The 72,089-nt window shown below is 26.2% G+C and overlaps 1 protein-coding gene and 1 pseudogene across 1 annotated transcript; both read right to left on the reverse strand.

Annotated features, from left to right (window-relative positions):
- Nucleotides 1–18,478: 18,478 nt before the first annotated feature.
- On the reverse strand, nt 18,479–25,984 carry LOC145828831 (long-chain-fatty-acid--CoA ligase ACSBG2-like; annotated as a pseudogene).
- A 9,510-nt stretch (nt 25,985–35,494) lies between these two features.
- On the reverse strand, nt 35,495–55,049 carry LOC145828832 (alpha-scruin-like). The gene is made up of 4 exons (XM_082936582.1): nt 54,702–55,049; nt 41,731–41,888; nt 41,288–41,514; nt 35,495–35,745 (listed from the first exon to the last, which is right to left on the reverse strand). The coding sequence occupies exons 1-4, from the start codon at nt 55,047–55,049 to the stop codon at nt 35,495–35,497; spliced, it is 984 nt and encodes a 327-aa protein (XP_082792708.1).
- Between the last annotated feature and the right edge of the window lie 17,040 nt (nt 55,050–72,089).

The raw sequence follows: 72,089 nt of genomic DNA on the forward strand, positions 1-72,089 counted from the left end.
ATCACTTTTGTGAAACTTTAATTCTACAATACTCTAAATAACACATTCAATTTACAGATTGTGGTTTATCAAGAGCTATTACAAACGCATTGAAGAGCGTGGATGTAACAGCTCCAGTTGATTCAGGAGAAGAAGTTGAACTTGAAGTTTCTTACACTTGCCAACAACCGTACTTTTTAGTTCCATATGATCAGGACACCACTCATAGTTGTGTCAATGGAACCTGGGTTTTTAAAGAATTTGAGTGCTTGAGTGGTAAGTTGGAAAAATAAATTATCAAAGTAGTTTTTATTCAAACAATGTGGTAAATGGTCAAGTATTACACTTTTTTAGTATTTTATTTTCAACAGTTTTTGACATTTTGTCACATTGATAAATATAAAGATTTCTAATATATTATTATTATTATTAGTTTTGTATGTAATGTTGAATTCAGGCATCAGAATCTTGGCCACTTAAACAGGACACACAAAAATAAAAATTTAGATAAAGTATTTTTTATTCAACGGTTTTTTTATAAAAAACAAACATAAACAAAAAAAATAAACTAAATTAAATTTATAAAGAACTAATTAAAGCTTAAACTTGAATGTTTAGTTTAAAAGGCGACAACTTGGTTCAGACAAAAAAGAAAGTACAACCAAATAGACGATTGTTTATATGACATAAAACATTTCTACAAGTTCAATAAAAGAAAAAAAAAAGTCTGTTAGGGGGGATGCGTAGGGAAATGAAAATAATTAATATTATACATTGAAAAAAAAAAGATTCAGTAGTTAATTTCGATGAGTTAGATATTATAAAGATATCTTCTTTTTATTGGACAGTTATTGAACTTTACTGGTATTTTTTAAATTTAGATTAATTCTTTTAGTTGTATGCAAAAATGTTCCACCCTCTCACACGACACCACTTCCTGTGGTAACTTGTTCCACATAGTCATTGCTACGTGAAAAAATGAACCTTGTCACTAACTGTTACAATTACTAATTACACCACCTTGTGGTACTCCGCTGTATATCGTTAAAGGGTCTGACAGCGTATCATTAATTACCACACTTTGTTATCCCCTAACTAAAATATTTTTGAATCAATTCACTAAGGATTCATGTCGTACGTATTAGCTAAAAAAAAAAACTTAATAATCGTTTGTGTGATACTGAATCGAAAGCTTTTTTTAATATAAGTGTAAACTACTTTAATATATTCGTTTTTGAGATAAGGAAATATCCATGAATGTAAGCATGCTAACAGACGAATATTTGACGAGTGGTTAGGGACAAAATCGAATTGTATTTTAGATAGTAAATTATAGTTAATAAGGTGCTTATGAATTTTTGTAGATATAATGTGCTAAGAAAATCTAGAAAAGGCACTAGTTAAAGATATTGGCCTATAGTTTAACGTGTTGTGTTTGTCACTCTTCTTATGGACTAGAATGACAAAATACATTTTTTTTTGGTACTTCAGCTAATAATATAAGCAATTTAAAACTAATGAAAATGTAAAAACTATTCATGAAATTGCATACTTAATAAAAAATAGGGCGGGATATTTTCTGGGGTTCTAATGATTCATTTTTTAGGTGGTTAAATGAATTGTTAGTGTCTTCATAAGTTGTAAAAAAGTTTTCAATTTTACTATAATTTTTTTGAGCTAGTTTAAAGCTTTGGTTGTTATCATCTTTTTTTAGTACTTTTTGGAAACTTCTCCTTGAAATTGAGGCTATTTCAAAGTCCGAAATTACTGTTTTATCTTTATCATTGTCACATGAAAAGGGGTTTTGCAGTACTTAATTTAATTTTAGATTTTACGTAAAATAAAACGTTTTTAAACTTGGGTTTTTGCGGAATTCTCTTAATGTTCAAAATTTTATTATTCAACGGCTAATTGATATTCTTTTGACTTATTTTTATAATCTTTAGAAAATTATATGTTTGTCTTTTTTTTTTTTAAGAACAATTTTTTCATTTAATATTTTTTTAATGTGACATGTATATTTTTACTTTTGTTGTTTTTAGAATAAAGTGATATAAAACCTTTAGTTGAGGTTTAAATTATGCTGATGAATTGGTCATAAAAATGTTGGAGATTTCTTGACTTGTTAAATAACGAAGTCTAATTATTTTTTGACAAGTAATTATTGATGTTTTCAAAATCTACTTTTTTTTAAATCATATGAATGATTTTTAGCTTAAAATACTTTTTGACTTTCAATTTTAATTTTAAATGAAATCAAGTTATGGTCACAAGCAGTGGCGTAGCGTGGTATTTTAGTCAGGGGGTGCGCAAATTTTTTTTCAAAAAATCCCCTAAATTAAAACCTTTGGGCCGCAAATTTTTCAGGGTCAATTTTCTCGGAAATTTAAAAAATTACTAAAAACCTATCTCCCACTTCATTTTTCAAGCAATCTTCTTCAAATTTTAGAAACTTTTCCTTACATTACAAGAAAAAAATTTAACTTATGAATTTAAATAATAAAAATAAATAAAAATTTTATAAAAAAAATGAAAAAAAAAGTCTTTTCTTTTTCAAAAAATAAAAATTTTACTACAAATTTATAAAATCATAAGTAATGTTTTCAGCTATTGTACAAAGATTAAACTGTTAAAGTTTGAAAAAAATTGCTTCGAAAATGTATTAGGAGATAGATTTTAAACAAAGTAGCCTTTTTTCGCTGTTTTAGTTTTCCCTTCCCATAGGGAACCTATTATGCGGCCCGACTTTAACTGATCATATCTCAAAAAATAATTCGAACTTTTTAAAACAACAAAAAGCATCTTAAAGCTTAAAACAAAATCTTTAAAATAAGATCAACTTCTAAAAAACATGGCTTACTCCCCTATGGCCTTAAACTACAAATAAATAGTCAACTAAGTATAACAACTAATACCTCAAAATATTTTTCTCTGTGCAATTTCTAAATAATTTTTAATATCTATTTTAAATCAACAAAAAAAAATGTATTAAACTCAAAATAATTCATACTTTTAGTTTGTTGCCGCTTTTAATATACTATTTTAATCTTATGTATAATAATATTAAATCTTCAGTATTAAAATTGAAAGTTTTAAATTTTTAATTTTTGTAGAAGAAATCTAAAGCGCTAGTTTTTTTTTAACTTCTACATTTGTACCTATTTTACAATATAAAAATGTAAAAATAAATCTTAAAAAATGAAGAAAATTTATAATATAAACAAAATTAAAAATAAAAATTTCATACCACTTGAACTGCAGTCTTGAGTAATAGCAATATCTGATATTAGTCTGCTATTTTTTAATTCAACCTTTTGAACTTCAGATAATTTTACTATCTGTCATATTTTTAGACTGCAACATTCCATACAATAACACTTTGCATATCTTTAAAAAAAATACTAAAAATGAATAAAAACGAGTGTTTACTTTTTTCTTTAGTATAATAAAACATATTTTACAAAAAAAAAAACAAAAAACAATTAACTTTGAAGATATCAGGATTGCCTTGCCACTCTTTGAGTCAAAATAACTGTCCTGAGGTAGTTTTTTATGTCAAGTGTCATCATAAGCATATTAAATTCTTTTAAAATTTTTTTATTGTTTTTAAACTTATAGAAACTAGGCTTTATAACAAAGCTTTTAAAACCACTAAATCTACCCTGAGCTAAAAAAACAAATCTATATTTAGTCAGCCTGAGCTTAAAAATACTTAAAACATTCTGAGTTATCCTGATTTTTACTGAGACATACTAAAGTATTTCAAAACTTCATAAAATACTGAGTTATCCTGAGTGTGTGGAAAGATTACTAAAGATACTAAATGTTTTTGATACAAAACAAAATGTTTAAAAGATAAATTTTTTAAGGTTAACTTTTTCAATGCTTTTAAAAATTCACAGAAATATAACTTTTCACTTATCTTAAAATAAATTTTTATAAGATCTTTACAGAATAGTATTTTTTTAAATTAGATTTAAAACTAAATAAATTTAAATTTAAAATTAATCTATTTTGTCTTTTAGACTAAAAATTGATTGTAAAAATTTTGTTTAACAAGTTGCTATAAATTAATTCATGATGAAACTAAAGAAATTTTAAAATAACTTGCTACATTTTTTTTTTAAAACTTTCTGGCTGATAGAATAACAAAGTTTGATTTGTTTCTTATTTTAATAAAAAAAGAAACTAGTTTTAATAAAAATTTCAAGTTTAGATAATTTAAACAATACTTTTTGTATAGTAAGATTAAAACTGTTATCACAGTATGAACTGTTTGTTTGTTATTTATTTTAATTTATTATTTTATTTTTTTCTGTTTTTTGTTATTTTCTTTTAAATTATGTTGTTAATATTTTTTATTCTTATCATCAACTTATATTTATTTTATTAGCAGTTGTTTATTGCTATTTTTACTTCAATTTGTTTATTCTTGAATCATTATCACTATAAAACAGATTTAGCTCTATGGTTTGTTAACAAAATATTAGCATTTGTCCTTGTAAAAAAATCTGTCATAAGGTTATACTACTGCGGTGCACTAACTAGTTGCGTACTGTTTGAGTCTAAATTCTTATGAAGTTAATGAAGTTATAAAATTTTTCCTTATGGAGTTTTTCATCAACATTAATGCACATTTGAAATTACGCACCGAATCAGTATACTGGGTAATTTCCCTAACTTGTCACTAATTGGTATTCGAAATTTCATTTTACTTTTCAAATACTAGAAATACATAGTTGAAAAAAGGCAAATTAAGCAGAAAAATAAACTATAAAGGATAAAAATACTGCATTTTTTTTTTACTTTACTTTTTTTTTTTTGGTGACACGCATGCGCCAGCGTTCCTCCCCACGCTACGCCCCTGGTCACAAGTACTTGTTAATGGAAAAGTAATTGAATGACATATAATTCTATCTAGACTAAAATTGTTGCAAACTAAGAGATCAAGTATGTTTCCAATTTTATGAGTTGGACTCTCGATTACCTAGGTTAAAAAACTATCCGTGCAAAAATTTTAAAAACACTAATGGAATTCATTATAGTCTGTGGTAAGAATTGTCCAATCCATGTTAGGCAGATTAAAGTCCCCAAAAACAAAAAAGAGTAGTCATTTAGAAAAAGTACTTTAATTTTATTTATATTTTTAACAGTCAGTGCACATTTTGCAGACAGTTGGGGATGGTAGACACCAAAAAATCCCAGTTTTATCTTTTTTCAATTACTTCTATATTTATGTATTGAAAATTATGCTGTTAATAGACATTGAATCTCTTTAAACTTTTAACACTTTAAGGAATTTTCTGTAAAGGATAGCAACACCTTCACCCCTACTTTTCCTACCGTTACAGACTATATTATAGTTAGAAGGACAGACTTTGGCATCGTTGACTTTAAGAGTCAACCATGTTTCACTAAGAAAAAATAAATCAGTATTATTCGTGTACAAATAGCTCTCTAAAAAATCAACTTTATTTAAAACAGATCTTATACTAGTGTACACAATTCTTAAATGTTTACTATTACAATTATTATAATTATCAAAGAAAACTTACTATTGAATTTATCAGATAGTTTTAAATGTTTAGAAATATTTAGAACTATTGACTTACAGTTTTTGTTACTAATCCAAGAGCTCCTAGGAGCTTAAACGAAACGGATGTCTTGTTGATTCCATAATTTTGTTGTTCCTGATTAAGAAATTCTCGTTTAGATTAATCTGACGTGCTTTATTTTAACTTCTTATCTCAAGGTTCTGAATACTCTTGCTCTAAGATGGTTTTGTCAGGGTTGATATAAACATTTGTTTCAATTTCATCGTTCATAACTTTCAGATTTACCAGCTTTAATAGTCTGTGTTTAGAGGCTACATCATTAAATTTGATTAAGATCGGTCTTTTTAGAGTTGTAAACAATAAATGCTTTGAACAATAATCTACAATTTACAAATATAAAATTTTATAATGAAAAAAACAGAAATAAATAGTTTAATGGTTGTAAGTTTAATAAAAGTTAACTTCAACTAACTCTACTGTTTACAACATAAATAATCAATCAAAAGATTTTTATGATAACAAATCTACAATTTTTTTTTACACAGCACAAGTTTAAAATGCTTTCGTGATAATCTTTTCTCAGTAAACTTCAAAAACAATTTTCCATTTAAATGTTGGCTTATCTCTAAAGCAAAATTACGCAAAACATTTATCTTACCAAATAAAAAAACAAAGTTTTATTTTTTATTGTTAACAACAGATCAGTAATGGTAGACTTTTTTCAGATTTTTAAGAAACTTTTACTTTTCATTCTATGTATGCTGTTTACAGATTGTGGTCCATCACAAGATATACCAAACACAGTAAAAAGTGTGGATAAGGTAGCTAACGTCGATTCAGATACAATAGTTGAGCAAATTGTATCTTACACTTGCATACATCCGTACTTTTTACTACCAGAGGCTGGAGATACCACTCGTAATTGTGTAAACGGATCGTGGGTCTACAACGACTTTCAGTGTTTACAAAGTTAGTTAAAATAGGATGTCAATAATTTAAACTCGTTTTTTTTTAGATATTTTAATTTCTTATTATTCCATAAACTGATTTAAGATGGAGCGGATAAGCTTAATACACTTTATTAAAAAGCAGTGTTGTATTTGTTTTAACAACTAATTTATAACGATATACTTTAAAATTTTATTATTTGCTTTACCTTGTATAGAATTGTTTAAAGCTGAATAAATTTTTTTTTATTTAAACAAAATATTTTCAAATAAGTTTAAAAAAGTAATTAGCATGAAACTTGAAATGATACCGATTTTGGAAACGTTTTAGAATGCAGCGAAATACCGAACGTAGACAATACTGAGTCTCACAGTATTACTAAACCGGTAAGTAGTGGTGGTAGTTATTTTAGTGGCACTGAACTGGATTACAAATGTGATGAAAATTTCGCGCCAAAAGTTACGAAATTGACTTGCGGTGAAGATGGTGAATGGACCCCAGCTTTTCAGTGTTATCCAGGTTTTCATTTTGATTAAAAAATATTTTTGCTTTTCTTTCTTTAGTTTATATTTTTGACAACATATTTTTTTACAAATTAGCTAATATATGTTATTTTTAAATGCCTTGTAATACAGTCTCAGACCTTACTCTTGTTTTATTTTACAAGTCTAAGGTTGTGTTAAAATACTTACATGCATGTTTTGTTTTATAGTTAGTGTAGAAAAGAACGACTCGGTCAAGAAATAATTTTAAACAAGTATTGTTCGTTTAAAACTTTACCATCTCTTAAAAAAGCTTTAACATATCTTTATCATATCTTTTTCTAAAAATACTCCTTATGCTAAAGTATACCTTCAGACTGTGGAAAATCGCCGAACATACCTGGCACTATTAAAAATGTACCCGAGCAAGTGGTTTTGTCTACAATTACACTAGAGTTCGTTGCTGAGTACACTTGCAAAGAAAATCACACTTTAACTCCAGAAGCATCAAACACTACTTACAAATGCATAGAAGGCCCGGCTTGGACAAGCTACAGCAGCTTTCAGTGTTTAAGAGGTATATCATAATAATAAAAAAGTTAAACTATAAAACACAATTATTTTTTTTTCAGAGTGCGAAAAACCTCCCTCTCTGAATATTTCAAGAGCAAGCTCGAGAATAGAATGGATTTCGGATGAAGGCTTGTACTTGCAAGGCACCAAAGTGCACTACACTTGCAGCGACGGTTTTCTGATGAGCCCACCCGGTTTTGATGGGATTGTATGCGACAAAACTGGATCATGGGTGACACCTGGACTTGAATTTTCAGGAGATCATCTGTGCATAAGAAGTTAGAATTAATTTCACTGTGCTATCAAAAAACTATTAAAATTCAAAGTTGTTTTTGTTGATTGGAAATTTTAACAAGAAAATAAACTTTTTGGATAAAAATATTGATATATTAAAAATTAATCAGACTTAAATCTTCACGTACGCGCCTCGAGTTTCAGTGTAACAGAGGACGTGGCTGGAGAATACAAACAGACTTCTCGTTGCGAAGTCACGGTGAACGAAAACGAATCCTTTTGTGCTGATTCAAATAACAGAGGGTTCAACGTTATCATTTTGAATCCGTTCGAAAAATACCTCATGTATAAGTATGAAATTTTTGACACTTATACTGTTGACTTGGAAAATACTTCTGTCCGTGGTCAGGTATCAATTGAAAACTTTACTATTATGCCTTGTTTTTGATACTTATCACAACGTTTTTTAAGTTTTGTAGTGCTTTTATGTTTTATAAGTTGTAAACATTTTAATTTTTTTTGTTTTTTTTCTAACACTTGTTTATAAATTAATTAAAGTTGAAATATATTTTTTTTACCTTTTACACTTGGAAGTACTAAAAGAATTAAACGGTTAAATATTTAGTTATAATCACATATTAATTTAATTTTAGCCAAAATTTTTATTTGTTGATGTTCAAAGTTTAATAATGATTTATTATTATTTTAATTTATAGCAATTTCGAATCAGTATTAACATTTACTTATTAATGTTATACTCTATTTTTTTCTAAAGCTAGTTTTAACACATATCTTTTTTGTTACAGCTTGGAAGTATGTCTGATTATATAAGAAATAATGCTAAAGATTTTGAAGTGGTTATTATAGGTGTGGTTGATGCTATAGACTGGGGAGACTTTACAGCGAATCAAATGGACGAAGTAAATTACCTGATAGACAATTTAGGCGCATTACAAGATCGTTGTACTGGCTTTAGGTTTTATGGAGGTTTCTTTTTGTATTTTTATTTCGTTTATAGTTTCTTTTTTTGTTATAAACGACCTGATAGCACAATTGGTATAAATTTTATAAAGTAGTTTATTTTACTTTACAGGTGTACATTTAAACTGAAGTATACTTTTATAAATCAATCTACCCAAATTAAATTTAGTTTAGCAAACTGCAATCTGTTAAAGATAGTTTCTTAGAACAGCAATGTGTTATATTGTATTTTAAGTTTAAAATATGTTGTTTATACAATAGTAAATAAGAAAAAGAGCTAACTTGCTAACTATTTAGTTTTGCAACATTATGTTTTTTTTTTTTATTTACACTAAACTCAACGAAACTATGACTGCCGGCAAACAATTATTTTAGTTTAATCTGATCATTGATCTATAAAATACACCCGTTGCTCATAAAAGGTGCCGATCCTCGGCTTAGTTCGACACCCAACCTTGTAGGGTTGCCTTTTTGATTGTTGTTATAATGAGTTTTTTAAACAGTAATTTTAGTAAAATAGTTACAGTCATTGATTTGTTTTATTAAACACATAAAAACCGTATAAATGCTTTTGAGTCTTAAACATACTATGATGAAACCATTAACACTATGTCATTTAAGACTCCAAAAAACTTTAAATTATTATTTTCTAAATTAGTATATAGTTTTAATTGTAATAAATGTACTTGTAGGTAAAAGTTGTACTGTTTAATGTGAAGCGTTTTGATAGTTTATGTTTATTATTTATAACTTAGTCTAAATCTTCTATGAAGATCAACTGTAAGTAAATAGAATTAACTTTTATTTTTAATCCGAAGAACGTCATCACAAGGCTTGAAATATGTTGTATATAACAAGTTTATTTCAGTCTTAATATAAATTTTACTAAACTATTAAGCTTTTTAGAATTCGTGTCACTGTCTGACCGTAAACATTTTATTCAAAATCAAATATCACAACCGTTACAACTGTTAAATCAATACAACCTAAACCTAAAAATTTAAATAAATTAGTTGAAGTTACTTTTCATAGATATTTAAAAATGCACAGTTGAAAAAAAGTTTCAAAAACAACAACGGACAAAAATCAGACTTAAAAGTATCACCAGACATTATTTTCATCGACTTTTTAATTGGAAATAATGATTTAATAGTTTAAAGCTGTCAATCGTGATTCAAACTAAGAATAATATCAAAAAGTAATTAAGGGTTTTTCATATTTTAGTTTTGTGCTTAATGTTTAAATGATTTAATTTATTCGTTTTTAGTCAAGCGTTTTTAATTATTTATTTTTTGCACTTTTAATAAATAGTTAAAAGACTTTCAAAAATAGTTTGGATGATTCCTTAGGTTTTGTTTAATAATTTCAACATAAAACTACTTTCAATTTATACATCAAGTATTGGTTTTTGTGAAATCAAGTCGTTTATTATTAAAAATGATTTTTTTTTTACAAACTCATAGTTAATGCTAAATTTTTGCATCCTGAACTGATTGTTTTTGATTTTGTGTGTAACTAATATGTTTTACCACAGAAAGGCAATCATACGCCCTAGTGAGTCACAAACGTCCAGAAAATGGTCTCCGCGCCGAATGGACAAGGTGTAAAAACCTAGCAGATATTGCTCCGTACTCCAGTACACATGATCTAAACTTTAAGCCAATAGAAAGTTTACTTTTTTAATTGCATATTATTATTTTTCACTTGCCTAATGTGTATACTTTAATTTCTACTAACTACATAACTTAATTACTTTTTATGTAAGCTGAGTTTAACGTTTAAAAATTTACTAATAGTAGTAAATATACTTACCAGTAATAATTATGCGTTTGCTATCAATATTGTTATCAAATAATAAATAATAAAGAAAAAAAAAACTTATATTAAAAATAAAATACAAATTACGTAGTAAAGTCCAACTTTAACAAAAACATATTTAATTAATTTGAAATATTTTCTCATTTCTATTTCTAATAATTTGTTTGGAAGCAGTTCACAACACAACTGTTGTAACAGGTTAACAACTAAATAATTTCGAGAAGCGGTTTAATATTTTTGTAAAAAATCTTTTACAAACTTTCTATTCTACCAAGTCTTTACTTCACTTTTTCATAGTTTTATAGAGTTTTTTCAATCACATTAAGGGCATAGAAGGGGAGGGGGACAAACATTTTTTTTTAAAAAAACTAATGTTGGCTCCTGTTTTAAAGCTTAGAATATACGATACATTTTATAGAAAATTGAACAAAAAAAAAATTCAGTTAACTATTGAAACATAAAAATTTTTGTAAAAATTTTCCGATACAACTGTATCGAAGCAAAAATTTTCAAGGTTATGTTAGCTGATTCTTCATAATTTCTTCGCAATTTTGAAAAATTTACTAAAAATCTATTTCCTCCTTCACTTTCAAAATAATTTAATTCAAATTTTTAGAAAAAAAGAACAAATTTTATTTTATTGTCAAAAAGTCTTAAAACAGCTGCTCAAAAACTGCTGAAGGATATAGGTTTTTAGTAAGACAGTCTATTTTCATCTTTTAATTTCCGCCTCTCAGAAAGAACCTATTGAACGCTCTAACTTTGATCGCTTATATCTAAAAACTACTTTGAATTTTAATAAGCGATAAAAAGTAACAACTAGCTTATCTAGTTATGTAAAAAATAAGACTAAATTTAAAAAAGTGTTTCTCAACCCTCTTATGCCATCAATTTATGCAATAAAAAACTTTACTTGACTTTTTCTTTAAACATTTTTTCCTCCAATTAACAGCTGTAGGCACTTTTTTTATCAAATTTATTATCTAACTTGTCTAAGCTTTTTTTAAAAAATATTGCTGTTTCTGTTTTCAACAACTTTTACTTTGTAGCGTGTGGAGACCCTAAAGAAATAGAAAAGGGTCGTTGGACCCCTAGTAGCTCTGTTGAATTATGGGATGAATACAGAGGAAGCATCACTGTTGTCCAGCAAGTGCAGTACTCTTGCGATCCGAGGTACAAAATTGAAGAGGGATCAGTTTCTTATGTAAACTGCGATCACAACACCAACTCTTTTACTCCTGACCCGCCATCGTGTGTTTATATAGGTGAAACAAACGTTTTTGAGCTTGAAATTTTGTTTAGCTAACACACTTTCTTCTCAATATGTACTTGTGAAAAAGGTACATTTTAAAATTAAATGTAGTGTAATGTTTGAAATAAAGTAAATGAAAGTTTAAGTTTAGAAAGCTGTAAACTTACCGCTTTATAGAATTTTTATTGAGTCTGACACAGTTTACAATCAAATAAATGGTCAAGTATTGCACTTCTCTAGTTTTTTTAAATACGATCTAGAATTTTTCTTAAGTTGCTTGAAATACCTTTATTTAATAGGTTAAAAACTCTATAACTTTTATATTTTTCAATTAAGAAACAATATATCACATATAACTACTATTTTTTATGCAACATTAATTTTACCAATTTTTGAAAACTAACCGCAGGATGTCCAACCTCACCAATAAGTGAAGACGATCTTGAACGTTACAATTTGGTTAAAAAAGTCTTGAGCAGGGATCCAATCTACAACTCGGCTTTAATTTTGGAGTACGCTTGCAAGGAAAGCTACTCGATGCTGTATGAGGGCGATTTCGTTTATTATTGTCAGGAAGACGGAAGTTGGAATACCTCGAACATACCTCAATGTGTTAAAGGTAATTTCTAATCTTTTTAAGTTGCTATTGTAACACAAAGCTATATTGTATCTAAAAAAAAATGAAACGCAATCTAGCTAACTTTTAGGGCTTTTAAGTCTTTATTGATAATACAAAACATCAAAAAAATATAGATTCACAATTACAATAATGTTTTAGAGTTTCCCCATGCTTTTATAATTATAAACTGTTAAAAGTTGCTTTAGTTGTAAAATAATTATATATTCCAAGCAAAACATAACTTCACAGAATGCCCTTTGCTTGATGTGCCAGACGGGTCAATAGAAATTTTAGATCACAAGCATCGACCTGGTAATCGTTTGCCTGGAGAAGTTGTGCGAATAGAATGCGACAGCGATTTTGTTTTATATGACAGTGAAGACGTCTACGAGTGTTTGGACAACGGTAGTTGGAACAACACAAATGAAGCAATTTGCATGAAAGGTTAGATCAATTTTGAAAAAAAAAATTGTTTACTCTAAATAACTGTGTTACATTGTTTTGTGAACTAGACTTTCGTGATCTTATTTTGTAAACTTTTGATCAGTATTATGGCAAAAACCACTCAATAATTTATTTTTTTTGAGAATAAACAATTACTTAGTTTCACCGCAGAGCAGATTTACAAACTGTAAATCTGTAGTAAAATAATCAATAAATAAATTAAAAGTTATATTGATGCTAAAGAACCTTTAATACAAAAACTATTAAATTATAGTCTATAAACAATACAATACAACCATGGTATACAGTGGGGTATTGATATCTAATGGATTTAAAAAGATAAAACCTTTACAGAGTAAGAAGTTATGGAGTAGTAGGTACATATTATTAAGCACATAGTTCTAATAATAAATAAATAATGTAATAATGTTTAAAATAAAACCCGGGAGTAAACACTAGAAAATTTATGAAAGAATTTTTGTAGTTGTTAACACAGTTATATTATGATAACAAAAAATAAAATGGCTTTTTGTGGAAAATATTTGATAAGCTAAAAATAGAATGAGGGTTAGATTTCAGATGTTATATTTAAAAACTAAGATATAAATTAAATATATTTAGTTGAGAGATAAACAAAGAAAGTATAATCTACTAATAATCCAACTCAAAAAATTATACTCATTCAACTTAAAAAAACAATAATAATAATTCACAACTGGAAATGGGTATGTTATAAAGCATGCACAATTTATCTTATATCTTAATGAGATATATTTTACTAATAAACAGACTTAAAAAAGCGAAAAAATAAAAACAAAAAAGTTCTAACAATTTAAGACTTAGAATGGGAATACTATTATAATGCAAGTACAAGTAATAAAATATCTTAATAAAATTTATACCTATGTGAGATATAAACTATAAATATTCATAAGTAATGTGGGCATTGGGTTACCAGCTCGTTTCTCTTGTTTAAAGTTTTTCTTTTGTCTGCTAGGGCTATATGGAGTCTTTCTAGGTTACATAAAGTGAACATGTTAGTATGGTTTGTGTTAGATTTTACTGATTTAACTATTTTCCATTCAATTGAGTATTTTATATGGTTACTGTATAGATCCCATAGGTGATTTGCAGGTTGGGTACTGTTTTTGGGTTTGCCTTTAAAAGGTTTGGGGAAAGAGGTTTTGTGTTCATTATATTTAGACTTAAATGTTCTTTTGGTTGAACCAATATGAATTTTGTGGTCATTTACGGATGTGGAAACTTTAGCTTGATATATGACGTTATTTAGGCAATACTTTTTATCCACGGGGCAGTTTGTTTTTGATGTACCGTTACAAAGTTTTTTGTTTTTATTTGATTTTTTCATGAGTTTTTACTTGTTCTAAATTCTATAGTTAAAAACTGCTTAATACATAACAACCACAACTTTTGGGTTTTCAAACTTATGTCTTTTTAGAAAAGCTATATTTTAAGGCTTCTTTTAACAGCTATGTTCTTAACAGAATGTCCTGAACCACCTAAAATTAGTGAATACGAAGCGGAGTATGAATACAGCCTAAAAAACAACCGGTATTTCTTAGACACCACTGTCAGGTACACTTCTTGCAAGGCCGAAAATTACGAACTGTTTCCTGCAGACGTCAGAAACGGAAAAAATCTTTTGACATGTGGCAGGACTGGCCAGTGGAGCCCGAAAACAGCACCAAACTGCGGTCTAAGTGAGTTCTACTTTTAACTAAAATATAGCAAAAATTTTGCTGTTATCAATTATAACAAAAGTAGGTATAAATAGAATATTTTTCTTAAATGCTTTTTTAATGATCTTTTCAATTTTTTATCATCTAACCACCGTTCTGTTTTTTTTTTCGCTACTTTTAACTGTTGACGTGTTGCAACAGATTGCGACGTGGACCCTATAGAGTGCGAAACTGGACTCCCCTGCTCTGATCCTGCAAGTGGGGTGATTCTTTATAGTGAGGTTTACAGGGATGCTACTGGTGTAAACGTTGCTGATGATGGCAGCGAAGGAAACTGGGTGAGGCGCAAAAGATGGGTGTCCTGCCAAAAAAATTTTTATATTAATGATGCTAGTAGAAGATGGATCACTTGCGAAACTGGAAAACCTTGGTGGCCTTATCCGTTGCCAAAATGCCTTAGAGGTTGTATAATTACAGCTAAATTTATAGCTTATTTTAGCCACTTGTAGTTTACAACTAGTTTTGTGTAACGATTTGTTGATAAAAGTAGTCTTATGTTTCAAACTTACGAGTACATTCAAACAAGCTGTGTACAAATAACATTTATTTATTTTAATTAATTTATAAAAAAACAATTTTGCTACATTATAGTTTTGTAGCGTTAAATAATTTTCCTGTTTTTTAATAGAATTGTTAGAAAAATATCATAGTTTTGTATTTACACAGAAAATATAAAAGCAAATTGTTATTTTTTCAACAATATTTTGAAAACATAACATTAGTATAGACTTAGTGTTGCTAGATATAAATAACATATATTGAACTAATATATGAAGATATTAACCACACAAGTAAATTTTCGTTTTTTACAGCATGCCCAAGAGATTTTTCTGATTACGATAATGTTTCCAGTAGGGAGTTTTCGAATGAAAACAATTACGCAGGTGGAAAAGTGCGAAATGATTTCTTTGTTGGAACTACGGTCAAGTACACATGTAGTGCTGGCTTTGTAGCTGCGAACGACGGCGAATCGACTTGCTCGGAACATGACGGTTGGCAACCGCCTGTTACTTGCACTGAGCTGTGAAAATAACCAGCACTTTGATCATTTGTTGTTTTTCCAATAATTTTAATTTCTCTTTACTTTTTTATAGGTTTTATGGTATTAAACTTGACGCTTGTTCTTATTTATTATTTGTTTTAGTTTGCATTAAATATATTTTTGTTTACTTTTCGTTATTCTTTTAATTGTTTTTCAGTTAAATTATTTTCAACAGGCTCTTCTTTTTATAAAAAAGCTACTACTTTTAACTACATACTTTTTCAGTCAGAATTTTGCGTACACATGTGTTTAGATGAAAGTTTAATAAAACTCATTAACTTGAGAGACTTTTTAAAACCTGCTTTCTGACTATTTTTGATAGTATCCCTAGCATAATAGATTTCATTAAAGGTTGTCAAAATGATTCTTTAAATCAAGCTGTAAATAAAAGAAAAAAATTTGCATTAATAAATCAACTAGATTAAAAATAAAATTAACAATTTTTCTGAAACTTTAATTTACACAAAATAACTGTACTTAGTCACTTAGAATTATAAGGATGAATTAAATAGATGGATATTCAATAAGTTGAAAGTAAAGTTAGCATATCAATTTAAATTTGATGAAATTCTTATATGAGTTGTAAAAACTTAAGTATAAACTAAAAATGCTTTCAATTTGTTTTTATTCTCATAATACAAACTACGCATTATCAGCAAAATTAGAGATAATTTAATTGTTTTCTTACTTTTGAAAAAAGCTAAACTAACTCAAAAAACTTTATCGTTTATTTTTTTTTTAGCTAATCAAGCTTTGATTGTATTCGTTTAACATAAAAACAATCTAAGTTAATATTGATTAATTAAAGCAAAGTAGTTTAGACTTACTTTTAAATCTATAAACTAATCAAAATATTTTGATGCAAATTGATTACAAAAATTAAAAAATTTTACTTGTATACATACAAATTGTTACATTGAAAAGTTATTAAAAAGTAACTCAAGTAATGAGTCTATTAAAAACATTTTGCGAATTTCTTTATTTAAACGAAGTAAAGTATATCATCAATAAAATTGGGACATATTTTTACTTACAAAAATATATAAAGGTAGTTCATTGTTATTAGTTCAACTACAAAACGACTAGCAAACACATTAAGACTGGCTCATTTAAACTCTTGCTAACAACTGAACACAAATGATAGGCCTGGTAATAGAAGACTTGTAGTTGCAAGATATTTTTACAAATGAAATTAGAAAATAAAAACTTAAAAATAACCCTTTTTATATCTGAGATAATTTATTGAAAAATATACTACTTTAAATTGATTAAAAAACATAATTGTTTGATACTTTTGTATAAGTGAAACCAATGGGCGTTGGTGACCCAACATCCAAAGGTTCATTTACCCTAGAAAGCTTACGCTTAGGGCTTAACCTGAGTTTTACTTTACTATTGGGATTTGACATAATTATTACTTTAGTCTAGACTTAGTGTTGCTAGATATAAATAACCAGGCACAACAATTGAGTGGGTTTCTCTATTAAACGGACTTCAATGAATACAAAACCAATAGTAAAAATCACAAGAACTATTAACTATGTAATTTGTATACTAAAATACTGTAAAATAACCACTTTAAAAAACTCAATAATACTTTAAGAAACAGAAATATTAAATGCAAAAACAACTGTTGAAAAATAAAAGAACTATATAAGTATGTCACTTATGTGAAAAATGCTTTATATTTAACCACTGTAAAAAATGCTTTTAATAAATCACTTGTTGAAAATCAAAAGAGCTATAAAAATGTACAGTAAGAGAATTACTAAACTTACTTTAAATAACAATCTTTAAATCTAATAAATACAATTATAATTATACCACAGATGTTCTTGTGCTAAAACTTTATTTCAACTAACGGCGTTTCACTGCTCTCAAATAAATTTAAGAACAGATCTACGGAGTCTGTAAAATATTAACACACATTAGAAAAAAAGCAGAATAAGCATGTATAATTATGTATAGTGTTTATGTAGGTAGTAACTATAAATGAACTTTATGGTTTAAAAACAAAGTTTGGGATAAAAACATAAAATTATAAAATTGTCTACAAAAAATACAAATTTAATAAAAGTAGGCACTAACCTCAAAAAGCTCTAAGAATAGGCAAGTTTTTAAAATAAAAATTAAATTGAGTTGTGCAGAAATGTTACGTCATAATATATTTAACATATTGGTCAATAATTTATACACCTTAAAAACATGAAGTATTAAGCTTGCAAGTGTATGTAATTGTAATGTGAGTGTTGTGAAATAAATTAGTACATAAGTAGACAGAGTTATTTAAAGTAGAATCGTCGGTTGTGGGGACAAATATTCGATAAATCTTGCCGCTTAAACAGAAGTAGGTCTTTATCTTCTGCTGCAATTACTGCTCTTTCTGTATTGCAAGTTGGGCAAATTCTACTTACTCCGTTGGATGCATGTTTGATCTTTGAAACAATACTCCACTCCATGTTTGGCCTTTTACCATACCTGTGAAAAAAGCTCCAGACATAATCCGATAAACGCGTATTACAAAAAAAATTATCATAGATAAACTTAGGTTAATAAAGTGTTTTACATGTTGCAAGTAAACAAATAGTAAGTTATTATTCCGATAAGTTGTAGAAAAAGTTAATAATACTTTTTGTTTTAAAAAAGATTGTTGAAAGAAAATTAAAAAAAAAATGGTATAATTAGTGATAAGTGCTTTTTTTTGTTGTAAAATAGTTAGTAATTTAGTCCACAAAATGCAAATTACGTGTAAATTTGTGCTATTATATCTAAACTTGATTAACAAAAAAAATTACTTGAAACGCACATGAAAGGTTAGTAGAACAGAAAGAAAGATTTTCGAATCGCCCAAAACAAAACAATTTTGAATAACATCAGGTATTTGATTTCTCACTGAAGCTTCAATTCTCAACGATGGGACGTTTTTGCCACCGGATGTTATTATCAAATCTAAAGTGTGAGTGTTGAGTTTGCACATAATGTTTAAAAAAATAAATAAGTAAAACTATTTTCAGATTAAAAAAGTTTTAATATAATAAGTAAATATTATGATCACACACGTTGGATTGTAAAAAGATTTTAAAATGATTTTTTGCAATGTTATTAAAGTTAAGAAAGTACGATAAAAACGAAGACTTAATAAGATTTAAAAGTAAATTTTTAAGTTGTTGTTCATTTAATTTCAAAACATTTAGTTTTAGCACTTATATATTTACTTAAACCATTACTTAATTATTACCATTCCCTTTTTTTAGAAGTCACACATCTTATACAAAACAACTTTTTCTAATGAAGAAGATATTTATCAAACACTGACATTTTACTGTAATATTCTAATTTGAAACTTTCCAACCTTTGAATCTTCCCGTTACAAACAAGAAGCCATCTTCATCGGAATGACCCTTGTCTCCGGTCATGAGCCATCCCTGGTTGTCATAGCAGCCCTTCATTTCTTCACCCATGCTCAGGTAGCCCATGCAAATGTTTCGACCCCACAGACAAATCTGAAAATTGTTTTTATCAAGTTATTTTTCAATGACTAGTTAGCAGAAATAGAAAAGAAGAATTTAGTAACATTAAATTAGCATCGTCAAAAGATGTATTTGTTATACACTATGTAGTTCAAAAAAAATTTATGCTGTTATTGTCACCTTAGTCAATACCAAAAGTTGACATCAAAATTTATAAAAGCAAATCATTTCGTAGAATCAAAACAAGTCTGCAATCTAGCTAAATTTTTTTTTTGTGATGAGGACATTACTTTAGTTTTACCTCGTTATTTTGATGATCGACTCGAACTTTGGTTCCCGGCAGGGACTTGCCGACCGACTGAAACCTGAACTTTCCCGGAAGAGACACCGAACAAACGTGCGGACCTGCAAAAATCTACAGCACTTTTTTCAAGTAAACTAAAATGACTATTCAGTTACAGGTTGTTGTTGAATAGATGCAACAAATGAGTATATGTGACTAAAACTTTGATTTATTCATAATGATATTTTGTAGCTAAGTTTTTTTAAAAAACAGTGAGAAGCATTGTTATTAATATACTTTCTTGACTACTTTTCTGTTCAAAAATACGTGTCAAGCACCTAAAACTTAATAAAGTTTACGTAAAACTTGTATTGTTTTATTACAAAAGTTAAATTTCATAGAATATTATATACAGTTTCGCTCAAACAAAACTCTCACTAACTAACTGAGTCGAATTTATCTAACACAACCGACACGTTTTAGAAAAATACTTTTAACAACATCAAAAAAACCACTGAACAGCTACTGACCGTAAGACTCGCTCAGTCCGTACATTTCAACGAGCTGTATGCCGTTCGACCAGCAGCTCAGTTGGGTTCGTTCGCCCAGCGGCGCGGCGACCGACCCCATCAGCCAGCACCTGTCCAGCCCCAGCGTCCTCCCGACACGCTCCAGTGACTTTTGCGCCAGCCTTCTCCCCACCCAGCCCGCCGACTTGCCCCTGTGTGGACGGTTCGGTGGTCTTTTGATTTAGTTTAAAAAAAATCGGTTGTTAAGAAGGCGGAGTGTAAATTATTAATGTGCAGGCAAGACGAGCGGTTGCTAAAAATTTATTGTTTAAAACTTAGATTTATTTTTAAAAATTATTCCGAAATTAAAAAAGTAGCGCGCGTGATCTGTTAATGTAAGTTAATGAGAATCGTCTATTGGTCATTTAATTAATATCAACATCGAACAACTTTGCGAACCCGCTGCTTTTAACTTGCACGGACTTCAGGCTGACGCTCTCGCACCATCTCTGCCACATTTCTCCCAACCTCCCCCAACTGCCCTCCTTCCAACTGTCGATTCTCATCACTATCTTCTCCCAAACTCGGGGAACTCCCAGGAAAACCGTCGGTTTGACTAGCTTCACCGTCGCCGCCAATTTGCCCTGATATTTTTCATGTTGACCAAGTGTGGATTCAAAGTTACATCGTTAAATCAACAGTCAAGGTTTGTAACTGTTTAAAGTTGTGAACATGAATTTGTGGTGGGAGATATTAATAGATTACAGCAGCTACTCTACTACGTTTTTAAAGTTAAAAAACTAAGGAGCATACGTTTTCACTAAAACTATAAAAAAATTTGAATAGATTTGTTTCGCTTCCAATGCTACCCACCTTGAGCGCATCTTCAGGGGCAAAGTAAACGCAACATTTCGCCACTAGAGGCGCCTATAAGTCGCACATCTGGGCAGTTATGTGGGACAGGGGTAGGAGACCAGGGTTTCCATGGAAACTCCGCTCCATTGGCAAAACGCGCGTGACGACCATGTGATCTGTTGTTACATCACAAACAAAATGATAAAACAAAATAACAAAGAAGTTATCAAACATATAAGTTTTAAACAAAACTACTGTAGTTCTTTAAAAAAAATTTTTCAAAGACTCTCTTAAAATTTTTACCACTGATCTATATTATTTATAATGTTTTAAAACATTATTACTTTGTTCTATATTTTTATGAAGTACTTTCATAAAAACATTTACAAAATCATTATCAACTATTTAAAAAGCACTTAATTTGTTAAAACATTCCTAAAGTGTTTTGCGCATATTTTTCACAAACATTGTCGTGGCTCAGCATGACTCTTTTCGGCTTCCCGTTGGTTCCAGAAGTGAACACTAGTTGGCAGCATTCGTTCGGACGTTGCTTCGATATTCGATCTTCAACTAACTCGTCGTCAACTTCATTTCCTAACTCTATGAACTCCTGCCACTGTTAAGTGGTTGTTAGGTGTTTTCATTGTTTATTTACACTGCCAGCGGTTATACCGATGTATACCGATGTATACTACTGTTTTCCGTTTAAGAAAGCACTCAAACTCAACACAAAAGTGTCAACTTAATCAGTAGTTTGTACTGAACAAAGTAATTAAAAAGAAAATATGATGTTTAACAAAAATGTTTTTAAGTTTTACAACATACTTTGTATATGTTTTGCTCGAGCCTCTGAAGGTTTCATTCATCAAAACAATCAGAAGGTCATGAGGTAGCTCTTTCCGAATCTAAAAATATTTGTTCCTTTTCCTTTCAGAAACAAAAAAGCATAATTATACAAGCAAAAAAAACATCGATAATTTGTATTTTATTTTTAATACAAAGGCAGTCGTTTTCTTATTGTTTTTTTTTACTTTTGTATACTGCATAAAAGTCAAAAAAATACTTTTTTAAACACAACAATTACAAAATTACGTCGTTTATGAGTAGTTACACTGGTAAATCTACGTATTTACAAGAAATACTTGTTCAAGTTTTAGTTGAAGAAGGTTAGCTAAACCTGATTAATTTTCTTGAGCTGTTTCTCATTGCAAAAGATAAATTTTGATTTCGTCACTCTGATCACGTAACTGCATGCCTGTTCGCTGTTAGTTGTGTAAATTCCACATCCTATTCCACTGTGATGTCATAAAAACAAATAAATACAAAATGATTTGTATTATAAACAACTTTAAAGTCTCCCAAAAAAAAGACTATAAATTTAAATCACAAAGCAAGTTTAAATAATTATCTAACGAGGTAGGTGACTTTGTTAGACATAGCTCTGTCTTAAATACAACAAAACTAAGTCATCATAAAGTAATAAGTTTAAAATATTAAGGATTAAAATGTAAAAAACTTAATTGATATATTTATTTTTTTTTTTTCAAAAAGCAAGTGAAGGCCAATTACAAATAAAACTTTTTTACTATAACTTTATTTCGTTTATCTAAATTTATGAAAATATAAGAATTTAATGTTTTCACCTACGGCTTTATAAATTTTCTAAGAATTAACCTTTTTTTGAATGTTATTTTTAGAATAAGCTTTAGTTTACCCTGCTAGTATTGAACCCATGTTTGCAAAAAGCCAATCTGGTGAGTTTGGTCCAATGATGCAAGATACGTCTTTTTGGTTGTGTCCTAACTTTGAAATAGTATTTGTTTGTTTAACAGAACTTAACTAAATAATCAAACTATAAAAAAAAAAATGTTAAAGTTCTATTTATTTTGATTTATATAGAAAAAAATTGCAGTAAAGTTTATTCATTCTTCTTTATTTTCTTATGTACATAAGCTGTAAAAACTCTAAATGTTTTACTTCAAACCAAATTTTTTAGTAAATATATTTATAATGTATTTAATCACGGTACTATTTAAATCAAAACTCTTCGTGTTACATTTTTAACTCACTTCTAATGAGTCATGTTAGATATGGATTACTTTGTTGGGGTAGAGCAAGCAGAACCAAAATTTCAGAGATCAATAAACTTGTAAATAGAGCTGTAATGTGCATACATTTTAAAAGTTGGAATGAAAATATTAGTAGTATAAAAATATCAAAAAAAATTTTAGATGTTGAAAACATGTTTCGGTATGAGTTAGGAGTCTTTATGTACAAATTCAAAAAAAGCATGTTGCCTGTTAATTTCAATCCTTACTTTACAAGTATAAACAAGATTCACAACCATTCAACAAGATTTTCAGAGACAAATTACTTTTTTCCTCGAGTAAATAGTCTTTACGGTTCTAAGTCCTTGTCATATCTTGGATGTAAGGTATGGGAGGAAATTCCAAAAAGCTTAAAAGAACAAAACTATCTTATAGCATTTCAATCTTGACTGAAAAATGTATTGCTCATAAATCAATCAGACAAAAGTCAATCTTAATTTTCAGTTTTAAATATTATCTCATAAAATAATTTCTTAGTTATTAGGTTTTACTCTCTATTTTTTATTTATTTTTTTTTGAGAAAAATCAATGGCAGCTGTGTTGGCTGGGTGTGAGTAGAGTTGATTTGGTCTTGGGTATAGTTTTTGAACAAGCAGTTTTTATTTACTAACTTGATTTTTTTTCTTTTTTTTATGTGAGTTTATAACTAAGTATGATTACAATTTTTATTTATTTATTATTATTTTATTATTTTTAAAATTTTTAAAATAATTGTTGAGTTTTTTTTAGAGTAACAGAGTTTTTGAACAGAAGTAGTTGAAACTTACTTAGTTTATTTTTATTTCTAAGTGAGATTTATTAATTAATTTTTTATTTACTTAAGTAGTTGTTAAGTTTTTTTTCTTATTTTTTGTTTTGTTTTTTAAACACATTTAGTTTTAGAAAAAGAAGATATTTTAGTTATAGCATTTGCACAACTTCTCCCTTTTTGTTCTATTATTGACCTTTTTATTGCATTTTTTAGGGTTGCTCTTGTAGAGAGGGCAACAAGAAAAATGTGAACGTACATGATCTTAAAAATTGAAATCTTTGGGAGGAGACGGTGTGGTGCCCATGGTAGACTATGATTTTCATGGTTAATATTGGCAGTAATGGGTTTAAAAAAGAGTGCATACCATTTTTTTTTCCTTTAAGAATTAACTTCTTTAATTAGTTTGAGTTTAAAAAAAAATCATACATTTAACTCAAAATTAGATTTTATCAAAGTTTTAAATAAAGCTTATCAAAGTTATTTATACATATATGGTGTGAGGCTCGATGACCGAAAGGTCTTTCTCCACACCAATCCATTGACCATAGTTGTGTGCTTCACTTTTTTCTTTCTTTCTTTCTAGTATACTAGTAGTATTAATTTTGAACTTTATATCATATATAAATTTAGTTTTCAGTATTACTTATAAAGCAGTAAAACTTTATTTAAGTTGTTTTTCTATTTTACAAACACACTGACGCACAGTATTTATGACTTATAAAACAGTAAAACTATGATTAACTTGTACTTTTATTCTACAAACACACTGCAAACAGTATTTACGCCTTATAAAAGAGTAAAACTATGATTAACTTGTATTTTTCTGCTACAAATACACTGACGCACAGTATTTATCCCTTATAAAACTATAGTTAAGTTGTTTTTTATTCTACAAACACACTGACGCACAGTATTCATGACTTATAAAACAGTAAAACTTTATTTAAATAGTTTTTTTTTTCTACAAACACACTGACGCACATTATTTTTGACTTATAAAACAGTAAAACTATGATTAACTTGTATTTTTATTGCTACAAATACACTGACGCACAGTATTTATACCTATAAAACAGTAAAACTATGGTTAAATTGTTTTTTTTTTCTACAAACACACTGACGCACAGTATTTATGACTTATAAAACAATTAACCAAGAGATTTAAAACCATCAAAACTTTACAGACTAAAGAATTTTTTAAAAACACTTGACGAAAAAAAAACAAAAAATTTGTAACAACATTAATGAAGGTTAGCAATGAAAAACTTTAATTATTCTTACTCACATTTTCAACTTGAATTAACGAAATTATGAACATTTGAACTTTTGAATAAAAGATTTCAATTCTAGATCCAACTTATTTTAGCTATAATTTCAAAACTATTAAATACTTCACATTAGTTTACAAAATACACCAAAACAATACAAATTTTACAGACTAACTTTATAACGAAAATGTTATGAAAGTATTATGGGGTGTTCATATACCTAGAATAAGGGAATGATTTTCCAGCTTCAACCATTAAATGGTGAAGCGTATTAACTGGATATTTTTTTAAGAATCTATATCTGTATAGATGCTGCTCAACCTTCTTACTAACCCCTCTCCTCTTGATTACTTCCTTCATGTCACCCCAGTGCCGTTCAATGGTTTGGGTGTGTACCCACGGGTTTTCGAAGTTAACAAACCCGATTTTATGGTTCACTGTGTGATGTTCATAGTTCATCAGTTCACCATTGCTGTCTACCAATCTTTCTATGTCGTTGTAAGACGACCATTCGTCGGACATTATAATGCTCCCCGGTCTTATGTGCTGAATTATGAGGGGCTCAAGGGTAGTCATTCTTCTGTTTCCTTCGAGGCCTAGAGCGACATCAAAAAACTTTTTGCTTTGCCGCTCTATGCCTCCGAAGATCCAGTTGGATGATTTTTTCCTGTTTCTCCCCTGTCCTTGTTTTACAGTACAGAAGTGGGATTCATCTATCTCCACTACTACTCCAGGTCCGCCAATAATATCTTGTTCTACTGCATCCTGACAAACCTATTGATGTATTTGTACATCAGTTATGAAAATTTTCTGTACTACATTCAAAAACATTTTAAGTAAGTATTTTCGTTAAAAAAAGGAAACTAACAAATTAAAGCATCATAGACTCCTTAAATTATAAGCTACAATTTTTATACAACTAACTTGGCAGAGGAATTTCAACCAGGTGTTCGCTGAATTTTCAGATATTCCGATTTCTTTGGCTACGTTACATGCTTTTGATTCACGCAAAGTAAATTCATAACAAAAATTTACTGTTTGTCTGTAGGTCATTCTCAGCCCTTTAAAAATAGATTAGTTTCAAATATATAGTAGTTTAGAAAAATATCTTTTTTTTCTTTTTAACCAAGACTTGATATAAAACATAGAAAATATCATTTTCAAGATTTAAGTTGAGCTTCTTTTAAATTGTTTACAATTATTATAGCTTACTTTCAACGAAGGTGCCTCTTCTTTCAGAAATCTTAAAGTTACAGCGGTTTAGGCGAGAACCTTTATCGCAGCGAAATACTCCACTTTTCCTTTCATCCCTTAAGAGATTGAGTAGATGAATAATACAATTTTTAACGGAATGTATTTAAATTTTTATAGTGATATTATATATAAGATTATTCTAACCTGCAAACTTGATCACACTTAGGACATAAAACTGATTTTGGAATTATCCAATGATTTTGCAGGAATTTTTTGTAAAAATCTCGATCTTTCAATAACTATAAAAATATAAAAATCTTAGTTTTTAAGTTATAAATATATTCTCAACAAGTTTAAAATTTTATATACCATCTATTTGTTTCCTTATATTTAACTTTATAATAAAGGTTGTCAAGAAAACTTGGACTTAAAATAAAGCTGAAGTAAATTAGCAGAAATTTAAAAAATTACTGAAAATCTATCTGTTCCCTCATTTTTTGAGCTAGAGACATCAAATTTTCAGGAAATGTTTCTTTTATAGTTTAGAAAACTTCAAATGTTGGAATTATTAAAACAATAAAAGATAAAAATATCTATAAAACAAAAAAAAATGCTTTTTTGTTAATAAAAATTTTATTTTTCGAAGTTAAAAAAATTCCTGCATTCAATCTTTTAAAAATTTAATAATACACTTTCTGTAAAATTTTGAAGAAGATTGCTTAGTTAAATGAAGGAGGAGATATATTTTTTGTGAAATGGTCTTTTTTCGCGTTTTTGTTTGCACCTTCAATTGAGGTCACCAACTTTGATCGCTTGTATCTCAAAAATTACTTTGAATATATCAAGTGGTTAAAAATGTCTAAAGCTCAAATAAAACTCTATAAAATAAGATCAATTTGAAAAAATCTAGGCACCCTCCTATTCCCTTAATGTTCTTCGTCATAATTACTGCACTTATAGCAAAGTTAATATCTGACGAAAAAAAATTCAAACTTTCATCAAAAGATTACATTGATATAACAATATATAAAATTTTAATCTATTCTATTGATAGATCTATTTAAAAAAGGCTGACAGTTTGGTAAATGAAATTTTTTTCCATGCCATTTGATTTTCTACAAGGTTTTATTTAATGTACATGTCTTCTTGTCTCTTTTTAAGTAGATAAATTAACTTTTGATAAAAAAATTTAGTAAAAATATATATAAAGCTTGTATAAAAGTGTTTATATATAGATATTATTAGTGCCTAGGACCATTAATTTTAAGCGCACTGTTTTGGTTTGAAAAAAAGGTTACATATATACAAAAACTGTGTTTAAAAACAAACGAAAATCTTATATAAATAGCACTATTCCACGTTTTTAACATTGTAAAATTATTTAATCTAAACTTGATTAATATACTATAAAAACTGTTTAGTTTTGCAAAATTTTCGAGGTGATGTAGCCAGCCAAGATCAAAGTTTATTTAACTTCACTGTAATTAAACTGAGATTAGAAAGAAAGAAAATGTGATCACTCAAAATTATTGTCAATGGATTGGTGTGGAGAAAGACCTTTTGGTCATCGAGCCTCACACCAGACATTTTATTTTTTTTATCAGTAATATTTTGTAACTTTTTTTTTTATTTCATAACATTTTACAACTTTTTTTGAGAATAGAAGCAAGACTCAATTACGCTAAATCTAAAAATCTTATCAATTGTTTAACTTAATCCGTCAACAACATGTCTTCATTACAAATTTGGCCAGGGATACAAATACAGTTATCCATTTTTTATTAAAGGTTATTAATAAAATAAAGTTACACAGTTTAGAAAGTGAAAATGTTTGTTTATAATAATGTTACTTGTGTTGTATAAATGTTTCCGACAAGCATTTTTAATTAAGGTAACATAAAAAACAAAGCGATAAATGTTTCCATATTAATAAAGAACGAATAGTGTGTATGCAACTATATACATCCGTATCTGTACATGTATGTTAATACAGAATAATCAAAAATTTACTGTTTAATAACAGACTAATGTATTTTTTGTCTCTATATGTACTAAAGGTTCACTTTTATAAATAGTATAAAAATATGCGATCGTCTATAAAAATACAACAAAAAACAACCTAACCATAGTTTCACTGTTTTATAAGGCGTAAATACTGTGCGTCAGTGTGTTTGTAGAATAAAAAAAAACTTGAATAAAGTATTACTGTTTTATAAGGTATAAATACTGTGCGTCAGTGTATTTGAAGCAATAAAAAAAAAAACTTAAATAAAGTTTTACTGTTTTGTAAGTCATAAATACTGTGCGTCAGTGTGTTTGTAGCAATAAAAATATAAGTTAATCATAGTTTTATTCTTTAATAAGTTATAAATACTGTGCGTCAATGTGTTTGTTAAATAAAAAAAAACAACTTTAATAAAGTTTTACTGTTTTATAAGTCATAAACACTGTGCCTCAGTGTGTTTGTAGAATAAAAAACAATTTAACCATATTTTCACTGTTTTTAAGGCATAAATACTGTGCGTCAGTGTGTTTGTAGCAACAAAAATATAAGTTAATCATAGTTTTACTCTTTTATAAGGCATAAATACTGTGCGTCAGTGTGTTTGTAAAATAAAAAACAACTTTAATAAAGTTTTACTCTTTTTTAAGTCATAAATACTGTGCGTCAATGTATTTGTAAAAAAAAAACAACTAGACCATAGTTTTACTGTTTTATAAGGCATAAATACTGTGCGTCAGTGTGTTTGTAGAATAAAAAAAACAACTTAACCATAGTTTCACTGTTTTATAAGGCACAAATACTGTGCGTCAGTGTATTTGTAGCAATAAAAATACAAGTTAATCATAGTTTTACTGTTTTATAAGGCGTAAATACTGTGCGTCAGTGTGTTTGTAGAATAAAAAACAATTTAACTATAGTTTCACTGTTTTATAAGACATAAATACTGTGCGTCAGTGTATTTGTAGCAATAAAAATACAAGTTTATCATAGTTTTACTCTTCTATAAGGCGTAAATATTGTGCGTCAGTGTATTTGTAGCAACAAAAATATAAGTTAAACATAATTTTACTGTTTTATAAGGCATAAATACTGTGCGTCAGTGTGTTTGTAAAATAAAAAAACAACTTTAATAAAGTTTTATAAGTCAAAAATACTGTGCGTCAGTGTGTTTGTAGAATAAAAAAACAACTTAACCATAGTTTCACTGTTTTATAAGGCATAAATACTGTGCGTCAGTGTATTTGTAGCAATAAAAATACAAGTTAATCATAGTTTTACTCTTCTATAAGGCGTAAATACTGTGCGTCAGTGTGTTTGTAGAAATAACAAAACAACTTAATCATATTTTTCTTGTTTTTAATAAACCCAAGTACTGTGCTTGCATCTACTTTTAGAGATAAAAACTATTAGGTAGAATTTTAAAAGCAGAACAGACTAACTTTTAACAGAGCATAAGTTTATTTTTTTATTATTTTAATTATATTTGTTTACAAAAAGTAGTTATTGTTAATACTTTTTTAAGTTATAAATAATAATAATATTTTATATCTAAAGTTTAGTTTAAAATAAATACAAATGATCGTATAATTTTTATTTATGTCACAATAAATTTTTAAAATGTTAATCGAAGTTGGAATGTCACCAGAAATTACAACATTTTGTTTTGCTTTGAAAACTTTGCTTTCTTTCCGTGATCTGTAAATATTTATAGTTATAAATATCTAATAAAGTTTCTAAAAACACATTAGTTATCAAAGATAAATTAGGTGCACTGTTTTGTACCTGGTAGTAAATAAAAATTTAGAGCGTACTTTATGCGGTTGCGTACTTCTTATAGGCGTACCTTATCGATGTCTTGACTTTTAAAAAAGTATCTCCTTGAAATTTGGACCTTGTAGCAAATATAAGTAGAAAATCAATGTAAAATTTAATAAAAGTTCCTGTAAATATTGTTGAATAATGTGCGTCGATTATTTTGTAGAAAACTATAACTTTTTTTTATATTTTTGAACCCAATAAATTTTTTTGTACCATGTTAAAAATTACTAGTTTAAAAACTTATAAAAAATTTTGGAAAAGAGATTAAATAAGTTAAAAATCACTTAGAGAGAGTACTAAACTTATTTGAAAATGAGCAGTGTCAATATTAACTGTAATTTGAAACAAAGTAGTTAAAAAAAAAACACTATTTGAACATATGGTTGTCATCTTAGACGTTAAAATAGTTTGAGTTTACATTTAATTTGTTTTCGAACAAAAAAAATTTAATGATGACAAAAAGTTTTAATTATATGATAGATTTTTTGAATCAAATGTTTACTATTTAACATGTAAAAATTGTTTAAAATTCCAGGTTTTTTTTATTAATTTCTTTAATTTCCAGTCTTTTCCAGATTTTATAGCATAAATTTTCAAGCTCAAAGTTTTTACAGGATTCCAGGTTTTGTGGCTACCCTGTAATGTAAGATACGGTATATGGTAGAAAAAAATGGAATAGAATATTTAAAATAGAACACAAAACTCTACTTACAGACAACTGAAAACTAATTGCTTAAAAGTCAAGAAGAATATAGTTCTAACACAAAAAGCTAAAATTATTTGACTAATTTGTTTTTGTACACTACAATTTTTGAAAGTAAAAACTTAAACAAATCAATAAAAAAATTCTATAACCTAGAAATATTTAGCAGCAAACAATGATGTAGTGGAAACCGAACCTTCACCAAACAAAAGTTTTCTTTGAACAAAGCACTATAACTATCATTATGGTAATTGAAGTAGCTTCAGATTTCGGTTGGCTTGGCGTTTAGCCAACAGATCCTTCGTTCTACTGAGCACAAAAGATAGCTTTTTTTAATGAAGTAAAATCATTCAACCGTATAAATTGATGCTAAAAGCTAAACAGTAAAACACAACATAAAAAAATTTTGAGTGGAACAACAAAATCTTATAATATTTGAAGTTATAAGCAGTAGTAATGGTGACACAGTTAACAGCACATAGATAAATCTAATTTATGTTAGCCTAATCTAAAACGGTGATAGTAGCATGAATATTATAGTATTTTAAGTCCATTTGTATAGTTGAATTTCTCATTATTTATAAAAGATATTTAGTTAATATATATCTTAGTTTATATCTAGTTAATAAATTTAGTTAATACATAAAATTTAAAAGCTTAAGGTATATACCATAAAAGTTTTTTATTGCAAAAAACTTTAGTTATTGATAGTGATTAGTTAAATAGTTTTATATGAACTCTGTTCTGCCAAAGTTTCAAGTTTTTGTATATATTCAAACAGACTTATAGGAAACACTTAGGTTTTCATTTAACATCTAGTGTTAAATTTTCCATACAAAATTGGTTGACCTCCCTATAATAGCCTTAGTAACAGTTCGTTTGTTTCTTTTCTCATATAATTTAAATTGCCTTTTTGAAATTATTTGAAGTATATTGCTCTGAAAAAGATAGAGGATATCTATTTTTAGTGAATTTAAATTTCAGTAAGGTAACTTCAATTAGCCCTGTTTTATATCAGCAGAGCTAATCTGATTCCTCTACTGACTTAAAAAAAAAACAACTTATAAACAAACAAAAAATTTAGAATCAAAAATTTTTGAGTCAAAAGGTGTGAACCAGCAGATGTGGGCCAGGCAGATCACCAAATTATGATGAGAAAAATGCTTGTGCTGAGTTTCGAAACCTCACATGCGGAAATTTAATGATTACGAGCCTCACGCCTTAACCGCTCGGCCGTCGGGAGTTGCTAGAGGTATCATATATAGCCTTTATAAAATTTATAACTTTAGAAACTTTTCACAAATTTCTGCACTGCAATTATATTCTTAAATGTAAGCTCAAGAAATATATGCTAAAACAATTAAACATATGTCTAATTTGCTAATATAACAAAAAATAAAAAATGAATTCATAAAACAAACATAAGATACAAAATTATTTATTTTTAAATTTAATAAATTTGTTTACAACAACTTTAAATCGTTTTAAATGTTCTTTTGTGGTTATTTAAGCCTAAATGTTCATTTTTTTGTAAATATTTTTTATTAAACATGCACAAATTACATTTTTAACTAGTTTTCTAGTTTATGTGATAAAAACCTCTACTTAGGACGTTTTAAAGTTTTTTTGTATTTGTTTTACCAAAATGTTTGTACTTTTTAAGATTATTTTTTTTATAACTGCTTACCAAACCATTTTAAATTGTTTATAGTCATAGAAAATTGTATTACCTATACAAACTTTTGTTATGTATAACTGCCGATCGGATTATTAAACTATCTGAGTTGTAATAAATGTTGTCAATAAGGATTGTAGGTAGAAATGTTTATGAAAAGTTTTTTTTTTGTTAAGTACATGAAGAGTAATTGATTTTTTTTCATAAAACTTTGTTTAAGATAACTTTAAAGACGCTTTAATTGTGTTTTGATTTCTGTTAAAAAGTTTATTTATTGTAAGTTTATATACTATAACTGCTTAAACTACATTTTTATTATTTTTTGTAATTTTTGTGCTAAAAACCTCTACATAAGAGGTTTTATAAGCGTTTTTATGTTTTTTTCCTATTAAAAAGTATATTAAATATTTTTTTTAAACTGTTAACTTAATATTTAAATAGTCTGTCTAATTTATGTAGTAAAACTATATTTTAGAATTTTGGATGCTATAACTTTGTTATCGTATCTATTAAACCTTAAAAGTACATTATTCTCTACTTAAATTGCCTATAAAGCCATGCCTCTTCCAATAACTAATGTTAAATATATACAAAAGGGTTCTACTAAGGACGTTTAAACGGTTTTTCGTGTTTATTTTAACTGAAAGACTTATTACTGAAAACATTTAATTGAAAGTTTTAAAATTATTACTAATAACTACTAAATATAAATTCTAGTTATTACGTTGAAAAAGATTTTTAGTTTTTATTTTAAACATGAATTTTATTAATGTTATATTTTATTTAAAATTGATTAAACTCAAACCTTTAAATCTATAAAATTGTTTTATTACGTTTCAAGAGTTTCTTTTTTGTTTTAAGAGAAAAAGTATATTCGTTTACCAGTTTCAACCATTTTTATATCTTAAAGTCTAAATTCTTTTCAATATACCATTTATTACTATACTATAAGTAAGTAAATGCTACTTTTCATTAGTTTATATTTAAAATAGCAACAATGAATAAATTGATATATGTTAAAAATATACCTTTGTGTAAAAAAAAATAATAATACTTTAATTTATGTTTTTATTAAAACTATTTTAAAATCATGTAATTTTATTTTACGTTAAATGTACCGAAATTATAAAAGTTTTTGTTTAAAACTTATAAATCACTATTATAAGTTTTATTAAACAACATTTATTTTATCTTAATATCTAATTTATATAAAAATAATTTTCAATTAGTTAAGGTTGATTTTTACATGTAATTTCTAAATAAAATAATATTTATTTAGATATTTTAACCTGAAAACAACATTTTTAATTTCTACAAATAATGAAAAATAAATAAAGTAAAGTGTAAGAATACAGGAAAAAATATTTGAAAATATGCCTGTTTAAAACTGATATTTTAATTTAATTTATCCAACTTGCATTGGTTTCATCGCTATTTAACTATTTACGATAATGAACTTTCATATTAGATAACAGTGAGCTTTTTTTAAACGTTGAACACTTTCTTAAAAAAAGCTATCTTTTGTGCTCAGTAGAGCGAAGGATCTGTTGGCTAAACGCCAAGCCACCCGCTTTTTTAAATGTCAATTTTTTGTGGGTATTTGTTTTGGTTCGGAAGTTTTATTTTCAAATTTTTAATGATGCAAAATAATTTTTAAAATATTAAGTTATTTTTACTGAATATAACAACATTATACGAGTTATAAAAAATTGTTTAGATGGTAAATTTAAGTCCATGTAAATAACTTTGCAATCCAAGGTTTAAACTCATTTCAAGTTTTACTTTGAAAAAATTTTTTTATAGCATAATTTTTTAGGTTTTGCTGAAAAACATTTTGAACACGTCCGACCCGCGTTTTAATTAATTCTAAAGTTCTGGCCCACCGAATAGAAAAGTTCGAAGCTTTTTTTTAAACTTTTATTAAGCATTGATTAAAGTCCCCATAGAATAATAAAAACAATACACAATTTTTCTTTTTAACCGTCTATTAATTAATACGTTTTTTTACTTTCATCCGTGTACTTAACAAACAGAGCAATTATTTCACGAGCTATGCTAAATTCTACAATTAGCTTTTTAGGTTACGCAAGATGTTTTTAATTGATGTTGAGATTTTAATACAAGTTTATTTACTAGTTAGGAAATAACTGACAACCGAGAAAGATGATTTCTAGAACTTACTTAACGCATATTCAAGATAAGATTGATATTAAACGATAAATATTAAAAAAAATATGGTGAGCGATTTCATCTTGTGAGCAATTTTAGACCTTACGGGGATGAAAAGGATTGGTAATCAGCCAATAAAAGAAAAAATATTTTATAAGTAGACAGAAGTGATTTCTAAAACTATATTAAGAAAGCGTGATGTAAATATGTATTGTATACCTTGTAAGAGTAAAATAAAAGTATAAGAGGTTATTATGCTATTGAAACTGTGAGTAGAGTTTTTATTGTTTATAACTTAGTATTACTCATTTTCTAAAGCTTTGAAACTAATGGACAACCGGGTCTAAAAATTCAATATCTGGTCAAAACTGGATCCGGATCTATTTTCGAAATTAAGGCTGGATATAACCGAATCCAGACTATGAATCTGGTAAATCATTACTTAAGACTGGTTATATTATTTTGAGTATTTGTAATTTAGTTATACAAATGCTTATTTGACTTATTTGACAAAATACACCATTAACCTTTTTTTTATTAATTGCAAGAACAGTTATAATGTATGAAACATGTAAAATTAGGATTGTAGACTATTTAAACTTCTATGACAAAGTTGTAACTTTGTGCTAATATACAAAAAATGCGTTATGTTTTCACAGAAAAGGTTAAATATTTAAAAAATGTTGAAGAAGTTTTTTAAACTAATTTATTCATTATTAGAATTAAAACATATGAATTATTTACAAAGAATTGACCAGCTTAGCTAAAGAAGATCTAAAACTTAAAACTTATCTTTAGCATTAAAAAAAGTTAATTTACTATTTCTAACAATATTAATTCTGTTTTAAAACAAAAGTAACAGTTATCGAAAATAAAAATGTGAAGCAAAAAATAACTATTAATATTTAGAAAATAGTTAATTATAGACTCAACAGAACCCAAAACCATGTTGCACCACATTTTTTCCTTTAACTACGTGTAAGTCGTACCTCGCTTCATTTATACTTCCGCCCAAGCTAAATTCCCAGTGTTGAATTTCACCCCCGAGTCCTGTGCGACCCAGTAGAGGAATCCTCCCAAGACGTAAACATTCCCCGCAAAATACTGAAAGCTCATCGCACATTTGTGCCAAATTTTTCCTAGCACCAGTGGCAAACGAGTATTTTCGACGGACATCAAATGCCTCACGTACTTGCGAAACACGCCGAACACGAAAACCACTGATGCAGAAAGCTTCGGAACTTTTCCGTCTATTTTGTCATTTGAGGCATGCTAGCAGCACTTTTGACGTTCTTCAGCGCGACAACATGTGCGTGCCGGACGAAAACTACTTCGAATTTTAGAAATCCTCCACAAAAATTGATGCTGAATTTGTTTTGATCGCAGTGCCTGCTTTAATTTGTGTTTTTTGAGGGTCTTATCAGTTTTTTTTAGCAATTAACTTGTCAATCTCAACAAAACCGTCCGTAATGCGAGAAATTTTGTCTGATATTTATGTTAAAGCAGGAACTGATAACTACGATAAACGTTGTTTGCATAAAATATTTTTTTGTATATTTACTTACAAATTTTTAATAGCCAAGTTTGTACTGATCTTACGAAACTTTAAATTTTCAATATTTTATGGTTATAAGATTTTATTAACGTTTTTGTAATAAATAATTTTTTTGTAGATTATCAACAAAAACATCGGCGAAATTCAGCAGCGCAGAAACCTGGACTTTCGTGTGGCGTAAGACAAGCTCAAGTTAAACTAATCAGGATAAAATCGTTATCAGTCTACCGAAAGCTTGTGGTCTGATGATCGAATTGATATGATCAACCCTTATTTTGTATATTGTGATATATATCAGGGTTGCCACTCTTTGAGCCAAAAAATCTTCCCTGAGTGACCAAAAATTTCCCTGAGTAACCTTAAATTTCCCTGAGTTTCCCTGAGTATTTTTCAAATCTTAAAAAAAAAATTTCTCTTCTAACACAAATTATAAATAGCTCACTTACATTTTTCTTCTTTAATAATAAAAGAAAGGTTCTATGTGTATGCTTCTGCATTTAAATTTATGAAAAAAGCTGTTTTCAAAAACTCAATCTTAAAAGGTTTAAACAAATTAAAAATTAAAAACTAAATTTTTGCACTACTTTGTGCAAACTTGTTAGTTAAGGGCATAGGGGGGTAAACACCCTTTTTTGGTTTTTGATCTTATTTTAAATAGTTTTTACTAAGCTACAAGATGGTTTTTACAGATTTAAAAAATTCAAAATATTTTTTGAGATATAGCCGGTCAAAGTCAGAGGCAACAATAGGTTCCTTGTGGGAGGCGCAAACTAAAACGGCAAATAACTAGAAATTACTAAAAATCTATCTTCACCTAGGTTTTTTGAGATAACTACCTTAAATTTTTAGGAAATGTTCCTTAATATATTTAGAAATTTCTGTCGGAACAGAATTTAAAAGAATTAAAAAAAAAAAACTGTTTTTTTTGTTTATTTTTTATATAAAATTTTTATTTTATCTTTTTTTTTAAATTCTGGTTAAACAAAATTTTTTAAATATATTAAGGAACATTTCCTGAAAATTTGAGGTAGTTATCTCAAAAAACGTAGGAGAAGGTAGATTTTTAGTGAAATAGTCTAACTTTGCCGTTTTAGTTTGCGCCTCCCATAAGGAACCTATTGTTGGCTCCGACTTTGACCGGCTATATCTCAAAAATTATTTTGAAATTTTTAAATCTGTAAAAAGCATTTTTTAGCTTAGCAAAAACTATATAAAATAAGATCAAAAACCAAAAAAGGGTGTTCACCCCCCTATGCCCTTAATTTTCTACATAAAAGAATAAAGTTTAATCTGTTTGACATTTTAATTGACAAAATTAAATTATACTATAATAATAATTTCACATGAAGAACTCACTTAAATGCATACATAACAACTTCATTATGACTTGTATTTCTTTCCTAGCAACTGTTCTGAATGCAGTAAATAAAACTTAAAAGCTTAACATTATTGTAAAAAAGTTAACAACAACTTTCATTTCTCTAAACTGTTTGGTTTTACTTAAGTAAATATAAATTTAAAACTTAAAAAAACTACAATGTTAATACTAAGAATACTGAAGAACTAGCCGCAAGGCTAAAAAAATTCTAAATAACCACTTAAATAATAAAAATTACTACTTTTGAACAAAATATTGAAACTGGATTAACTAAACCTCATTCTAGATCTAGAAAAAAAAATTCCCTGAGATTTTCAAAAACTTCCCTGAAAATTAGAGAAAAAATCAAAACTTCCCTGAGTTTCCCTGAGTTAAAAGAAAAATGCCAAAATTCCCTGATTTTCCCTGAGTTTCCCTGAGATTTTCTACAGTTTGAAAATTCCCTGAGATTCCCTGAGTTCCCTGAGTGTGTGGCAACCCTGATATATGTATTGCTGTTTGTGTTACCATGTAAAAAGTAACTTTTAGCACGTAATAACTATATTTTATTTATTATTTACTAAAGTTTAACAAATATATTTCAACTTTGTTATTTTACGAACTTAAGTAGTATAAACTGAAATAATTAGGTAATTCTAGAGCAGTGGTCTTAAACATTTTTTATAAACTAAACACAAATTTTTTATAAACTAAACACAATTATCTACTAAAAAGAAAAAGAGTTCATACTTTACAATAAGAAAATTTAAATAATTTTAAAAACACAACCATTTTTTGTTTTGATTTCTTTAATTTTTAAACAATGTCCTTATAAAGAACTATATAAAGAGTATATATTAGAAAATTGTTGTTTAACGTAATAAAAACTTCGTATTTTCCTAGTGCTTTTACGAATCTATTGTGATTAAGTATATTTTAAGAGTTAATGTCTAGCAAACAAAATAAACATATGAATAAAAATAAACCATTGCAAGATTTTATATTTTTAGACAATTTTAAAATCTTAATTACTTTTAAAAGTATATTTAAATAAAATGTGAAAATTTTAAAACAGCTGTTTTAAGATAGCCATAAAAATGACAAAAAATGGTTCTTTGTTTGAATGCATAAAGCTTTGTTCCAATTTTTTTAAGTAAATGATAGTAAATCTATGTACGTTATAAACCCTTCAATTTGTAGTATTTTTCACTTATTTTTTGTTAATTTACAAAGAAACAGTAAAACTTTTTTTATATGTTTAATTAATTTATTTTTTTTATATGGTAGAAAAACATTTGAAGAACTCACTCTCCCCTCTGCAGTGATAAACGTCTTTTGAAGGTCAAGCGAGTGAGTTTGAGCTCATCACGTGTTATTCCACCTGCCCTATCTTTATAATTAAGAAATTAAATTAAATCTACCCAAATCCTAACCCTTTATTAAAAAGTAGACCTTGGTGACACACCATTTGGCAAACACTCGAGGATAAAATTTCAACACCAAAAACAACAAAGTGTGGGAAAACGATGAAGCTCAAATCCCCAAGCAAGTATCCGCCGACGCTACTACAAAAAACACATCAACAATCCAATCATGTGATCACTGCTATCAGAGTGAACTCACAATCAGCTGTTGCAAACTCAAATAAATCAGTATCTAATTTAAAGTATTAAGTTTTATAAAAGACAAGCTAGAATAACGATATACTGTGAGTAAGAAAAAAGAGATACTGTTTGTGGGTAGCTGTCTAAATTTCGCAATCGTACGAATTTGCACGAGTTTACGAAATTGCACGAAAATACTTTTGCTAGAGGGGATAAAATTGCACGAAGATACTTTTGCACGAAGGGTCACTTTTGCACGAGCAGACAATTTTGCACACAGACAGTTTTCCACGGGTTATTTGTTTTTGTTTTTTAATTTTTTACTAATTTTATTAATTTTTCTCACTATCACTGTTACCCTTAAACCTCACCTTCGGTCGGAAGTATTTTTTTTTTATATAAATTTTTTTAATTTTTTTTAATTAATTTAAATTATTTTTATTTAATTTAATTCTTAATCTTTTTTAGTTTTTTTTTTAATTTTTACTATCAATGTTATTCCTAAACCTTACCCTCGGTCACTAACTTTTTTCTTTATATTTTATTTCTTTTTTATTTATTACCAGGACATTTTATAAAGTAAAGACTCACACATCACAATCTGATGCCCATATAATATCAATAAAATTTTAACACAAACAAAGATACATGCAGAAGCGCTCTAGATCTACTCCTTGTAGTTATTTAACAAAAAGTTTTTATATCTAAATTTAAAGTTTTTAAAAGTTTCAGGGACAGTAGACCAAAACTTGGGACCCAAATACCTAAAGCAGTTTAGGCCAAGTCTTGTTCTAGGTCTTTCAGTTATAAGATTAATTTCTTTGAAATTCTAGTGTTGTGTGAGTGAACAGAGCTAGCAAGTGTAAATATATTGTGCTCTACATCGAACCCTGTTTTAGTATTACGCATCAATTTACATATTTGCAACTCATACACATCATTTAATTTTAGCACACCATTTTTTTTTTAAACAGATTGTTTAATATGGTCAAGGCAGGCCTCGACAAACATACCTGTCAAACCTCTTTTTTACATACAAACAATTGATTTTAAGTAACGGCCAGCAGCATTACCCCCGGCAGGTATACAATATTGGATATGCGGATTAAACAAACTATAATATACCATTTTAAGTGTAACTGTGTCCAAATAATATCTCAGTTTTGACATAACATAACAACTTCTAGACCAGTGTTAGTATACACATTATTAGTTACTTACTTTATATATCACTTACCTTAAAACTACTAAATGCTACTTTATATGAATCAGACAAGACAAATTGAACAATATATTTATTATAAAAAAAAACTACAAAACAAAATTGAAAAAATTCTGCTTCAGAAATATAAGTTACGTTTATAAATCAAATGTAGATAAATAAAACTTAAGAACAATTTAAGTTTAAGTGAAAAAACTTTAGAAAATATAAATCATGTAACAAATATAAAATTTTGAAATAAATTTAATACAATTAAGTAATGTTTTATAAACCTTTTAATACTTAAATGATAAACAACAAAAAAACAAAAGGTAGTTCTAAAAACGATTGTAAATAATGTCAGGCAATATCTCAATACAAACTTTTTATTTAATATAAACACAAATTTATATACAAATCTATATTTTCTTATAAAATTACACGCTTCATTGGTTGAGCTTATTTTGCAAAATTAAACATTCAATGTTGGAATAGTTAACATTAAAACAATGGAAGATCATATAAAAGATTCATTCATTTACAAGTACTTTGATTTGTATTCAAAATATATCTTACGAACTTTTAAGCTAAATCAGTGTATTCATACTTATATATGATATCAAACTATCAAAAGAAGTATTAATATTGTTAGCAGTAAAATAATATAATGCAAATTAATGTCTTGAAATAGTTTTGTAATTTGAGTGACAAAGAACAAAAGTCTCACACAAAAATTAACAAAAATAAATTGATCCTTTTAATCGAATTTATTTTGAAAATTCTAAAAAGAGTTTAAATTAATGCACTATTGCTGTCTATTAGAATTGAGGCACTTTAACACAACAAAATCTTGAAAGATTTCTGGTTACTTCATATTGTTCCTCTAACCAAGAGTCTTTTTCTACATCATAAGACAAACAAATACTTATTCCAGATTTAAATACAATAATTTTGTTTTCAATAGAAATTACGGCCTCTGGTAAGAATAAATAGCGTAGAAAGTCGTCTGGAATGGATTTAAGTAAAGCAAACTTTTTACAAGTTGAATCATAAACTTCACAACTTTTATTTGTACCTCCAACTACATACAATTTGTTTCTTATAGCAATAGACTTGTGAAGAACTCTTTCTTTAACCATATTAGGCATGTTTGTCCATTCATCAGCGACATGGTCAAATGCTTCAACAGTGTTAAGTGTCACATCGTTATAACTTCTACCGCCAGAAACAACAATTGTTCCTTCAAACACGGTACAATTAGAACCGCTTCTTGCATATTTCATTTCAGCAACTTGTTTAAAGCTACAAGTTGCTGGATTGAACATTAAACAACTGTTAACTAATCTCCCTCCAAAACGTCCCCCTAAAACATAACCGTAACCCATAAAAGAACACGCACAAAAAGCAATACGTTCGTTAGGCAAATTACCTACAATTTCCCAAGTGTTATTTGTACTTGAGTATTTTTCAATAGAAGTTATGCATTCATAATGATTACCTAGGCCACCAAATACAAACATTTCACCCTTTATGCAAACTACTTCTGACCATTCTCTGCCTTCTTTAAGTTGTGGTAAAATGGTAACACTATTTTGATCGTTTGCTGTAACACTATACACATCACGAACAACAATATCTTCTTTCTCACCCCCACACACGAATACATTAAATTTATCCTGTTTACAATGCCTAGCAACAGTATTTAAGCTTGTTAAGTGAGGTCCTCTAGTTATTTCTAAAATTAAACTGTTTATGTAATTAAAATCATCAAAACTAGAAGTCTTCTCTGAAACATAATTCAAAGCAGGAATAGACAACAAGGATAGACGAATTTTCAAGAAAATATCTTTTAAATATTTACTACGTTCTATTTTGTAACTTAGCCAGGAAACTACTGCGTTAAAAACTTCCAATTCTGAATCAATATTTAGTTCACTACTTGACAATATTTTTCTCATACTTTTAATGTCTAACTCTAAAAAAGACGTGTTATCAACAAACATTGGAAAGCATCGTTCGATAAATTGAAAGGAATTCTCAGATACAGTGAATAAGTTAAAGAGTCGTGAAAAGTAATAAACAACTACCACATTTTCGATATTAAATTTATCTTCGCTGCGTTTGCAAATTCCTTTTTCTAAGTCTTCGTTTAACAAGAGTTTCGATTCTTTTGAAGATGATATTATAACTTGTGTCATATTTCCTACAATGTGATAATGGTATAATTAAAGAGCTTTAAAAAACAAAACATATTATTGGTCAAAAACGTTAAATTACAGTATAATTTTTTTTTTCGTTTATTATTATAGTTTTAATTAGTAACATAAACTAAAAAAAAATTTTTTTTTTATAGTGATTTGAACGGCAACAATTATTTTGATTATTTTAAAATTTTTTTTCAGGAATGTCATAGTATTTTACAAAATTTTATAATCATTTCGGAGTTGATTTTTTAAATTAAGTTCTGAGCTAAAACAAATGAAGACTTCCCTTTAGTCTATTTTTTGTTAAAGTTAAATTTATTAGCATCTTTAAGACATCTATTTCAATAGACTTACTATTTAAACAACTAAAAAATTATTTGTGTAGTTCTGTATTATACTACTAACTAGCTGTATACAAAAAAAAAAATTTTGTATTACGTTAATTTGTTCACAAAAGTTATCATAATTAAAATTATAATTAAATAGATAAAGATTCAAGTAAAAATTGCTAAAGATCATTTTATAAGACATTAAGAAACTAAGTACATATGTTAGACAGGTAGTGTAAAATACTGATTATAATTTCGATAGCCTCTTAAAATTTACGACTTATTTTTATTGAGTCTAATCGATAACCTGTGGCCAAACACCTATGCTATTAACTTTATAGTTTATAAAAAAAACAAGCTAGTGTTGTATTTACAAATTAAATAGTGAGTTAGGTTTTTTACGGACAAGATCAGGTATTAAAAAATTTAAACAAAGTTTTTTTTTTCATGAAAATTAATTTTTTCTAAATTGAGTAGACACGATTTATAAAAAACTGTAAGAAAATAACAGCTTTTTTTAAACTCTTTTTAAAAACTTTTTAAATTGGTTGTTTTTAATATCTAACCTGATTGAGCAGCCCCTTTTAAGGTTTCCAATTCTTCTTTAGACTTCACATAATTGTTTCTACACAGCTCACTAAAGTCACACAGTTGCTTATTTGTGCAAGATAATTTATTGCTGCTCTGTTCCGGATAAGTAGTTTCATATTTTCTTTTCTTTCCTCTAGTGCTATTAGAGTAACTTTTACCCGTAAAAATTTGAATGTTGTTTAACTTATCTATTTTCATAACTTATTATATTACTTCTGAAATTAATACATATGAAATGTTTACAGTTTAACATATTTAAAAAAAGCCTTTTTGTTTGAAGTACTTTAAAACTTTTAAACTGCTTTTTTTAAAGATTTACACGAGGTACGAATTTTATTTAATAAGTGTAGGGATAGGGAGTCACATAAATAAAATATCGTAATTAAAACTATAAATCTAAACAGAATTTTCAAATTAGTAAAATTAAAAAGATAAACAATTCTTAGAATAAAATATATGTTTATATGTCATTTATACATTTTAGTACCATAAGATATTATGAAGCGCTTTCAATTATGCATTGACCATTACCTATGATTACTTAACACAACACATAGAAGTAAAAAATTAGACTGCAATTTCTTTTTTGCATTCAAACATTGTCTAGTTTGTACTTTGAGATTTTTTAAAAAAATTTAGTTGGTCTTTCAAAATCTTACTAGATATATCATTATATATTTAAGTGTTTAAACATAATAAGATCCAATTTTTTACAAACAAGTTTTCTCCATTTGAAACCAGTGGTTTGCAAGCTAATTAAAACTTAGGGAAACTAAACTGCTAAAAATATTTTTTTACTGTTTCTTTAAAAGGATTTTTAGTCTAGTACGCTGCTAGTTCTAGGAACAAACAAACCACTTTAATATTTTAATAATATAATTACATCAGCTTCTGTGAAAAATTTTAAAGAAACTTGGCTTATCCTTACATAAACTTCTACGAGCTGAAGCTTATAAGCTTAATAAATAAATGTTTTACTACTTTCTTATTTTAATATTTTCAAACAAGTAAATTTATTTTACAATAAATATTATGAATAAATATGGATTGAAAAATATTAATAGGGTTGTCACACTTATATAAAACAAAATATCTAAGTGAATAACTATTAGCTTTAATTACAAACTAACCTGAGTGATCCTGAACTTGTGCAAATAAAAGTGATAGTAAAGTAAAAGCTCAAAAACTTGTTATAAACATTATGTAATCAAGGTAACAAAAAAGTTAGTAAAATCTAAATAACTTAAATTTAGAATAAAAAACATACTTTTACAGAAAAAAAATTAGAAAAGTCTGTAAAAAATATAAGATAATTTATTAAGCTAGACCGGTAATGACAAAAAAACTTTAATAAAACCTTAATCAGCTTGAACTAAAAAAGTTGTTTAAAATATTTATTAAAGGTTTAATATGTGACAGTGTTTAATATATGCTTAAATAAGAATAAGCATACTTCAAGGTTTGCCACTTTTTGAAGCAAAAAGGCAGGATTGGAGACCAAAGATACATCAAGCTAACATAAATATGCATGGGTTAAAAAATAATGTTTAAATTGATAAAATACAAAAACAACAAAAAAAACTAGATGAAATTGCATTTGAAAAAATTATATAAAATCATAAAAAGAATCCTAAATTGAGAAAAACATTTAAACTAGCCTGAGAGTTGCTAAAAAATATAACAAGCCTTTTTTAATGTAAACTAGCCTGAGTTGATCAGAGTCTTTAACAAATATAGAATAAACAGAATAGTTTAAGTGAGTTGGAAACTTGTTAATTTTTAGAATATTGTGTTTTATTTTTTACTTAAATCTACAATTTACATATAATTGAAAATACTTATAGTTATTGAAAACATTTCATTCTTTTTAGAAAAATTAAGTTGGGTTGAACATTAACTTATTTCATTAATCTTAATATTAACTTTAGTGAAAAAATTTTACTATACATTTACAGATAGAAGTGTATTATACAAATGTAATTTAATTCTATAATTTACAATAAATAAATATTTTATGTACCACCAAGTTATAAATATAATTCCTACTATTTTTGAATATCTTATTTGAAAAGTAAAACTAAAATTAAAAAAGTTAATTTTAGGATAACCAATATAAAGTTTAAGAAAACTTATCAAACTAAACTTACTAAAAAAAGAAATTAAACATTAGATATCCTGAGACTTGAATCATTCAAAAATTTTAAACAAACTTTAATACTTGTCATTACTGTATAAATAAATATTAGAATACTTCAAGGGTTGCCACACTTTGAAGCAAAAAAGCCAGAATTGGTGACTAAAAACTAACCAGGGTACATCAAGCTTACATGAGTATGCAAAAGCTTAAAAAACCTTAGAATTAGGAAAAACTGAAAATAAAAATTTCTAATAGAGCTTAAAAATTTTTAAATACACAATGAATACAAATAGACGTATTAAAATCAGATTAAAAAAAAATATATATAATCATAAAAAGTATCATAAATTTAAAAAACAACGTATTTAAACTAGACTGAAAGATGATAAAAAAAAGGCTTTTAAGTTTAAACTAGACTGAGTTGGTCAGACTATTCCAAATACTTAAAATACCTATGTAGTTAGAGTGAGGGGGGTTGCAGTATTTTTTAGACAAGTTTCTTCCAAATTTTAAATTTTTGTCTTCAAGTTTATAAAAGTACACGTTTTTCGTCTATTTTTAGTTTAAAATTAAGTTTAAGGAAAAAAAAAATGTGCTAAGTTCTCCTAGTAAGATACTTTTATACTACTTTAAATGTCTTTTTTGATAATAAAAGTTTTTAATATTGAATTTTTTTTTGCATCTATATGATGAATTTTTTCTGTCAAATTAAAATTTTAACACTTAGACTGTTTAAATTTTCAGGTTTTTACAGGTTTTTTAGTAATTTTTACTTAAATTTCAAAATTTTTATTAAATTATTTTTGTTTAAAATAGTTTTTTTTTGAATGTTTCTAAAATTACAGTTATTACAGTATTTTAAGTTTTTATGACAACCCATAGTAAGTAAAACCTCGTAAGTTTTTAGATTTTTTGTTTCAATAGTTATTTAAATTTATGAATTACAACAAAACTAAAGAAAGTTATATAAAAACAACTTATGATGTATGTAACAGAAATCTATATAAAAGTATGTACAACAGATTTTCAAATTATTTAAATTCTGATAACTGCACACTTTTCAGAGCTTAAAAATTATGTTTAAAGAATGTTTTGTCCCATAGTAAAAACACTTAAATTCTTAACAACTAACTTTTTTTCTTGTATTTTATTTTGTCTATCAGTACTTATATATATTTAAAAAAAAATGTAACTGAAAAAATTATATATAAAAACTGAAATTTAAATTTATTAAGATACAAGTCTGGTGGTATAATATATTTTAAAAATGTAAAGCAAAATACATTTTTAGTTACCATATACTTAATACTTGAAACATAAAATCTTTCAAGTACAGTTATATTTTAGTCAAAAAAAAAGATAAAAGATGTTAAACTCTTATTTTAGTATAGCTATTAGATCTTTAAAACTAATAAAAACAATATTATGTTTCTAAGCATGTGGGAATATGCCTTATTATTTACTTATATCTGAGTTCATTATTTCAAAAAAATCTTTATATTGAACTTTTATTTTCTACAACTAAAATTAATGCTGAAAATAAATATGACAAGTAAATAAAAAAATATAAAAACATAGCATTTATTTTTACTAAATTGCAATTCTTAGTTTTAAGAAACACGGTTGCTTGACTTATCTTTATCTAACAACTTGCTGTACTGAATACAAATAGATATATTTATTGAGATTTAATTGTTCAACCGTAGTATTTAAGCAAATGTTCAACATTTAAAACAACTGTAATATTAACTAATTCTATAGTCAAAAGAACATATACTAAAAGAAAAAAAAATGAAGTAGATTACATGGTTGCCACTGATCAAGCTGAGAAAAATTTCCTGACTTTTCCTGACTTGTTATCAAAATTTTCCTGACTTTTCTAAATCAAACTCTTAAATTAAACTTATTCTAAAATACATATTCTAACACTTGAAACTATATAAAGCTTTTAATCTAATTTTGTTACAGGTTAAAAACAACAGTTTTTTTTTTGCTGAATTCCATCATCAAACTTCCAGTACATCACTTAAACCATCTGTGTATGATTGATGTTTGTAATAAACAGCTCTATCAGCAAAGTACTTGTATTATTACCTTATAAACACAGCTTGTCTGAAAAAAGACACAATTTTTTAGCATTTTTTAGCATAAATGTATCTAGATAAACAAACAGCATATTAAGAACTTTTACAATTAAAACCCTGAATAAATAACAAACTTTTACAACTAAAATTTTAAAACAATAGCAAATTTTTACAGTTGAAACCTTAAAACAATAAAGAACACATTTTTTTAGAGTTTCCTAGCATAAATGTATCTAAATAAACATAACGTCATATAAGGAACTTTTACAATTAAAACCTTAAATCAATAAGGAACTTTCACAACTCAGACCTTAAAACAAAAACGAACTTTTACAGTTAAAACATTAAAACAATAAAGAACTTAATCAAATATTGTTTTTTTAAATGATGTAATAAAACTTATTTTCTCCGTTTTTTTATTAGCACTTCAACCTCTTTATCTATTAAAATTAAATAGTTTCCTTCATCTGAACTGCATTCCGCTTCATTTTATTTGCAGTTAAAATCATTTGCTTCATATTATTTAAATTGCTCTCATCTGCTGCACCTACACTTGTTGAAGAGAATTTTTTCTCTAAATCAAGCCACAACTTGTGGGTTTCATTTCTTTTCTTATGGCACTCATTTATTTTTACTTTCGTTTATAAAATATTTCCTCTTATCATTTAGTATAAAATTTGTATCAAATAAATATACTCTTATTTACTTTAAAACTTAAGTTACTCTACAAAAAATAAAATAATAAGTAAACTTAATCTTGGCATATACCTCTCTTATAACTTATTTTATAAATTTAAACAACTTTGAAAAAATTATAAAGAGGTAAAGTATACTCATTAACTTGTTACATAAAATGCTAAACTTACTGCTTAGTTATAAAGTACTCAATTATTTACTTAAACAAAGAACAGTTTGATTCTAAAATTATGCTAGATAAACTTTTGTGTATATATCACAGTTTCACTATGGAAGTGTCCTTGCTACAGATCATCAACACTAAAAAGCTTACAAAATCTGCTTGTTCAAGTAGGGTACTTGTTCAACATGTTAATAGAAAATTTTTGCAATTTTGTAAAGGATATTTTACTAATTCATACCGGATGAGGGCATTGGAAATAGAATTAAATATTTTTGAAAATTTATAGGAAAATTTTGCAATCTTTTTCTGACTTTAAAGGACTTTTAATTAATATTTACCATTTGAAGGGTTTGAAAAACAAGAAATTTTGTAAATTTAAACTGACAAAATCTGATTTTTTTTAAATATTATCAAATTTCCTGACTTTTCCTGACTTTTTTTAAAAACCCCCATCTTTTCCTGACTTTTCCTGGCTTTTGTCAATTTTTAAAATTTTTCCTGACTTTTCCTGACCGAGTGTCAACCCTGAGATTATTTTTTTAAAACAAATTTTTTCTACTTAAAACTAATCAAGTTTATTAATGTTTTTGAACGTTTTAAAAAACAATACATATTAACAAACACAAAATTAAATACAGTAACCTCTCGCATCTTTACCAGTCTGTAGAATTCTAAAAAATTCATAAAATTAAAACTTTAACTTTTTAAATATTGCACAAATTATTTTATAGAATAGAACATCAATATTAAGTATCAAATAACATATAAACAAAGAAAAACTGAAATTTACTTATTATTAAAACTGGAAAATTTTTTCACAAGTATTGTTATTTTTATAAATTTAAATTCTTTATTTTAATATTCGTATACTTTCATCTTTTTTTTTCATATTTATAAATGAAGTAAACAAGTTGTTTAAAGTGGGAAAGTCCCCAATTTGTTTTCAACTAAAAGCAATATCAAAAAACAGCTACTATAGTAAGTATATTTGGTACCTTTTCGTATCTTTATGCATTTTTTCTGTGGACACAATGTGCGTAAATAACCAAGAGGTAACTGTAAGTAGTAAATTAGTAGAATAGTATATTTAAAAACAAATTGTAATGTCAGTTACATATGTTTCATAAATTTAAGCTTTAACATTTTAACTAATTTAAATACATTACATAATGTATTTTATTAATATTTAAATAAATTTATACTACAACACGAAAGCATTATAGAAAATTTTCTTAGTTAACAAACCCAAAATTTTGTTGATATCAGTAAGTAAGTGTGCTTAAAAAAAAAATTATTTTTTTAAATAAAAATAAAAAATTTTTTAAATGTATTAAATTTAAAATAAACAACATTTTTAGTTTAAATCAATAGTTGAATAGGAGTAAATTTAAAAAACAAATAGTCTACTTTTTTGTGAAAACAACAATTATGATTTTATAAATTATAAGAAACTGTAGTCAGTTTTTTTTAAAGTTTTTCAAATCTTTTTTAATTAACTTTAGCTCTTATGAGACATTTTCGCCTTTTTTTCTGACAAAAAAACAGACTGAGTAGAAAAAACAACTAGCTTAGGTAACACAATGCTAGCCTGAGTTTTTTTAAGGATTGAAAAAAAATTATTATAATGTTGAATATAAAAAAATTTTGATCAAAATGAAAATACTAAACGAATAATAAAATTAAAGCTATTGATTTTCATTGAAATTTTATAAAAATACTAAGAAAAAATAAAATTATTTTATAAAATAGCTTTTAAGATCGATTTTAAAATTATGCAAAGGCTTAGGTTATAAAAAATATCACTGCTAGCCAGTAATTTGCCAAATGAGAGTTTATTTAATCAAACCTTAGCTAGCCTAAGTTTTTAAAAAGGTTCAAAGCAATCTGAATTTTACTGATTAGCCTGGGTATTTCAAGTATGTGACAACCCTGTTGTGTTCTTATCTGTGGGTATTTAAGTGTATTTAATACTTAAATCCTGTAATCTGTGGGTGGGATTAACTTTTTAAAATACATTATTTCTCAAAATGTTAGTTTCAAAATGAATCAAACATATTCTTTTTTTCTCAATTTTTTCTAAATAGTTTGGGTATTACATGAGCTCCAGCAAACAAGTCTAGAAACATTTATAATTTTAACTAAAAAATTTTAGAGAGTGACATCCATTACAAACTTACTTGTTGAAAGACTATTGTTTAAAAAAAATGGTTATAAGGAATTAATTTTATTAAAAGCTTTTAAACTTCAAATAAATTTACACTCCTTTTTTTAATTAAAAAAAAAATTAAGTTATACTACCTTAATACCTTCTAACTGTACAACAGGGTTATCTAAACATTTTTACAAATGGCCTCCTTCGAAAAGAATACTCATAAAACTACCATTATAAGCACCTGAGACGTTTTTTTTGCTCTTCAATAACAACTCCAGAATATGTAGTGTAAGTTTCAAATTATAACCTCATGGCCCCCGTTTGGCTCCTTAAATGCTCATAGCCCACAAAGGGGCAACTTGGCCTATTTTGGGAAACCTCTGATCTACACAAACTTTTTTGTTATAATTTTAAAACATTAAGTAGTCCTAGCTTGCTTTAAGTTTTAAATTACTTTTTTCTTATTATTTGTATAAACTAAACTTTTTTATTTTCATAGAATCATGAACTTTAAAAAAAAATTCACAAGATATTTACTTTTATTTCTTTGACTACGGTCATTTTGTATTTTTTTCTGTAAATTATTTTGTAAAATTAAAATTTAATAAAAAACTTCATTTTTTTTAATTATCAGTAAAACTTGAACAAAAAAACAGTATTTATAAATTTATTCTTCTTTGTTTGTAAATAACATTATGATATTTATCTGAATAACAACATATGAAATAACAAAAATGTTAAATATCTAAACTAGAAAAATGTAAAAAAAAATATTATGAAAAATATTTTAAAACAAATTTTTTTTTATATTTAGCAAATTTTTTATAATATTTTTTATGTTTTGTAGATATAATTTTTTGACTATTAAAATAAAAAATAAAACAAATTATACTGAAATTTTGAAATAGTAAAACTATGTTCAGGTTTAATCTATGGTAATGCGGTGGGCAAATTTGAATGAAACAAAAAGAAAAACTGAACAAACTTTTACTTTTTTGCACTTTTTTTAAATATCATGTAGAAAAAACTTTCATAATAAAGTCTATCTGCTATGATTGTCAGATATTTAACGAATTGTTTGTTTTAATTGCTACTCTACACCACAGTTGCTAAAACTCAACAAAAAAGTTGTTACATAATAACACAAGCATTATATTCTAAGGTTTAAAAAACAAATAATTAATTAGGATGAGAGTTCAATTGTTATGTAACATTAGCAATTTGGCAACTCTTTTATATACATTATACTGCATCATAGCTGTCAATGTTGTGGTAAATTGAATAGTTATACAGCTGTTATTTATGTTAGTGCAATGGGAAGCATTATTGCCAGAATTTTTATGTTGCCTTGCTATCTAAACAGTGAATACTTAGTAATTTTATTGTATTACACTATAAATTTTTAGTAGTATTTGTAAACAATTGTGCACAAGTACAAGGAAAAATGACAAGCTTAGTAAGCAGACTTATGAGAAATCGGAAGATAAAGAGTTTTAAATTCTTAGTGAAAAATAAACTGATAAATCCTAAATTTACTGCTGTAGTAATTATCTGATCATTTTTCATAGATATAGGGCAAATAAAACTGATAAAAAATTTACCAAGTTTTTAGTGCATTAAACCATAGTAAAAAAGTATACAAAGTTTAGTTGACATACCAACAATATAGTTCTTACAAACGTAAACTTCAGCATTACATAATTTTTACTGTGGTGATTACGCTGTTAAAGAAAAAAAAATAGTTTAGCTTTACTAAGTATTCTGACTATAAAGTATTTTAACTTCAGTTATATCTTGATCAAACAACTGAAAACAGACATTTACGTTTTAGTAAAGTAGAGTGATTTGATCTCCAAAATAAACTAAAGATAGTATTATGTTACTAAACCTAAGGGAATCTGCTTTATTACTAACTAATGTATTAATGAATATTTAAAAACCTAACAAAAACTTTGTTCTCAATGTATTATAGTTTCCTACAACTTAACAAAGCCTATTATTATAAATATCATAGCATTTATTTGTTAGCAGTCCTCAGTTTAGATAAATATGGTGATTTGACTTATCTTTATCTAACAACTTGATGTACTGGATACAAATGTATACATTTTTTAAGTTTTAACTGTTCAACCGTGATATTAAAGCAAATAATAAACATTTAAAACAACTTAATTTTAAATTGATGTTAAAGTTTATAAGCATATATGTCAAAAGATAAAAAAATAAAACAGTTGATTTTATAAAAATTTAATTTTTACCTAAATTACTCAAATTCATTAAACTAAAATCGTCAAGAATAAAGTATATATTAATAATTCAGTCCATTACAAACCTTAAGTCAAGTTTAGTGTGGTGTGTTTAAAAATTTTAGCTTAAATATTTAAATCAACTTTTATTAACAGAAAAATTGAATTAGTTTGTTAGAATTCAAAAAATTATTTTGATGGTATATTAAATATAAAATTTAAAAATCTTCGTGGTTATATAATTAAATATTTTTTAAGGTTCAACTGTATTACTTAAAATTCAATTCCAATAAGTCTTGAGTTGTATAAAAAGCTTAATCATAAACTTTCACAGTCTGTATTAATTAGGATTTGACTGTTAAAAATAAACATTTCTAATACTAAATACTTAATTTATGCTAGTTTGTTATTAAAGTAAGTAAAGCTTTTCTAGAAGGGTTTCCGAAGATCAAACTGCTTTAACAGAACGATTTCTGAAAACTGTTTTTATGGTTGTAACATTCTTTTATATTTGAAAACATAATCACTCCCCTTCTATAAAATATTGCAGCTTTAATATTTAGTTATTTAATAAGTTTTCAATTTTTTACGTTTGTTCCCTGATCCGCCTTCAAGAGGCAATATTACCTACCTTATAACATAAAACGTAACAAGGATACTCTTATAAACTTAAAGTAAAGTTTTTATCAATACTTATGCGTAAGTTGGAATTTTTTTCAATTTGCTAATCTTTATTAGTAATCGTCTAAAACTTTTATTTTTTCTAAATATGAGAAGAATAAGCAAAGAATTTTAATTAAAAAAACAAAATATGCTTTACAAAGTAGTTGTTATAAAAAAATAATTAAGCATATGCGTTATGTGTAGGTATAACGTTAAAGTTCTTAGAGCATAAAATATCAGACTTTTTTAGTTAAATTATATTTACTCGCTTGTTGTTAGTGGTTTTAAGTTCTAACATAAAATTAAAAAAACTCAAATTAACAAAACAGAAAATACTTATTTATTAACATTTATTAAGTTTTGTTATAAAATATAACATTTGTTAATCAATAATATATCATTACTTGATTTTTAAATAAACTAGTTAAAACGTGTATTACCAATGCAACAATTCGTTTAACAAATCGAAATTTATACTGTTTTTAGAAGGTTTATAGGTAAACACTGTATTTTAACATACATTGCTCTATATTTTGTAAAATAAGGTGTATACTTTAATATATAAACAATTGTCAGTTAAGTTTCTTCCTTATTTGTATTTAATACATGGACAAAACACCTTTATTTAAAGTTTTTTTAGTATTAAATTACCTATAAACATCTTAAAGCACAAGTATACTCTTTAGTAATGTATACAAGATTAAGATTAATAAATATCTGCAATAATTTTTGTTTGTTCCTAAAATTAATAAATAGATAAGTCACAAACAACAATTTTATAAATAAAAGATTTATTTTGTTGCAAAAAAAAAAGCATTTATGCAAGATATAACTTGAATTAGCTATAAACCATTATGTGGTGTATTTGAAAAAATAAAGTATCAAATGTTCAACAACGTTTTATATTGCTGCTATTTGTTATTATTGAGGTACTTTGACACAATTGAACTTTGATATAATTTTAGTAACTTCACAAGGTTCATCTGACCACTTGTCATTTTCTACATCATAAACTAAACTAGCACTGTTTTTACTTTGAAATATAGAAAGTTTAGTACCAATCGAAATGACGGCATCTGGGTTATAAAAGTTTTGCAAAAAGGAATTAGCAGGCGATTTAATTAAAATAAACTTTCTACTAATCGAATCATAAACTTCACAGGTTTTTGTAGAACCCCCAAACATATACAATTTGTTTTTAATTGCTACTGATTTATGTTGAACCCTTTCTTCAATCATGTTAGGCATGTTTGTCCATTCATTAGCTACATGATCATAAGCTTCTACAGTATTAAGTCGATCAAAGTTATTTCCACCGGAAACAACAATCTCTCCTTCAAATACTGCACAAGCTGAACAGTCTCTTGCTACGTTCATTCCAGCTATTTCATTCATGCTACAATCTGCTGCTTTAAATTTAATACAAGAGTCAACTGGTCTCCCTTGAGTGTATCCTCCTAAAACATATGCATTTTCCATAAAAGAACTGGCACAAAAACTATCATATTCATCGGGCATAAACCCTACAACTTTCCAAGCGTTATTGTTAACAGAGTATTTTTCAATCGACATTATGCATTCAAAATGATCATCACAGCCACCAAATATAAAAATTTCACCCTTTATGCAGACTACTTCTGACCATTGTCTGCCTTCTTGAAGTTGTGGTAAACTTATAACGTTATTTTAATTGTTTGCTTTAACATTATACACATCACGAACAACTTTTTCTTTTTTTCTACCCCCACAAATAATTATATTAAATTTATCCTGATTACAAAACCTACTATCAGTTGTTAAACTTTTCGTCTGTAACTCTTTACTTTTTTCATCAATCATTTCATTTATGAAAGCAACATTGTCTATAAAACAAGATGCTTTCCCTGAAATTAATTTAAGTGCGGGAACTGATAACAACGTTAGACGAATCTTAAAAAAAAATAATTTTTGCGTTGCGTTCTTTACTATAACCTAACCAGGAAACTACTGCGTTAAAAATTTCTAACTCTGAATCAATGTTCAAGTAACTATCTGACAATATTTTTACCACATATTCCTAGTCTAAATCTAAAAACTTTTGAGACTCTTTAATATCAGGGAAGAAACTTTGATAAATAAAATTGGAGTATGTTTGAGAACTTAAACACCTGAGATAATTGATAAAGAGCTATGACATTGTGAAAATTTATTTTTTTCTTGATGCTGCTGTAGACTTCTTTATCTACATCTTCATTTAACGTAATTTTGCTTGCTTCCAAAGATGAAATCAAAGTACTGACATCAGGTATAGTTTTTCCTACAAAGACAAAAGGTTTATAAATATATACATATTAACATATAGTAATATAAAACCGAAAAATCCAATTTGCAACAAAAAAAAAACATAAAAAAAAAATCTATATTAACAAAAAAGTCTATGTTTTTGAATGTTATTTATTTACTCAAAAGTTTTAAACAAGTATAACTGCAACATAGCACTAACCAAAAAAACTCTAAAAGACTCTTTTTTAATTTTGCATCAAAATGCGAAGTGTGTATTTTGTATTCTATAAGTAAAACATTTTTTTTAATACTAGATTATGAAAAACCGAGACTAAAACGTTTTAAATTATTTTACACTTAAAAAAAACAATCTAAATTATTTTAAATTACAAATAAATCAAGCAAACTGAAAAAACGAATTTTGTAAGTTACAAACTTACAAAAACTCGTTTTAAGCGTAGGTAGTATTTGGGTGATGTTTGCTAGACTTATGAGGAGATATAATATTGATGTGTTTAGGGTTTTGAAGAAATAAATTAGATTCTGAAAAGAAAATAATTTGCAATAAAAAACAATCGCAATTCAAACAATTAGTTTCAACCCTAAAATCATGTATTTCGCTTTTTTTCGACTTAAACAGTAATAAGATCACTTATTTTAAATTTAAATTTGTTAGCTCTTGATTAATAATTTATACCTTAAATGAAATTTTATAATACAGGCATAAATTAAAGATATTTCAACTGCTTTTGATGTTTTATGACATCATTATTAGACAAAATATGCAAAATTTGTCCTTAAAAACGTACTTTTATCTAAGATAGGAAGCAAGTTCATTGCTGTTTTTTCTTTTAAATTTTTTGATTTTGAAATTTAAATGTGTAAAGTCAGCTAGTCAGAAAGATATTACTGATGTAATGTCATTTCAATTGCATGTTGATATAATTTGAAGTACATTTTAAATTATTTTCCGATATTAGAAATTATGATTATTGAGAGCACCTGTTTAAGAGTAAAACACCGATATATATTATAAAAACTGCATGTAAATTTATTAAAATTAGTTTAATTTTTTCTTTAAATATCAAACGTGTTTATTTAAGTAAACTATAATTATTTATATTAAAGTTTTTAATTAGCCTTAAGTAAGTTATTGTTTTGACATTACTATTAGTTTAGTTTTATAAAGTATTATACATTTAGTATAACTAAAAGTTAATTTTTTAGTTGCTTTATATATTTTAATTCTTTAAATTAAAAGATTTGTATCAAATATTCTTTTAGTTCTAAACTCATAGCAGTTTATCATAGTTTTATTTTCTTATATAAATGCTGTTTACAAGATTGAGCACTTAGCAAGAATGATCTTTCATTTATAAATCTATTATATAAAAGCCTTTACCTTGCTAAGGGCTATATTATACACATAGTAAAATTCTATTTTACTAGGTATTGAGTTGATATTAACTACTATTTAGTTTATTCTTAATTGATAAAAAAAATAACTCAAGCATATTCACTGTAAAAAAATATTATAAGAAACCTGCGTTGATAGTAAATGTTATTTACTCTTTTGCTAAAATAGTATCATATTGTTTCTTGGAACACCATTTATTTTTTGACGTCTTTCGTAATTGCACCAAATTTTTTATAGCTATCAATTACTACTACAAAGAATTTTGTTTTTTCAGTTTTTGACATCACATTTGTTTGACCAAATGCTTTGGTCCAAAAAAATTAAGAGCTTTTGAATATCCAGAAACACAGTATTGCACCTTCTTCAATTTTGGCTAAAACAAATACTACATACATAAATAACAGAGTGAATGAAAGCATTTGGTGAAGGATATCTTATATAAAAAACCAAAGTGAAACGAAACTTGTTACTAGAAGTAATTGATTACTTTAAAAAATTACTTTGGTTGAGAGAAATTAAAATAAAAGGTGTCCCAAGAAACAATATGATACTATTTTAACGAAAGATTAATTACATCTACTATTAACTCAGGTTTCTTAAAATATTTTTCTACTATGAATATGTAGATTTTAGTATTAGTTTGTAGTTTAGTATTAAAACTAACAAAAATATAATTAATGTTAAAACAAAAATAAAAAATCGTATAGTGACCTAATTACATTTAATTTTTTTATGTGACAATAAAAGTTTAAGTACGAGAACTTAGCAGATTTATATAATATAGTTGACTTTGCACAAATATAGTAAACATGTAACTTACAGTTTGTTAATAAAAATAAACAAAGTCTTATATGTTCAAAACAAATATATTTCAACAAGTTTTCGTTAGTGTGATACAAATGTAACAAAATAAAGAAAATTTGATAATTTTACAACTTTATAAAAAATCAGGTACTAGTTAATCAAGCAAAAAACAAAATAGTTATTTAAATGGAAATATCTAAACAAGGATTGATTGTGTTTTTAAAATGTTAAAAATAATAATTAATGAGACTAAATTTAAAGAACTAGCACCTGTGAAAGACAATTTAACAAAAAATAAGTTAGAAAAATTAATTTGTATAAATACCAAAATGACTTGTTTAAAACAAAAAGTTATCACTTGAAAGTTATAATTTAAATACACCAGTAATTTTTATCAGACCTCTTTAATATGGTCTATCAAACTAACTTAAAGTTGATATACCTTTGCCCCTATAATCTCTATTGTAAGATCTCCGCAACGAGAATTGAATAAATATTTATATAGTTTATTAGAACTGGTTTTGAAATACTTTTTAAGATATTTTGTTAAAGATTTTTTCGAATTTGTGGATGAACTGAAACATCAAATAGCTAATGATACTTTTCCTTGTTATATAGATGTTAGAAGCCTATAACGAATGTAATTTAAAAAAAAGTGATTGATGTTTGTGCTGGTACGCTAAACACTTTAATTCTTTTTTTGTTTAGTATTAAGCTTGATTAACTAATTTGTAATGTATTTTTATTTTTAATTTGATTTTTAATTTGTAATGTAAAAGTTTAACTTTTAATTGTGTTACAATTGTATCACATTGACAAAAAATTGTAGAATCATGTTTTTTTTTAAATAAATAAGTAAAAGAAACTACTTTAGAATTAAGAAAAGATATGTAAAAAGTATTACTTTGCATCATTTAGTTTTAAAGTATTAACTTTTTAAAATTTCCCTATTTTAAACCGAATATAATTTTATATTTGTAGAAAGTTAAGAGATTAAAAACTAGATAAAAACTTAATAAAGCTTAGTAGATAAAAGAAACTTATAGTTTGTAGAAAACTAAAGAAATAATAAAAATATGTAAAAAGCATTATTTTTGTTATTTTATACTTTTAGTATAGTGTACTAGTGAAATATTTGATGTTACTTACCGTAATTGTGTAAACATTTAAAAAGTTTTAAATTTTTTGTACTAATTTTAGTTATAAATTTGTTATAGTATATATGTGGTACAAGATAATTCCAATGCGTAAAAAAGTATTTAAGAGACCATATCTTAAAGTATAAACATATTTAAAAAAATAAAAAACTAGGTTTTATCAATATCTACAAGCCAATGTATTGAATTATTTTGAAATTTTTATGAGGTTAAATTAAAATTTAGTATTTTATGTATAATATAACTTATTCAACTATATCTCAAAAATGAATTAAAATTTTTCGAAAAAGAAAAATGGCTTATAGAAATAAAGAATTAAATTACATTAGTAATTGTTGCAATAAAACAAAAGAGTTTAAATTTGACGTATTAGAATGATCGTTACGCCTATATATGTAAATATTTGGAACTGGTATTAAAATAATAAAGAGAATTTAATTAAAAAACGTTAGGTTAAAGTTAGTATGAAATGATCACAAAAAAAAAAACGATTTTTAATCACCCAAAATTAGATAAAATTTACCTAACTAAATTGACTAGGACGAAAAAAATTATTAAAACTTAGTTAACATGAATTTTTTGGACTCATTTAGAAATACTTAAAACAACTTTAATATGTGTCAGTACTGTTTAATTAAAATGTAAGCATATTTAAAGTGTTGAAACATTTTAGGAAAAACATTATTCAATTTTAAAATCAGAACAATTAAAGCCAATGTAGAAAATTGGAAATTTAATCAAGTATAAAACTTAGCAGTATTATTATTGTAAGTTTATTGTCATACGAATGACCCAGGCATCAAAACCTAGGCCACTTATAAAGAAAGACAGTATAACATATTAAATTATCACAAGTACTAAGTATTTTGAATGTAACACCAGTTACCCGTTAAAATATGTTATTTTACTTTAATCTGGAATCAAACTACTGGATTCCATTTCAACTACTCAGAGCAAAAATACAAACTTGTTGTCCAATAAGCATTGAATCATGACTGCAAATCGGTTATATCAAAATTATTACAACTAAAGTTACTTCAGTAACTAAGTATTTTATACTTAGTTACAAGTGACTCGCGATTAGCAATTGGACGTTTAGTTTCATTTCTATAATTCATTTAGACTATGTATTAGTAAAAATGTATTGTCAATGCATTACAAACCTTTTAATTTACATTTAGGTTAAAAATTCTGACTTTTAAAATATTTATGTGTTTAATAATTTGTTGGTAATGGGTTTTACTTCTTTTATCAACTTAAAAAAGTTAAACTATCGAATTAACACAATACAAGTTACTGATTTCCTAACATTTATTTAGTTAATCAAGTTACAAAAAACATTTTTGAAATGAATTATAAATTAACATTTGAATCTAAAATAGTATAGTTAAACTCGCTTTACAAACGCAACAACTAACTAAGTTAAGTTTAACAAACAAAAAAAAATTTAATACTTTTGTAAAACTTAAACATAAACAATGTTTATCAACATAACTTGCTCGTTACTTTTTCAAACATAAATGTACTTTAGATATAAAAACAATTGTCAATTAAGTTTCTTCTTAATTTGTATTTATATAATTGACAATAAAACTATATCTGTAATATTAATGGTTTTAAATGACCTGTAATTGTCTTAAAGCATTTGTTTACTGTTAAGTAATGTATACAAGATTCAGATAAATTAATAACTTTCATATTTATAGCTTGCTGCTGAAATTATAAAGTACATAAGTCACAAATAATAACTTTACTTTTAAAACTTTTATTTATTGCGAAAAAAAACATGTGATATGCAAGTTTGTAATTATTTTAGCTACACACACTTACATGGTGTTTTAAAAAAATTAACCATAACATGTTCAACAACTTGTATTTCTACTGCTGTTGTTAAGTTGAGGTATTTTTGCGCAACAAAATTTTTCTAGATCTCTTCTCAACTTACAAGGTTCTTCTGACCAGGTCTTATTTTCTACATCATAAACTAAACAAGTGCTTTTACTTTGCAATTAGCAGTAGTAGCTACTTTGAAATGCAGCAAGTTTATAACCAATTGAAATGACGGCATCTGGGATAAGAAAGGATTTAGCAGGCTTTTTAAGTAAAACAAACTTTCTACTAGTTGATTCATAAACTTCACAAGTTTTTGTCAAACCACCAAATACAAACAGTTTGTTTTTCATGGCAACTGATTTGTGAAAAGCTCTTTCTTCAACCATATTAGGCATGTTTGTCTATGTATTAGCTACATGGTCATATGCCTCAACAGTGTTTTGTATTCTATTTTATTACTTCCACCACCACAAACAACAATTCTCTCTTCGAACACGGTACAATCTGAAAAGTTTCTTGCTTCGTTCATACCAGCAACTTCTTTAAAGCTACAAGTTGCCGGATTGAACATTAAACAGCTGTTAACTGTTTTCCCTTGTGTATGTCCCCCTAAAATATAAGCGTTCCCAATAAAAGAACACGCACAATAATTAGCACGTTTGCCAGGCACTTAACCTATGATTTCCCATGCGTTAGTAGTAGCTGAGTACCTTTCTATAGACGTTATGCAATGTAAACCGTCATCCTTGCCACCAAATGTAAAAAGTTCACCTTTTATAAAAACTACATTTGAATATTCTCTGCCTACTTCTAGTTGTGGTAAGGTTTTTAACACAATTTTAATCATTTGCTCTAACACTATACACATTACGGCATACTTTTCCTTTTTTCTTACCCCCACATAAAACAATGTTAAATTTATTCTGGTTACAAAACCTTGTAAAAGATTTCAAGCTTTTCAAGTCAGTGTCTCTATATTTTTCTAAAACTAATTTGTTTAAGTAAGTAAAATCGTCAAAAAAACCACAAATTTTCTCTGAAACATAATTCAAAGCAGGAACCGATAACAAGGGTATACGAATTTTCAAAAAAGATCTGTTGCATATTTATTACGGTCTTTTTTGTGGCCAAGCCAGGAAACTATTGCATTACAAACTTGCAATTCTGAATCAATATTTAGTTCACTGCATGACAATATTTTAGACATACTTTTAAAGTCTAACTCTAAAAATGACGAATTATCAACAAACATTGGAAAACATCGTTCAATAAACTCTAACAAATTATTATATACAGTTGATGACTTAAACTGTCGAAAAAAATAATAAATAGCTACAACATTTTTAGTGTTAAGTTTATCATCGACACGTTTACAAATTTATTTTTCTTTTTCTTCACTTAACAAGACTTTGTACACTTTTGAATTTGATATGATATCTGATGTCAGATCTCCTATAGTGTATTTGAGTTATAGTAAAATTTATGCTAAATACAAAATGATGTTCACTAAACATGTTTGTTTTATTAAAAAATATTTAAATAAAGTTAAATGTTTAATTGTTTCAATGTGATAATCATATTTGATGCTTCTCTTGAGCTTAGATTAATTTAATTTTCTCTGAACTCTTCGATGTTAATTAAAAAATTATATTGATACTTTGAAGTTTTAATTTTTTTTAAGAGTTTACAACATGTTAAAATTATTTAGGATACAACAAATCAATCAAGTTTTTAGGTTAAGTAAATAAAAACTTTCCTTTAAATTCATTTGAACCTAAAAGTGAAACTAGTTTGAATTTCTTTATCTAGTATTTTAATGTACTAAATTGTTTACACGACAATAATTAATGTATGAATAATTTTAAATTTAACAATAAAAGTTTTACTTAGCTGTAAAACAAAAATTGGTTGCTAATTATTATTTCTAATTTTTGCATAAGAACTTAATTAATAATTACAATCAAAACTTAGTTGTAAATTAGAATTAAAGTTCTAAAAGGCTTAAGAACTTAGAAAAAGTAACTTTTATTGTCAGTGAATCTAAAATACTAATTAATTTTCTAATAGCTGCTTTTAACTTGCAAATTTTAATAAAGTCTAGTTGTTCATCTACTACAAAATAAATATAATAAGTACTTTACAATTTATAGTAAAAACAATATTTGAGTTGTTATCATATAAGCCTATTTAATTTTAATAGATCTGCTACTAAAAAAATTTAAAAATATATTAAATAATTGTTACAAAATACATAAAAAAGTTTAAAATGACTAACCAAAACTATAAAAATATGGAAACAAGTAAACACCATTTTATTCTAACAATTTAAATATTAAAACGTTATTAAAAAAAAATCTAACCTTGTCGAGCAACCTCTTTAGATTTTTCTGTTTTTCTTTAAGATTCAAAGAATTGTTTCTACTTAGCTCAATAAAATCACATTGTTGCTTATTTGTGCAAGATGATCTACTGTTGTTGTGTTCCGAATGAGTAGTTTCATATTTTTTATTCATTCCCACACTGCTATTTAAAATACTTGTACCCATCGTAACTAGGATGTCGGTTGACGTAGATTTATTCACAATTAATTATATTTTTTCTATAATTTATAATGCAAAGTTGTATAACCTTAATATTTATCTTAAAAAAGTTTTTCTTAATGTAATACTATAAACTTTATAAACTCATTTTCATTTTTGGGTCTAAATAAACTCTAAACTTTGTAAAGAAATTGTATATTTAATAACATTTAAATTGAAAAAAAAAAGTATTGATATTAAAATCAAAACAGCTTCTATTAATCAATATATTAAAAATAATCAACAATTGTTAGAAAACAGCTGGTGAAAAATTTTCGAAATCATTTAGCCTCTTGATTTGTGTACTTGATGCTGATGTGGTGTTTCTCATTGCATATCATAAACATCTAAAGTTGTTATTATTTTTCTTAGATAAAAATGAAACTAGTTACTACGGCTTACTTATTCTGAAAAAAAATATTATTTTTTTATTAGTCTGTAATATACATAAAAACTAAAAAAAGTGTATTGTTTTCCTTGATACGACTTAAGTACTTTAATAAATGTGTAAACTAGTGTTTTTCATTGTATTGCTTGTTCATAAAAGAACAGAAAGACTTAATTAAAAAAAGACATCAAAAAAAACTTGGTTCGTAAGAAACAATATCATCGTTGACAAACAAAATTAATGAAGATTAAATCTCCCTGGTTTGTTTTTACAAAAGAAATTAAACTAACCTAAATTACCTGAGTAACAAGAGTGTATGACAACTAGTGATGTACCGGACCCAGATCCGGACTTTTTTTTTTTAATTAATATCCGGCCGGAACCGGATCCGGATCTATTATTCATATTAAGATCCGGCCAGATCCGGATATCAGACAAAATGGCAATATCCGGCCGGATCCGGACCGGGTCTAAAATATAAATATACTTTATAAAAAAAATATGTTATATTATGTATATATATCATAAAAATTGGTCGAGCACTAAAATAAAAGTAAAATCTAGGGAAATTCATGATTTTTTCAACTTTATTTAAGGAAATTTAGGGTTTATTTTGAAAATTGCAAAAATCTAAGGATATCTAGAGAAATATAGGGATTTGGGAACCCTGTAAAGTGAGTATAAACTAGCCTGAGTCAGAATGAGGTTTTAAAAAATTGAAAAAAAAACTTTAATCTAATAATAAGTAGAACAGCTATCCACAAGGTTGATAATTTGGTATTAAAATTTTTAATTTTACAACATATAGGTAAAGATAAACATTTCTGAAATGTCTATTTTATAGTTTAAATGTAAACAAATGTAATCACGTGTACAAAATGAGCTAATCACGGTAGGTGTTTAATTTTAACAGACGAAAATGACTCTTTTTAATTTACACAGGGTTGGTTTTTGAAAAAATACTGTATGCTCTTTTTTACTAATTAGATCCGAATCGGCCGGATCTCTGTTAGGGTCCGGCCGAACCGGATCCGAACCTATTTTTAAAATCAAGATCTGGCCGGAATAGGTTCCGGATCCTTTTTTTAAATCGATATCTTGCCGAAACCGGAAACGGATCCGGATCTTCTTTTCATATCAAGATCAGGCCGGATACGGATATCAGACAAAAATGGCAATATTCGGCCGAATCCGGACCCGGATAGTGAGTTCGGTACATCACTAGTGACAACATTGTTTGATACTTACACTTCTAATCTTAATGAAATCATATATAGTAATTGCAACTTTAGACTGGTACTCAATCTTATATACCTTGCATCAAAAGACTTAAGTATTTGTTTCAAATCATAAAATTCAGGCTTAGTGATTTTAAACTAAGTGTGATACATTATCCTTTTTTTGAAAAGAAAAATTGTACAATAAAAAATTTTAATATAATAAACTTATGGAATAATTTTGCAAATAAGAATCAATAAGCTTTTATTCTATTATATTGATACCAGAGTTGCTATTATTAAAAGCAACTAAGAGCTAGAAACTAAAGATAAAACACTATTAATTGGTTTGTATAGCAAGAATTTATGATTTATGTTAAATAATATAATATAAAACCATCATATTATGCTACGACTGGTATAAAAAATAATAAAATAAACTTTTTAAAAATATAAATATTGTCAAAACTAGCCTGAATACTTCAATAATTCAAAACTAGCTTTTAATTTTATTTCGACTTTTTCAAATATTATACTTTGAAATATTAGCAGTTATATTTATAACCTAAATGTAAAATTTTTACTTACAGCTAAAGTTAGTTATTTATTGTGAATAGTAAAATTTAGTTACAATTGATATTAAAACATCTTTTTATAACTACACAGTTACATTTTTTTACCTCAAATTATATAAAAATTTTATGAAATCAGTTAATGTTTAACCCAACTTAGTTGTTTAAGAAAAATCAAAAGTTTTCTTTATTTACGAGTTTCATTAAGTTTAATGTTATTAGTAGATTAAAATAATTATTGAAACATATTATTGTAAAATTAACCAAATTTCTACTCACTAAAACTATTAAAAATATTTTACATTTTTGAAAAACTCTGACCTTATCAGGCTAGTTTACAATTTAAAAAGGCTTGTTTTTTGTGACAATCAGTCTAGTTCAAACACTTTTCTCAATTTAAGGGTACTTTTTTTGACTTTATACATATTTACAATTTTAATTTTATTTAATTCCTCTGTTATTATTTTATTTTTGCATAAGTTTAAAATCTACATTAAAATTTTTTTTTTAGTTTTTGCCCATCACTGCTATTATTTTAACCCAGGCAAACTCATACTAGCTTGATGTAACTCTGGTAAGTTGCTAGTCACCAATGCTTCCTTTTTGCATAAAAAAAAAGCTACCCTTACTTATGTTTTATTCAAACAGTAACTAAAATATAACCACACTTAAAAGGCTGCCACAGTTTTAGGCAAAAAGGCTAGCATTGATAACCAGAAATTAACCAGAAGTACATCAAACTAGCATTAGTATTTCGGATTTGTAAAAATAAATAATTTGAGTATTAGTACAAAGTCAAAAAAAACTGTTGTTTATAAGTTTAAACTTTTAAAATACACAAACAATATAAAAAGACTTGGTAAAATCACAATTATAAAATGTATAAAAACGTAAAAAGTACTTGTAATTGAAATTGTAATTGAGGAAAAATACTCAGACTACCCTGAGACTTGGTATATAAACAATCCTTTTGTTTAAAGTGTAAATAGTCTGAGTTAGTCACGATTAAAAAAGAAAACTTAAAAATATTCTAGGAGTTTCAAAGTACAACGTTGCCAATTTTTTTGAGGGTTTTTTCCAGGATTTCTTAATTTTTTTTCAGGATTTTCAAAATTAGCGGGTTTAATCTAATTTAATATTAAAACTGGCAATAAAAAATTTAAGGCTATAAAATGTGCTAAGTAACCTATCAACATTAAAAGTATACTGTTAAGCTAGTTTTTTATTAAAAAAAAAGTTCAGGAAGAATTTTTTCAATTTATATGGTTGAGCTTTTGTGTCAATTTAAAATTTTTCTACTTAGCATGTAAAAATTGTTCAAAATCCCTGGTTTTCCAGATTTTATTGTAAATTTTTGTTAAATTTTTCATATTTTTTAGTGATTTTTATAAAAAATTCCATTTTTTTTCCATTATCCTAGGTATTTTGGAAACTCTGGGTAAGTATAAACCTAGTCAACTTTTTGACTTTTTTGTTTAAATAATTGTTTAAAACTATCACTTAGAATAAAATTAGGGAAAATTATAAAGAATAAGTTTATTTTTTATTAGCTTTGCTTAAACACAAGTTGAATTCAGAAAATTAAGTTTTGAATAAGCACAATTTTATTATTATTCATCAACAAAAATAATTTGATAAAAAAGTTTAATTTAATTCTTAAACTCAAAAATAACACATAATTTTAAATGATTGCATTGAATTGTATTCTTTACATATTACAACAACAATTTTAAAGTATCATACTAAAAAAGTTAGTAAATACTCAAAAAAAATTAAATGATGTATATAACTAAAGTTTAAATGAAAATTGTACAACAGAATTAAAGTTATACAATTTTTATACCTGCACACTTTTCAGCTTAATATTTATTTTTGACTTTTTTCCATGGTAAAGTCATTTAAATTCTAAACAACTAAAAGCTTTTTTTTCTAGTATTTAAATAATTATCGTTCATTAAATAATTTTTTTTTTAATTTTTACTGAAAGTTTAATAAATAAAAACTTTAATTTTACTTTAAGAAAATACAATTCTGATGTTATTTATAATTATGGAAAATAATTAGCAAAATTGTTCTTTAGTTAATCTTTACACAGTACTTGGTAGTTGGTACATCAGTTGTTATAATTTCGCTTATTTCTTGGTCAAAAAATAGAAAAGACATGTTATGTTATTAATGTAGTATACTTATTGGTATAAAAAATAAAAACAAAGATAATATTATGATACTACGCATTATGAAAAATGCTTTATATTTAATTAGTGTCTGATTTGAATATTTGATATGTTAACAAAAACTTACTTTACAGTATACTCTTGTTTTTTACGACTAAACAAATGCTAATAGTATAAAAACACAGCATTCTTTTTTTAGTAGTTCTTAGCTTAAAAAAATATGGTGGCTAGACTCATTTTTACCCAACAACTTACTGTAGTGAATACTAATATCTACATTTTATTTAAAACTGTTCAACCGTGATATGGAAGCAAATGTTAAACATTTGAAGTAATTGTAAACTGATGTTGAAGTTTAAAAGCATATTTATAATGACAAAATCTTAGATTGATTATTTTTGTATAACTAAATTTTTCTAATAAAAATTTAACAAATTTATTTATGTTACTAACATATTTAAGAAAACTTTACATTTTTGTATCCGAGTACATTGAAAAAAAATACGAAAAATAAATTATGATATGTTCAAAAGGTCAAGTTTGATATTTTGATCATATTCTAAAATTTCTGGATTTTCCAGGTTTTTAAATAATTTTTATAAATTTTTTCTGATTTTTTAATGATTTTTAAACAAAATTCTAGGTTTTTTTCCTAAATTTCTCAAGCTCCAGGTTTTTTAGCTAAAATAGTGAAATTCCAGGTTTTTTCAACATTCTAAGTAATTAGAAACATTGTCAATTTTTTGACTTTTATGTTTAAAAAATTTTTTCAAACTACCATTTAGATTTAAATTAAAGAAACTTAGAAAAGTTAGTTTATTTTTTATTAGTTTTGGTTAAACATAAATTAAATTCAGAAAATTGAGTTTTAGTTGAGCATAAAAGCTGTATTATTTATCAACAAAAAAGTATTGGTAAAAAAAGTTTAATTTAATTCTTCATCTCAAAAATAATACATAGTTTTAAATGCAAGTATTAAATTGCACATTGAACGTCATAACAATAATTTTAAAGTATCATTCTTAGAAATAAGTAAATTTTAGAAACAAACATATGGTGTTTGAATAAAAAATTTACAACAAAATTAAAATATAAAAAAATTATTATACCTGCACACTTGTCATCTAAATACTTATGTTTGAATTTTTTTTGTCACATGGTAAAGTCATTTAAAATCTAAACAACTAAAAGCTTTTTTTTTTTTAATAGTTATATTTCATTAAATATAAATTTTTCAAACTTTACTGAATATATCATATATATAAAAATAAATTTAGTTTTAACAAATTACAATTCTGATGACATTTATAGTTTTGGTAAATAGATAGCAAAATTGGTCTTTAGTTACTCTTTACTTAGTACTTGGTGCATTAATTGTTATAATTTCGCTTAACTCTCGCTCAAAAATAGAAAATAGATGTTAAGTTATAAGTGTAGTATACTTATTGAATTTAAAAAAAACAAAGATAATATTGTGTTAATAGGCAATATGAAATCTGCTTTATTAAATAATTTTTGAACTAAATATTTAATAAAATTAAAAAAATTACTCTTGAATTCTACAACTAAACAATTATAAATGCTAATTATAAAACATAGCATTCATTTTTTAGCAGTTCTGAGTATAAATAAAAAAATGGTGACTTGATTCATCTTTACCAAACAACGTACAGTACTAAGTACTAATATTTACTAATTAAGTTTAAATTGTTCAACCGCGATATTGAAGCAAATTTTCAACATTTAAAAAAAACTAAATTGTTAAATGATGTTGAAGCTTAAAACATGTTTATAAAGATAAATTTTGTTAATATTAACAATTTTTAATAGTTAATAATAATTTCTGTAATTAACGTTATCTAATTAAAACGAATCAAATTTTCTTTTTTATAAAGTGTAAGCTTGTCTGAGTCGGTTAAAGTTATTCAAATTGAAAACATGCTGAGCATTTGTGACGAGTTATCCCTCGTTAATTTTAAGACTATTATGTTTGATTAATTACTCAAATCTGCTATCTACAATCAACTTTAAAAAATAAATTAATAAATAAAAAACTTTAGATTTTTTTATTTAATTAAGATTGATTAAACTTAAATGAATTAATATTTTTTTATACTTTTAAACACTAAACTAATTAAATTAGGCTGAAAGTTTCTGAAAAATAATGCCAACGTTTTTTGAGAATGTTTTTCCAGAATTTCTAAAATTTTTTTACGCTTTGAAAAATTCACGTATTTGAGTCTATTTTATTGTTAAAACTTAGTTCAGGATAAAAAAAATATACCTAGTAATCTATCAACATTAAAAATATACTTTACTTTAAATTATTTTTTAATAAAAAAATTATTTTCACGAAGAAATTTATTTTTAATCAATATGGTAAAGTTTTTGTTTCAATTTAAAATCTTTCCGGTTAACATATAATAGTTGTTTGCAATTCCTAGATTTTCCACATTTATTCCAATTTTTGATCAAGTTTCTAGATCTTATTAAGATTTTCACACAAAATTCTAGGCTTTTTCCTAAATTTCTAAAGCCCAAGGTTTTTTTAGCTAAAATACTCAATTTCCAGGTTTTCCGGAATTCTAGGTATTTTGGCAACTCTGAGTAAGTAAAAACCTTACTAAATCCAAATACTTTTAAAACATATTTTTAGAATAGACTGAGAATAAAAAATCCGCCAGAAATTCAACCAGTCTGTTTCAATATTTTAAGGCTAAGCAGTGAAACTTTTAGAGGAGGGTTTCCCTAACTCACTTACTAAATCGCCTCCTTTTTAGAAATTTGAAAAAAATCGTCCCCATGGTTTTATAAAGTATTTTTATCTTCTTGAGTACGCTTTTTTGAGCAAAAAAATTTGTATTCAAAAAGTTATTTAGTCTGGAACTTCTTATGCACGCACTTTTGGGCTGTGTTCAAAGTAATTTACAGGGCTTGAAAAAATTATTTAAAGATATTTTCTTATAAGCCCAGTAAAGTGTATTTAAGTATTAAAATACTTAAATCTTAAAAAGTCTTTTGTAATCTGTAATCAATTCTGTTTAAATATGAATTGTTTTCAAACTAACAAAAACTTTAGTATATAGATTAAATAATTAGTATATTAAGACTAAAATACATTAGTCAAAGTAAATTTTAAATCAACTAAAATGAGAAATTTCAAAAAGTATTCTGTGTAGACCTAAAAATAATTAAAATTAAAAAGATGAAAAACACTAAAATAATGTTCTATTTTGTGTGAATAAAACTTATACCTAAAGATCATTAAAATGTGACTAAAATTAAAACTGTGGTCCGCAACAATTTTGGGAGTTGAAATTTAGCCCGCGAGCATTAATTGCCTGCCGAGTCGACCTCTCAATCTAAAGTCACAAAATTTATCCCTTGTAACAACAAAAATTTATTAAGTGTTCAGTATCAAAAATGCCTTCGATTTGATTGTCTAATTTTCATCCATTTAGTCTGTAAAAGTTTACTATCAAGCCACTTATACAGTTCAAGATGTGTTAGAAAACTGGTACTAATTAGAACATTTCAATTTAAAATAAGTTTAATACAAAGGCGTTTAGAACTTTTATTTAACATAATATTAAAAAGTCTTTTATGACTAAAATAGACAAACTTTATTTTTTCAATTAGTAAAAGTTGTTCAAAATATTTAAATTTAAATTTTTTTACATATCATGTTTAACTTAATATTTTCAATGTACTCGAACAGTGGCATGTAATATTTATTAAATATTCTAGAAATTAAAATTTGATTAGTTTAATTAGAAAAATTTTATTATACAAAATATTCTGTTTAAAAGTTTATCTTTTCATTTATATGTTTTTAAGCTTTAATATTAGTTAACAATTGAGTTGTTTTGAATGTTAAACATTTGCTTAAACATCACGGTTGAACAGTTGTAACTTAGATTGTATATATTTGTGCCAGTATAGCAAGTTGTTGGATAAAGATGGGTCACACAGTCATAATTTTTTAAACTAAGAACTGTTTATAAAAAAAAGTGAATGCTATATTTTCATATAATTAGCATTTATTAAGTTGTAAGAAACAAGAGTGTATTGTGAAAAAAGTTTTTGGTTGTTTTCTTAATTTTGAATGTAAATGGTAAATTTCATTAACTATTTAAGCATAAAATTTTACATACTAACAAGGTTTTTACTTAGTTGAACTACAGTAAAGTTTTTGAAAAGTTCAGACTA

Source organism: Thalia democratica, chromosome 2 (genome assembly GCF_965202585.1).
Source record: "Thalia democratica chromosome 2, ktThaDemo2.hap1.1, whole genome shotgun sequence".
NCBI lineage: Eukaryota > Metazoa > Chordata > Thaliacea > Salpida > Salpidae > Thalia > Thalia democratica.

What these genes read in the sequence shown, in the direction of transcription:
- LOC145828832 (XM_082936582.1), bottom strand. Translation starts at nt 55,049, where the DNA reads ATGTCGATTGAAAAATACTCTGTTAACAATAACGCTTGGAAAGTTGTA. An exon ending in CTAACATGATTGAAGAAAGG is followed by an intron (nt 41,889 to 54,701) that starts GTTCAACATAAA and finishes CATTGTAAACAG; the next exon opens with GATAAATTTAATGTATTCGT. An exon ending in CAAATTGTATGTAGTTGGAG is followed by an intron (nt 35,746 to 41,287) that starts GTACAAATAAAA and finishes ATGACAAAATAG; the next exon opens with ACGGAAAAGTTCCGAAGCTT.